General features: G+C 38.6%; 3 protein-coding genes across 6 annotated transcripts; 1 reads left to right on the top strand and 2 right to left on the bottom strand.

Moving 5' to 3' along the window:
• The first annotated feature begins 868 nt into the window (after positions 1–868).
• Positions 869–7441, top strand: LOC125471079 (biotin carboxylase 1, chloroplastic-like). 2 transcript variants are annotated; one of them, XM_048570953.1, is made up of 16 exons: positions 869–1043; positions 1239–1301; positions 1762–2087; positions 2188–2329; positions 3206–3304; positions 3415–3471; positions 4467–4538; positions 4795–4884; positions 4994–5053; positions 5299–5484; positions 5574–5666; positions 5745–5826; positions 6025–6131; positions 6247–6322; positions 6502–6611; positions 7040–7441. In XM_048570953.1, exons 2-16 carry the CDS (start codon positions 1257–1259, stop codon positions 7091–7093), a joined length of 1599 nt encoding a protein of 532 aa, XP_048426910.1. In that variant the 5' UTR covers positions 869–1043; positions 1239–1256; the 3' UTR covers positions 7094–7441. The 2 variants fall into 2 exon arrangements, with proteins under 2 accessions (XP_048426910.1, XP_048426911.1); XM_048570954.1 differs by lacking the exons at positions 869–1043; positions 1239–1301 and adding an exon at positions 1443–1492.
• Positions 7442–44685: 37244 nt separating this feature from the next.
• On the bottom strand, positions 44686–48022 carry LOC103957922 (UBP1-associated protein 2A). Of its 3 annotated transcripts, none has more exons than XM_048570889.1 (2): positions 46420–48022; positions 44686–44839 (listed from the first exon to the last, which is right to left on the bottom strand). In XM_048570889.1, exon 1 carries the CDS (start codon positions 47894–47896, stop codon positions 46430–46432), a length of 1467 nt encoding a protein of 488 aa, XP_048426846.1. In that variant the 5' UTR covers positions 47897–48022; the 3' UTR covers positions 44686–44839; positions 46420–46429. The 3 variants fall into 3 exon arrangements, with proteins under 3 accessions (XP_048426846.1, XP_048426847.1, XP_048426845.1); XM_048570890.1 differs by having other exon boundaries at positions 44686–44828; XM_048570888.1 differs by lacking the exon at positions 44686–44839 and adding an exon at positions 45099–45378 and having other exon boundaries at positions 46420–48021.
• An 8607-nt stretch (positions 48023–56629) lies between these two features.
• On the bottom strand, positions 56630–59735 carry LOC125471031. Its single transcript, XM_048570880.1, has 3 exons — positions 59537–59735; positions 58507–58737; positions 56630–56882 (listed from the first exon to the last, which is right to left on the bottom strand). Exons 1-3 carry the CDS (start codon positions 59552–59554, stop codon positions 56835–56837), a joined length of 297 nt encoding a protein of 98 aa, XP_048426837.1. The 5' UTR covers positions 59555–59735; the 3' UTR covers positions 56630–56834.
• Positions 59736–72089: the final 12354 nt, after the last annotated feature.

Genomic DNA, 72089 nt, shown 5'->3' with positions numbered 1-72089 from the left:
AGAAGCCAAAGGGCCTCACATTCCCGTTGAGTCATCCAAGTTTTGGCTCAGATCTCCAGGCCCAGCCATTCCGCAAACATTGATAGAAGTAAGCAACGACGAGATACAGATCTATTGGATGATTATTTTGTTCGTAACAGTACATTCCCTTATATGTCCCCCCTTTGTTTTCTTATATATCTTACTGTTTTGAACTTTTGAGTTAAATTTTTATAAACCATCCACATTAATAGCTCATTCTTTTCAAAATTTGTAGGAACTAGCTGAAACTGTTATTGAGGAAAAGTTTGATAAAAAAACCTCTACGTAATGAAGATGAAGATCAACTTGGGAACAATAAGTAAGAATATCTACATTCAGTAATATGTTCATAATCTATCTACAATATTTTGAACATGAGCAGTTTAAGTTGTCAATCTTTTGATCATTGTAATATGTTGCTAATTTAGCCTTCTCAAATAATATACATGTAAATAGCAATATATAAAACATGTTATATATGTAATCAATATCATCTTAAAAGGTGTTCTTAAACCCACAGCAGAACGCAGGCATTCGTGCTTGAAAGAACTATGAACCAAAAATTCGCAGATATTTGGTTAAGTTGATGGCTTCGTTATTTGGTTAAGTAAACGGTGTTCTCAAATTGCCTTTCTCGATTAAGAATTTCGAAACTACGTTATTTTAAAAATGTATTTTAAAAGAAATAAGTGATAAAATAAAAAAGAGCCAAGCGTATGCAGTTGACAAGAGAAGCAAATAATAACGAAATTCATTATTTTCAAAATATATTTTAATAAAAATAAATGATAAAATAAAAAAGCCAAGCATATGCACGTTGCAAGACGGTAGTAATGATATAACACGGCATTAGCCACGGAGCTTTCAATCACCGAATCCCCTCGTTTTCATCGAAAGCATTACTCTTGATATCTCCCTACCTTCTTCTCTTTTGTCTCTCACTCACTGCTTTCTTCACCATCAACCCATCCGCCTCTGCTTCTTCGTTCACTCTGCTCTTCTTCTGGGACAATTGAACAACGATATTTCCCTCTCCACACCCATTTTCTTTATCTTTTTATCTTTTCAGAATGGCAGAAAGATCCCATTTTTCTGATTAATGTACTCTCTTGTTTGATTGAGTCGAATACCAAATTTTGTTTTTGTTCTTGTTGTTCTGAAGTGGTAGTGACATTGACGCTGGTTTTTGTTCATTTGGCGTAACTGGGTTTACTTAGGTCCCCTTCTTTTCGAAAATGGATGCCACAATGCCCATTTGTAAGACTGTCACTCCAACTCCCGTAAGTACCTCTCTTACTCACATCTGTTTATTTTTTGGAATTGTGTCTGGGTTTTGAATCTTGGGTTGTATTCTGATTAGCCGCAATTGGATTGTGTTGTGATTACTGAATCATGCAAGGTTGATGGTTTTGCTTATATATTTATTGAAACGGATCCGCTTCGCAAATGCGTATCAGTTAGTTAATTGAAGGTTTGGCTTAAGTTCTTATGCTCTTAATCATGTAAGATAAATTTCATCTTTATCTTCGCTTTTGTAGAAAAGATCAAAACCTTAACTCATTTGGGAAAAGTAAACTATCGGAATTCCTAGATAAATGGAATTTATAAATCAATGAGGCCTGCTTGTTATATGGTCTTCAGTATCCGTTCCCTTTTTCTTCTATTGTGATCTCCGGACCTGTTTCGTATTTTAATTATAATCTTTTACATTTGGCTATGGTTTTCTTATGTCATTGACAGGGTTCATTTTTTTGGAGAACTAGAGAGATCCGAAGTTCCCAATGTAGCTTTATGGTAGGAAATAAAGTCAGCTTTCTAAGGCAGAGAGCTCAGGGTGCTCAAGTTTGTTTTAAATCCAGGAAGCATGGGGGAGCTCTCCATGCTACATGTCGTGCTGAAAAAATTCTGGTGGCAAACAGAGGAGAAATTGCTGTTCGCATTATTAGAACTGCCCATGAAATGGGAATACCTTGTGTGGCAGTTTACTCGACAATAGATAAGGATGCACTTCATGTGAAATTGGCTGATGAATCAGTTTGTATTGGTGAAGCTGCAAGCAGTCAGTCGTAAGTAGTTGATAATGATAAATTTTGTTTATCCTTCATCTCAGTTTCTGTCACAGAGGGTATTGATTTTATCTGTGCATTTTGATCGGTCTTTCTACAGGTACTTAGTTGTTCCAAATGTTTTATCTGCTGCCATCAGTCGGAAATGTACAATGCTGCATCCGGGATACGGTTTCCTTGCTGAGAATGCATCTTTTGTTGAAATGTGCAGAGAACATGGAATCAACTTTATTGGGCCTAAGGTAAAAAGGAACATAAAATCTTCAAGCCAAGACTTTTTGATATTATTCTCTTTATTCAAAATTTAACATGGAAACTTCCTCAACAACAGATAAAAATTAAAACTTAAATCTAACCATGATTAGTTAATGTGAATACAACTAATAGGGGCATAAGAAAATTGTAGATTGCATATAAACATTTGTTAAACTTTTCCAACAAATTAAGGACTTAAGTCTAAACTTTCTCTAACAATCAAGGACTTTGCCCATGTGGATAAGTTTGCAAATCTTGTATTCATAGTTGGGCTGTTTTAATGGATTTTGTCCTTGGTTGTAAGGATAAATGTGCTACAAGTCTAGGGAAGTTAAAGTTTTGGCAGGGTCTAGATATTGACACACCCCTTTTTACTTCTCACACACCCTCTTAACTTCCGGCCGTCAGATCGATTGAATAAAAGAAGATCAAAGCACAGAAATTAATAAGGAGTGTGAGAAGTAAAAAGGGGTGTGTGGATGTCACACCCCTTAATTTAGTGTTCATATACCAAAATCTCATGGAAATTCAGATTGATATATTGACAATCTTTTTTGGTGAATAGTAATGGATGGAAATTTTACATTATATTCAACTTGGATTGAAAATATTTCTACCTTGCTTAAACAAACTTTTGGTCTTTTTTTTTTTTTTTTTTTTGAGTCGCTTTTTAATTTGTTTTTATACATTATATTGCATTTTAATTTTTAACACTTTCTGTTCTGTGTTTCCCATGTCCTAGAGTGATTAGTAATTATTAGGTCATGGACATATGAGCACATGACTCTTATGTTTGGTTGCTTATTCTTTAATTCATGCTCTCATGTGGAACAAATGCTTGCCATTTTGGTCACGTTTTGCAGCCTGATAGCATCCGTGTTATGGGTGATAAATCGTCTGCCAGGGACACAATGAAGAAAGCTGGCGTTCCAACTGTACCAGGAAGTGATGGATTACTACAGGTATCTCCTTCAATTCTAGGTATTTTACTTTTCAATACCTCCAGAACTAGGTGCTGCTATGGAATTAATTTTGTATTATTTGTTACAACGGGTTATTATTTTTCCTACAGAGCACAGGGGAAGGAATCAGGCTTGCAGATGAGATTGGTTTTCCTGTTATGATCAAGGTAAAGTATCATGTCTTCTTTATCTCATTCTAATTAAAACTCGTTATACTTCACTGTATCTGAGAGTTTACAGTGCACACCCTTTCATGTTTAACTCTCAAAATTCAAAAGTTAACATATTAATGTACCAAATTGAATTATTATTATTATTTTTTTTTGGTTTAAAGAAACTAATTGTTTAATATGAGAATTATTTATTAATTACATTTCAATTGTAAAATGAGTGAATACATGCCCGTTTACATAGAATGGTTGCTCAAGAGTTTTATATGTTTGAAAAGGAAAGACAGAGGCTACCCAATTATACATAGTGCTATACTATGAAAGATTTACCATTAAGCTGGGTACTTTTAAATTTTAGAGCATCTCCAATGGAGGTAGCATTTAGGTAGCAAAGTCATTTTGCTATGCCACGTAGGAAAAACGCACCCCCAGTAGAGGTAGCAATCCAATTCACAAAGTAAAGAATTAGCAACTGACCTTGTATATGCCCCACAAGATGGGATAAAGTTAAGATATTAGTATTTTAAAGTGAAAGAGAGGATTTGAAGAGTTGGTAAGAGTGGGTTGTAGTGACAAATTATTAAAGTAGCATAAAAGTGTCAAATGGGTTATCAAAGGACACTTTTAAAAAAATTTTTGCTAATTCCTTTGGACATAATAGGTTTTAAAACATGGAGTTGCTAAGAAAGACATCAGTTGGTGGCTTGTAATTGTTACCTCTGATTTTTGGAGGAGGTTGTTCTATCATTTAGCAGAAAAAATAAATCTGGCAGATTGTTTACCAATGTGTTATTTATTTGCTTGAATGAATCAGACATGTAACTTGTAGGACTTCATTAAATTAATCATAAAGTTTATGAAATCAGTGATTATTTTAATATTGTGACTTTCCTAGAAACATCCCTGTACTTCGTGTTAGCGAAAGCCAATGTACAATTGTATGTGTTATTTCTTTGTTTCTCTTAAGTGATAAGCATAATTTGCTATTGAAGGCAACAGCAGGAGGTGGAGGACGTGGCATGCGTCTTGCTAAAGAACCTGAGGAGTTTGTGAAGCTGTTACAGGTAAAGCACCTAGTGTATTATTTTCCTATTTTTGTTGCTATAGTGATGCCTTTTTTAGTTCTTGTTCTTTGATAGGATTTCCTGCCTCATCTTTGAAGGCATATTTGAAGTTTTTTGTTATATAGGTTTATCCTGCAAACTGAATTGTTTGTTTCTTAGTTTAGTTGACCTAGTTATCTGTAAACCGATTTTATATTTTTGTATTCTGTTGTTGCTTCCATGTCATAATTTTCTGCCTCAATTTGATTGTTTGCAGCAAGCAAAAAGTGAGGCTGCAGCTGCTTTTGGAAATGATGGAGTTTATTTGGAAAAGTACATCCAAAATCCTAGACACATTGAATTTCAGGTACTGTACTTGCAAAAGTTTGTGTAAAATTCATGGTCATCATTCTTACTCCGGTTATTTTATGATAATTGACAACATGCAATCTCTTGATTCTCCCTTGTAAATACAGGTCTTAGCAGATAAATATGGAAATGTTGTTCACTTTGGGGAGCGAGATTGCAGCATCCAGGTACTTTAAATGGCCTTATTGGCTGCATTGATCTCTTTGAAGGTTACATTTGTAGTTTCTAGAAAACAGCTTTCTGCGTATGGTTTAGTTCTGAATTCTTCAATGGAAGCAAAAATGTCATAACCTTACCGTATAACTAACTCTTAGTAACTCTAGGATGTTTATCCTCTATTCCATTCTGAGAAATGTAAAATTCAATGACACCTGCCATATTGTTTATCATGTTTTGAATGTGACCATCGCAGAGAAGGAATCAAAAGCTGCTGGAAGAAGCACCCTCCCCTGCATTGACTCCGGAATTGCGAAAAGCTATGGGTGATGCAGCAGTTGCTGCAGCAGCATTGATTGGTTACATTGGAGTTGGAACCGTTGAATTCCTTTTGGATGAAAGAGGTTCCTTCTACTTCATGGAAATGAACACTCGGATTCAGGTTCAATTAATCTTTTGACGACAGATTTGACTTGTAGATAATTTTGTTTAGTTTTGTTGAACTAAAATTTTTCGCCAATTGAACCACAGGTTGAGCATCCTGTGACAGAAATGATTTCATCTGTTGACTTGATTGAAGAACAAATTCGTGTAGCTATGGGAGAGAAGCTCCGATACACACAGGTAATTGTAGTAAAGTAGTTTTGAAGATGCATACGACGCTTTCTGTTCAACGTCTCATGGAGGTAGCTCATTCTGTAGGATGAGATAGTGCTCAGAGGACATTCAATTGAATGTCGTATCAATGCAGAAGATGCTTTTAAAGGATTCCGACCTGGGCCAGGTATGTGTACCTATGTTCTGGTTCCCATGGTAATTGCTGAGTACATAATGACACATGTGGACACTTGGTGTATTTCTGTTTTGTTATCTGATATGGCCAACCCCTGATGTCATAAGTTCTAAGTCAGTTCAGCACTTAATGATTTCCATTGATTTGATTGTTTTTCTAAATATTCGTAATCTTCTGCCTTTTTTACAGGAAGAATAACAGCCTACTTACCATCTGGAGGTCCCTTTGTTAGAATGGATAGCCATGTTTATCCCAATTATGTGGTTCCTCCAAACTATGATTCCCTTCTTGGAAAGGTTTGTGGACCAACAAACCATTGCTAGCCATTGTTGCTCATATGCATGTACAATATAAAATTTTAACTTTCAAGTTTCTTGTTCCACTGACTTCGGAAATGCTTTCCTATTGTAGCTTATTGTATGGGCACCAACAAGAGAAAAGGCAATTGAACGAATGAAGAGGGCTCTTGACGACACTATTATAACAGGTAATAATAAAGTAACTGTCGAAATCGTTCTATTTTAGTTACTTGTTCTTCACTTTGTATACAATAAAATTATGTATGAGCCAATTTCTTTAGTTATGGCCATGAATTAGATAGCTGATATATGTATATATATCTCTATATTCATGGCTGCTAATGTAGATATTGCCCTTATGCCGCAGGTGTTCCGACAACCATTGAATATCATAAACTTATCCTTGATATAGAGGATTTCAAAAATGGCAAAGTTGATACTGCTTTTATCCCAAAGCATGAGGATGAGTTACAAGCGGTAAGAAGCTAGTGTAATACTTATAAGTTTACCAGTGAGGTTTCGAATTTTCATTCTGAATTTTCATTGTTATTTTTGTGTGCATTAAGACAACTGGAATTTTCATTCTGAATTTTCATTGTTTTTACTCAGCACAATTATTTTTAGAGAACTTTAACGAATAGCTTCCGGTACTGTTCACTTTAACAAAAAATCACATTTTTACATTAAAAAGTCAATTCTGGTATTATTCACTTTACCCTTTATTTTGTCCTTATCCTTAAAACTTAAAGTTTTCAAGTCCTTTTATTAAGTTTTCTTTATTTTTATACTTTTCAGAGAAGAAAAGTTCGTTACATTTTATTGGATTACTATTTTTTGTGCTGGTGTTGGGTTTGCATTCATCAAAGTTTTGTTATGTATACTTATTCCCTTTCATGTGCCCACAGCCCCAGCATTTGGTGCCTGCAGCTCCCAAAGAACTAGCTGGTGCATCTGCTTAGACGGACAGAGCCCGAATTGGTGCAATTTGGTCTGTCAACCACAATTGAAAGGGGGCAAATCATTAGCTTTTTTTTTTTTCATTATATATTTATTTACATTTTTTTTTTCGGTATTTTAGTTATTTTCATTGTGGCCTTGTTATTACTTATTAGCCCTGGTAACATTATAGAGAGCGATGAAGTCGAACTTGTTCAAGTTTGATATCTTTTCTGCGGGAAAAGAGGTGGATTAAAGCTTCAAGCTTAATCAAAATGGATGTAAAAACCAAATTAAAAGTTTATTTTGCAAGAAAACTTCGGGTTTTCTATTTGGTGAATAAGAGCTTAAGAGTGTGAGCTTGGACCAAATATGTAAACTCATAGTGAGGCACGGGTTAGTGAATTCAATTGGGCTCGAGTTTTGTTGCCTCAAGACTTGGAAATTTTCTAAAGTCAAGTGAGCTTGAAACTCAAAACAAATTAATTCAAGTCATGCAGCTTGAATGGGTTATTTGTCCTCTTATTCGCATATTCGATTGGAATATGGAATTAGGCTTTGTTTGGAAGTGAATTGGGCCCAGTCAAAATTGCGCCTTCGACTGCAATGCGAGTTATGTATTCAGTTGGAATATGGGTTGGGCTTTTTAACTAGAAAAGCAATTGAAGCATTCGACTAGAAAGCAAGGGGACACGCTTCTGGGTGTCGGGTTGGGCTTACTTTTGGAATCCCACTAACAACAAAGTTGCCAGGGTTTTGCAACAATAGGGATTGAGGCTTCATTTTCAGCCTCCATATGATGTACACATGTTGATTATGAAAAATCACACACTGCAGTTTTCTATTTAATATGAATAAAACTAGATTAAAGGGGTTTATGCATCATGCTAATTTTCGAATCGTGAGACTTTCGCAAAATTGTAAAAAATAGAATGATATATGAAAAAAAAAATTCACATAAGCAATAAAGAAAATAGTATAATCGGGTTCGTGCTTCATGGGATATTTAACATATAATTATGGGTTTGGAATGAACTTGAAATCATGAAGCCAAATACTTACTTCAAAACGCAAAATTGAAACTACTTTCAAAATTTAGAGAAACTGAAAGTTTGCTGCCAAGGGGTGAGAGAAACCAAATTGCAGGATTTTATTCTGTTAAGAGCAAAAGTATTGATAACATGTTGTAGAAGAAAATAATTTGAGAGAGAATGAAAGAATTCGATTAGAGAATTTCTTAGTGTGTTACAAGGTGCAGCATATCCACCTTTCTATAGTGGTGTGGCTATCAATCTAGGGTTTCTTCCCCTTTGAATTATACTTTTAGTTTTTCAGATTTTATGTTTTTTTTTCAATTTTATTTTATCTTTAAAATCCACATAAGCATACATGTCGTTTAATGAATAAATAAGAACAATTGGATGTCATGTAATCAAAAGGCTTAAAAGAGTGTAAAAGTATTTGTAAAAATATTTGTCCTTTGATCCTATCCCATACACACACACTATGTTAGGTCGGCCGCTCAGGAATGTAATTGGTAGCTTAGCTTAGATAACCCTAGATTAGATTTAATGTCCCACTAGGCGCCCCTCCATTTCTTCCCAAACTGAGCACAGCTGATGTGGCATCTTTGTGGTATCCTTGTGGCACTAATGGCCTTGCCAGAAGAGTGGTAACCATAATTTTAATGAACCGACATTTAAATATATATAACATATATGCATCCACTTATGCATCCACTTACCCTTCTGGTGGTTAGAAGTATGTGGTGTGGCCACCACTATTCCCTCTATGTATCTGTGTGCAAAACCATCTTTGAACAAACAAGATAATGCCAGTTTAATCATTCATGGGCTCTTAAGATAATACCAAAAGCAGTCAGCAGTGTGAAAGTTCTATAAATACTCACATAATCTGGAGTCTCTTACTACACCAATCCAACCCGCAAGAATTAAGTTGGCATATAGTTTCTTTCGAACTCCGAGGCCCAGGCATGTCTTCCATTGGCGCTAGTTATGCAGGGGTTTATCTGATGCAGAAGCGGCAGAAGGAGAAAACGGAGAAGAATAATAAGAAGAAGAAGAACGATGAGGAACACGTTGAAGAGACCAGTAAAGTCTCTGCAGTACATGGTCATGGAAGGAATAATAACAAGAAGATCCATCCTGGAAATTATCATGCTCCCAACATTACTTCTGCAGGTCCAGTAGAGGAAGGCAATAACAACTAATTATGCATCGAACGTTCATGCATGCATGAATGGCGCTTTAGTGTGTCACTGTGTGAGATAGGGATGTGTTTCTAAGTTCGTACACATCATGAAACGTGTGACTGTGTGATAGGGATGTGTTTCTAAGTTTGTACAAATCATTTTGCATGCTTGTTGCTTGCTTATTCTTCAAGTGTTCATTATGCTCGTGTGACTTGTATTTTCAAAGTTTCAAAGTTATTCAGCTTATTCATTTCACCAATCTTCTTGGACTAAAACCTTATTAGTTTTCAGTTTTTTATCAAGGTCCTTGACTTTTCTACACCTTAGTGCATATTAGTATTAAATGTATTTATGTATCACCAATTCTAATTTTTTTTTAATTTAAAAATCAAAATTTGCAATTACCTATAAAAAAAAGTTATAGATATAAAAACCACAACTTAGAAGTCACTACAAGATCATGGTCTGCCCTAAAAAAAATTATGTACATATAAGAAAAATAATTGAAACATATATAACTATGGGTACATTCATCAAATTACCGAAAAGAATAATGTACCACAAAACATTCATAGATTCTTCTAACCCAAAAACGTGGATACATTCTTTGGAAAAAAAAATGTACCAAAAGTGATCTATTGACAAATGGATGCATTTACAACGAAAAACAAATACATATAATGATATGTCGGGATATGGGTACATAAAATGCAACAACCAAATGAAGAGTGCCTATATTATGTAGAACACGTACTAAAACAAGCCAAAAACATTGTATGGTATGTATAATGAAATTTAAGCAATAAAACAAAATTGCACCCGAAAAAATATATGTATTGAGAAACTGAATTGTACCCGTAATATGTAAGTGTAGACAACCACATATTAAACAATAAATATTAATATCAGTTAATAATAAAAAAAAAATAAAATAAAATCAAAAAGAAGAAAAAAATTGATGACTGAACTGAGTTGTGTTGAGGTGCTACACAGCACAGTGTGTCGAAAGTATGGGGAAGACAAAGAAACAAGAATAGATAGAGATGATTCAGAAAGAAGGTGAGAAATAGAATGTAACATTTAAGAATATAATAAATTTAGATTGATAATTAATTGCTTTAAATTTAGGAGATAAACATTAAATTTAAGGTTTTTTTTTTTTTTTTTTAAAGTTAATATAAATGTTCAGTTGGTAAGTTAAATGGTGACTTGGACAAAGTCAAAGGACTTTGATAAAAAATTGAAAACTAATAAGGTTTCAATCAGCCACTCAATACTACGGTCTAACGCAAAGTTACGGCTCAAAAAACATAAGTTGCCCATTATGCATGATCAAAGATTATTAAGGAATTCTCAAGGTAAAATGATGAAACGAATGTTATTCGAGACTGAACAATATTCATACAATTTGGATCAGCTTGAACATGAATATATATATATGGATGTAATTGAGAACATGTTGTACGAGTGCACATAAGTACAGTTTATAAATGTTCTAAAAACCTAAGGCATTGTTTAGTATAAAGGATTAGATTGGAACAGATAATTCTCTAAATTCAAGGTACTTTGATGGTAGAGGAAAATGGTTTTTCATTTTGAGGGGATTTAACAGATGATGAAAACTCATCCCTTTTAATCCTTCCATTCCTTCTTTAAGCATAGCTTAAAAATTGTTCTCTATTCAAATCCAATCTCTTATACCAAACGAGACCAACGACATATAGAGGGCACTGTAATATAAACCTTAAAAACCTTTTTCTAGAAGCATATAGAGAAGTTTTTAGTTGTCCTCTATCATGTTTTTTATTTATTTATTTTTTTTTGTTTGTAGGTAGTGAACATTTAGAGACATTAGTTGAATAGAAACAAATACAAGATACTCACAGCTAAGGTTCTAAAAGATGCTCGGCACTAGTCAAGCGGCAGGCTGAAGCCTAGCACCAAGATGGCTAGGCGGGGCCTAGGCGGACTAGGCAAATTTAAGTAAATCTATTATATTTCGTGTAAATAAGTATCTATTTATACTTAAAATATATATAATTTCATCATAAACTACAAAATAGAATGACATAGATATTATGAAGTATTGGACAAAATGAAAACATGGAGAACAAGCATATAATGTGTGTTTATTTAAGTATTCAACAAGCTTTTACAATTTATTGAAAAATAAATAAAATGCCAAATGAAAGCCATCTATTTTTTGTCCAAGTGAGTCGCAATCTAGCCGGTACCTAGGCGGGTGTCTAGACAGTCTAGCCGGCTGCCTCAACAAGTCTAAGTGCCCTTTCTTAATTTTTAAATGCCTAACCCTTAATCGTGACGGTGACCAGCCGCCTAATGTCGGATTTTTAGAACAGTGTTCACAGCACCACACCTACGTGACTCACACTGTTCTGCCAATCACACTGAAAATTCACCGTGAGATGGCGTGGTAATTTGCCGCTAAGGTAACCCTATTGTGATGTCCAACTAGGCAGGGGCCCTCAGTTTCTTCACTCAATAAACAAAACTGATGTGGAGTTAAGCTTTGTGGCCTCCTTGTGGCCTTAATTTGCCACGAGATGTAGTGGCAGCAGTGGTATCCTAATTATAATGAACCGTCATTTAGTTATGTGTAACATGCACGATGCATTCATCCACTTGTACTTCTAGTGGGTGGAGAAGATTGTGGTTTGCGCATGCATCACTATTCCTTTTGTTATGTGAACATGCATCTTGGAACAAAAAAGATAATACCAGTTTAATCACTCACTTCACTGGTGCTTTTAACATATATATATATATATATATATATATAATTATAGCAATACTCCTAGTACGTAGTCGCTATCAGTATGCCACCAGATCATTAATTAATTAATATATATTATACGTGTTATATATGTTAATTACTTTTAAGTTGTTTTGTGTTTTCCAGCCATGCCTTCCGTTGGCGCTAGCTGGCTTTGTTGCTGGGGTTTATGTGATGCAGAAAAGACGCGTAAGCTATTTAAGTACCCTCGAGAAGAGTAGACTCGCAGCTTCCCTCAGCGAAAAGACCTTATTATTATATTTGTAAAGTGTTCTAGTATTGCTCAAGAGACCAAAGTCATGGTAGGAATAAGAAGATCCATCCAGGAAATTTTCAGGCCCCGATCGAATATCACTGGTTTGGTACGTAGAGCAGAGGCAGCTGACAATATTTAATCAAGCTTTATATAGTTATGACTTGTAAATGATCATGTTTGTTTTGTCTTAATTTTACACTGCTGCAAGTTTCAGCCGGTAGCAGTTTTCCACTTAGCATGGGCTCGCTTGTACGTAGTTATTATCTACAGTTACATTTGCAAGTGACCGCTAATACGCTCGTGTAACTTGTGATTTTTCAAATTTTAGGGAAATTTTATATAAACCAATCATCAACTCAATCGAAAAAACCCTAGCTTACAATTATGCAATATATATAGTTTCTTTATTGGGTGGCGCCATCCACATCCATTTATACATCTCTCGTACTCATTGTTAATTTCTAATGTTAATCTTCTTTAATTCGTTCAATTCAATGCAGAAAATTAAAACAGATGTGTAGATAGCATCACTTTTTATTTTATATACAACCTAATGAATGGATCTTGTCAAGCAATAGCATTCAACGGCTAACTAATTAGTAAGTTACTACAATGTCAGTCACAATTTTACTTTTGTCATATAAACCGCTCTTTTATGTTTTTCATTCGAAGATTGTTGATGCATAACATCAGTGAGACTTTGGAACAATGTAAAGTGTCAAATTTGTGACCTTCACCCGATTACTTCTATCACCTGATGTGCATAATACGTAACTAGATGGAGATAGGGAAGCAAACACAAGATGTACGTGGTTCATCCTAAGTCTGACTACGTCTACGGAGTAGAGGAGTTCTCATTAATAGTGAATAGTTTACACAAATACATAAGTTTAAGCATAATTATCATCAGTGGGTTCTTAATGACTAGTTTAAGTACAATAATGATATTAGGGATTAATTGTAGTAGAATGGTCTCCTTTTATAGTTGAGGAGAGTCTTTAGCTTTTGTCCACGATCAATGTGGGACTCTATGAGCTTTATTCTGATGTTGAAATGTGTCGCGCTGTGATTGGCCTCCTGGTTGGAGAGAAACTCTTGTGCTTCGGCAGGGATGCCTCAACATGAACCTCTCAATGGGTACTTGAAGGTATCACGTTGACCGGTGCTCTGTAGTTTCAGGATTAGTCAAGTATGGTACAAACAGTGCTCCCCTAAGTTCCCGAGTGAGGAAAGCTTCTCGGTTAGGGACTTGACAAATCCAAGTCACTAAGTAATCACGAAACTTCTGATTACCGAGGTGTAGTAGCATATAGTAAGAGTCCCCCAAGTCTTCGGGTGAGGAAAGTTGCTGAAGTCGGTGTCTTGCTAGTAGCCAAGTTATCAAGATAACAAAGCTTCATTTGTGATATCACATATCTTCATATATGTCTCAACCCGTAAATATTTCAAACTAGTTTGAACTTCACAAATGCCCAACAATTTTATTTTTTAAAAGCCCAATTATTTCTTGATTCATGTTGAGAAGTAAGGTAAGAATAAAATAGAATAAGGCCCAAGTTTAGAAAGCCCAACCCGTTTCCCCTTGCTCCAGCTCAAATTTAATGTGAGGCCCAAGGAAGGGGTGGCCTGCGCCTATTTTCACTTTTGTTTCAGTTTCTGTTTAATTGTTAAGCCCAAGGAAAGAGAGGCCCGGTGCCTATTTGCTGGCAGCCTTTCTCCTTTTCCTTTTTTTTTTTTTTTTTTTTTAACAGTAGCCCAACCTACCTTTGTTTCTTCTTTCTTTCTTTTTTCTTTTATTATTTTTTTTTACAGCAGTCCAGCCCACCTTTGTTTCTTCTTTCTTTTTTTTTTGTTTTTTTAATATTTGCTAGGCCCGGCCTAGCTCCCCTTTTAAGTGAAGCCGAAGACCAACGCCCCTTTAGGCTGCCTTTTTTTTTTTTTTTTCACGTGCCCAAGAAAAGGAGGAGGCTCGGTGCCTTAAGGCCATCTCCAACCGAGGGTTGGCCAAAGGGCTTGTTTTAGCCTCTAGCCTTCCAAGATATTAATATTTTAATGAACAGTATAGGGCCATATTTGCCTTCATCTCCAACCAAGGGCCAAAGGGCCATAAGGCTTGTTTTAGCCCTGTCACAAAAAATCGTCTCCAATTGAGGGCCAAAGGGCCAAACATAATTTATTATTTAAAAACTACAACTAAATTCAAATCCAACGGCTAAGTGACGTCAGCATGATGTCATCTAGTCGTTGGTAGCTGACATCATATGAAATTTTTTTTGTAAAATAGAAGTTATAGGAAAAAAATAGAATTTAAAAATAATATGAAACAAATTTTGTAAAATAGAAGTTATAGGAAAAAAATAGAATTTAAAAAAAAATATGAAACAAATTTTGTGAAATAGAAGTTATAGGAAAAAATGGAATTTAAAAAAATATGAAACAAATTTTGTAAAATAGAAGTTATAGGAAAAAAAATATAATTTAAAAAAAAATATGAAACAAATTTTGTAAAATAGAAGTTATAGGAAGTTAGAGAAAAAATTCAAAAAAATAAATAAAACTGTAAAAAAAAAATTCAAAAATAACAGCTAGCTGACGTCAGCTAGCCGTTATATTCAAAATTCCATGCTATTATATCGGTTATAACCGACACTATTTCTTTTATTTATGTCGGTTATAATCGACAGCAGTAAAAAAAAAAATTCCAACCAGCCTTTGGCCATTTGGCCCTTTCATATTCCATGGAGCCCACGAGCCCTCTGGCCTAGCCCTCTGTTGGAGACGGTTTTTGGGCTATTTTCGGCCCTCTGGACCCTTCAATTGGAGATGGCCTAACGTTTATGAGAGTGAGACATAGCCTCTCCCCATGTCTTCTTCCCAATCTCCTTAGCATTTCCAGAAAATGAACTCTGGGACATCGCTGTGTTCTTCCCCTTTCTGAACTTGCCGTCACGTATGCCCTTGTCAAGGACGCCCAGCCACCTGGTTGCCCTTGGTATTATCCCATACCCCTTTGACGAGGTTGAGCTCGTGGTGGTCACTACTGGAATTTACCACGTGGTTCTCAGTCCTGGCATGCACAGACCTTTAGGTGGGATTTAAAGTGGAGATCCCGAATTTGTAGAGGCTGAGCTCGCAGTGTCAAGCATCAATTCTTGTAAGTCTCCTTACTTACTTTACCCTTTCGTTCCCCTGCAATGCGATTTCTCAATTAGGGTTTCGGTTTTTCCATTTGGTTTGAAGCTATGGCCTTGTGGATTACAGAGTTTCTAAGTTTGAAATCTGGGTTTTTTCGTGACTGTGCAAGTTTGAAGCTGGGTTTTGTTGCGGCCCTGTAAGGTTCAAAGCTAGGTTTTGTTGTGACCTTATAAGGTTCGAAGGTCACAGCTGCGTTTTTCATGGGTTAGAGTTTATGGGTTGTAGAAGCTGTGGGTTGAAAAAAAAAAATAAAAAAAGAAGGGAAAAGGAGAAAGGATACCAGCAAATAGGCACCGGGCCTCTCCTTCCTTGGGCTTAGCAATTAAACACAAACAGAAACAGAAACAAAAGATAAAATAAACGCAGCCCACCCCCTCCTTTGGGCCTCACATTAAATTTGGGGTGGAGTAAGGGGAAAGGGGTTGGTCGTTCTAAACTTGGGCCTTATTTCTATTTTATTCTTACTCTACTTCTCAACATGAATCAAGAAATAATTGGGCTTCTAAAATATAAAAATGTTGGGCCTTTGCGAAGTTCAAAGTAGTTTGAAATATTTTTGGGTTGAAGATATGTGATATCACAAATGAGGCTTTGTTATTTTGACAACTTGGCTACTAGCAAGACACCTCCTTCGGCAACTCTCCTCGCCCAAAGACTTGGGGGACTCCTATTATATGCTACTACACCTTGGTACTCAAAAGTTTCGTGATTACTTAGTGACTCGGATTTGTCAAGTCGCAACCGAGAAGCTTTCCTCACTCGGAACTTAAGGGAGCACCGTTTGTACCATACTTGACTAATCCCGAAACTACTAAGTACTGGTTAACGTCATACCTTCAAGGACCCACTGAGGGGTTCATATGAGGCACCCCTACCGAAACACAAGGCTTTCCCTCCAACCAGGAAGCCAATCACAATGCGACACATGTCAACATCAGAATAAAACTCATACAGTCCCACATCAACCGCAGACAAAAGCTAAAGACTCTCCTCAACTATAAAAGGAGACCATTCTCCTACAATTAATCCCTGATGTCATTATTGTACTTAAACTAGTCATTAAGAACCCACTGATGATAATTATGCTTAAACTTATGTATTTGTGTAAACCCTTCACTATTAATGAGAACTCCTCTACTCTGTGGACGTAGCCATACTTAGGATGAACCGCATACATCTTGTGTTTGCTTCCCTATCTCTATCTATTTATATATTATCACACTAGGTGACCGGAGCAACCGGGTGAAAGCCACAAACTTGACACTTTACGTTGTTCCAAAGTCTCACTAATTTTGTGCATCAACAAAGATCATTCGTACAAAAATTCATTTAAATTCGAAATCGTTTAAGTATCTAACTATGATAACAACAACAAAAACAAAACAGTGTTGTTGGCAAACAATCAGAAATATTCAAGAGAATAATCAAATGACTAAACTATTTTGGATTTGAGAAATTTTTCATAAGAAGGAATGAATGTGACGATCCGTCCCAATTTATGGTATATATTTTATCCCCAAGTATGTAAAATGACGATTATGCCTTCGTTGGCTTAGTGATGTGGATGTACGTTTATAGTTTTAAATTATTTTTCCAACTGACGTGATTAAATTATACGTGGCGTTATGAGAACATAGACCTGAGTTAGGCTAGAACTGGAATTGTGATGAGGAAGTTACGAACGAATAGGTATAATTGGGTAGAGTTATAGTTTTGGGTTGTCCATAACCTATCCACCAATTATCTTCTTTTCCTACAACCTTGGACCCAAATAGAATTTTAGGCTTGTTTTACTTCTTTTGGACAATTGCTAGACCCTAAACCACATAGCCCAATTAGGGCTTATGATCCTTTTATGCTACCCTAACCCCATAACCTACACAAACACACCCACACACACACGTACGTAACTCTCACCCTCACCATTTCTCTCGAATTTTCTATCGTCCGTACAACCGAGCATTCTAACCTTCAAACACCATCAAAACATCACGGATTAAACCCACTGAGGTTATTGATGTGATATAAACTAACACTCAAATTAAACCCTCTTGTTGACAATTGTAGTAAAGGTGCAATTAAGGATCGTTCTAGACCGGGGATTATGAGGGATTGCTAATCTACTCTAAACTGACTCAAGAACACAAAACTAGGCTTAAAAACACTTAACTAGATTCATATGACTCAAAACAAACTTAAAAGACTCAAACAACACAAAAAAATAAAATAGACTTAAACTAGACACTAAGGGTGATTTGGACAAAAATTTACTTTTAACTTGACTCAAAACACTAAAGGAAACAAACTAAAACAGGTTTTAACTAAGTAAAACACGAAATATTAAAGGGCGGATTGGTTTTGACGAATTTAAAGTAAAACAAACAGATTTAAAGACTTAAACAACTTTGGACGAATTTAGGTAAAACTATGGGTGAATGGCTAGCTAGAGGGTCCTTCTCCACACATGACACACTTGCATACATACAAATTGATTTCCAGTTGCTTTTCCAATAAACCATGAACCTCAACACCCTAGATTAACCGTGAACAACACTAATTAACCCTTAAATTTTCCTTCAGTCATTGAATTGGATGGAATACGCATCGGCAACCAAATTATTCTTCAAAAGTTCCCTACATGAACAACATAATAGAGATACAATCAAAGATCATTAAGCTTTGTGAAAATCATAAGTATTGACAAGGCATTCGTAACTATGAACAGCATGATACTCTTGCAGGAATTTACTTAACATGATTGTGACTAGCAACCTCCACTACTTATGAATATAAGTTCATAATGATTAGGTGAAACTCCCTTATATTCTAGCATCAAATTCATGCATGCAAACTAAGTATGCATCCTTAATCAACATACAAGAATAAGTTATCAATCAAATAGTTAAGTAAATTGCACTCACAATTTATGAACTCACAACATGAGGTAATCAATTCATATTGCAAATATAATCATTGTTTCAAAATCTCCTCTAGCCAAAATGAAATTAGTTCCTCATGTTCACAGCAAAACAAAGAAAACTTAAATTAAACATTGAAAACAAAAGATGGATTACACCTAAGAATGCTCAACAATCCAATCTTGAATGGCAAGCACGTCCCAAGGTCCTCATTCTTCTTCTTTGCTGCGGCACAAGGTGTGGGTGAAGGTTTGAGTGATGAATTGTATGAAAGAATGGATGAAAGGTTGAATGGTAGTGAATGGATCCCCCAAAAGCTGCGGCAAGGCTCGTATTTATATGGGAAGGAAAAACAAGGCCTAACTTAATTTGGTAAAAAGGTTTTGGTCCCAAATCTACAAGGAAAAGGAGAAATAAATGTCAGAATCCTAGGGATAAAGGGAAAGGATATGCGGCAACCTAGAAAGAAAGGGGAATGTGCTTCCTTGTGCGGCAAGGAAAGAATTTCAAAGGGATAGGTGCGGCATCCCTCTTTGACTAGGATTAGGGCTTCTAGAACTTATATTTAAGTGTCCTAAACTAATTAGGAACCCTCCTTGTAGTTGGGAAATAAGTAGGAAAAGATTATGATTGACTAAGTCAAAACAAGGAAGTTTGACTCTTGTTTCCTTCTTTGTAGCTGATTCCTTTTCTTCCAAGTCTTGAATTAATTTCTTCCATCTCTTTAGCACATTCCTAGCCTCTCTTGATCTTCAATTTCATCCATTCACCTTACTCCATGCATATGCTATCCATTCCAAGCCCAAAACTGCTCCAAAATGCACTTTCTTGCCTCTTTAGCCCTTTGGACCTACAAACACACGAAAATAGCTTAAAATACTAAAATAACTAAGAACTAACAACATAAATGCAAGGAAATAAGCTAACTAAGTCACATAAATATGCTCCTATCAGTTATCATCACCCTCGTCTTGACTACACAAGCCAGGTGGTACCGTTGGTTCGAAGAAAGGACTTCAAAAACCTGAGAACACACGAGGTCCGGTGAGGTGGAAGTTTACTCCGACGATATCGTCAAAGTTCTACAAGGATTTAAGGTTCTAAAGGGGTCCTAATCAACTCTAATAGGACCCTAGGTTAGTTTGGAGTGGATAGAACATCGGGATAAAAAGGATTCATCGAGTTGCAAGTTTAGCCAGAGGTTTCAAAGGTTTTCCAACCACTTTTCATCAATTTTAGGACTTCAAATAGGTATTGTTGTGTTCTATACTTTAAGAGCTTCGAATCCATATGAAATTCGTGAATCTTGCTTAAGAAATGGGAGAGATATCGAAATTTTAGATTTTTCCAAAAACCGACGATGCAACGGCATCGGTGTTGGAATCCGGTGAACCATCAGAGAAGAAAAAAGAATTTTCCGTCAACTTTGATGAAATATACTAATGGCGTCAGGTAAATATAACGGTATATGCTTCTATTTAACGGAATATTCCCTAACGCCATTAGGGATTCATTAAGTGTTCCAAGCACGCGCCTGCATGTGGCCAATGTGTGTGGCCGTGCCTTGGCCAGAGCATGAGGGCGCGTGGGGCGTCGAAAAATTATTCTAAAAATATTAGGATGCTCATGGTGTTGAGTAGGCCATGATGGCATATTCAAATACCCCAATTGAGCAACGTAAGAGAAGTTGTTACACGGTTTTGGTTATGTGGTTAAAATTAACGTTAAAATAGTTGTTTCACATATAGGTGAGACGTTTCCAGAGGACGAGCGCAGCTAGGCGAGACTCGGGGGTTACGACCCTACTACATACCAGTGAGTGGGCTTTTGGTTTATATATATATATATATATGCGTTTCCCAGAAACTGTTTTTGAACGAAATTTCGTTTAAAATGCCATATCATGTTTGCTTTACATTTTAGCATATGCATTAGTATAGCTTTGCATAATATTGCATGATGCTGCGGAGGCCCAGGTAAGTTCAGGTGACTATATATTGACGATATGGTTGCATGGTAGTTGATTATGAGTTGATGCATGTATAGCTCATTGTCATGCGCCCCGGTGTTAGTGCTCTGCTAGTGGCCAAGGCCTAGCCTTCACGTGATTGGTCACCTCTCGCACCGCACACTCAGCTTGGATCCAAGTCAGGTGCTAACCTGTCGTACAGACCATATTAAGTGGTTCTAACTCGTGTGCAAGTTTACTGCCATACAGATCACATTAGGTGACTCTGGCTGGATTGATGTGCAATAGGTTCAGCCGTACAGGTCACATTAGGTGACTTCGGCTGGAATATCACTTTTACATTGATTTATATCACCTGGCTTACATATTTACTGCTGAGATAGTGACATGGCATATACTTGGTTTCCATTGCTTTCGTGAATGATTTCTATATATGTATGTAGTATTATTTTCTAGGAAATTATACGGGTATTACAATAAGGGGTTATTACGTTTCTAAAGGCAAAGATGTTTTCAAAAACTTTGTTTTTGCCTACTCACACTTTCTGTTTTGCGCCCCTCCAAGTTCTAGGTAGAAGTTTGTGTTGGTGGCTTACGAGGATTCTACAGCGGTTCTGACAAACTTCAAATAATGTAGGGATTTCTTTCATGCCTTGTATAATTAATACTTAGCCTGCTGAACTGCACTTAGGTTACCTACACTTTGAGCACTTGCATTACTATTTTAAACACCTTCACTCGTACTTATATACTTACCTAGTGTAAAGTAGCTAGTTTGGTTTTTATTTACTCACATATTCGTAGCACTATCACTTCCACACTGCGCACATGGCTACATCACCCTCACGTGACGACTAGCATGCCTCGATTTAGGTCGAGGTGTGTCAGTTTGGTATCAGAGCCTAGGTTTGGCAGTCCTGCATATTTTGTGAGTATTCTAATCAGTTTGATGTCTTATGTCAGAACCATGCCACCTCGTAAAGAGCCACGTACCTCTTCTGAGTCTAATTTTTTGGATATTACCTAACTTGGGGAGGTTATTGCTAATGTCATTTAGTCCTTACTTCGTCCTCCCCAGAGAACTCCGTTGGAGATTGTATAGAACTTAAAGTTGAATAATTTCGAGGGTAATGAAGGGCCCGAGGGAGCCGAGCAGTGGCTTAACCATGTCGAGAAAACCTATCGAGTGATGCAGCGACAAGGGAATTTCCCTGGGGATAGATGGGTCGAGACGACCACTTGGTTTTTGGGTAAAGAGGCTGCATCCTAGTGGAGGCAAGAATCTTTTCAGTTGTCACCAGAAGAAGCTGCAGATTTGAAGGTTTTTAAGCGACTATTCCATAAGAGATTTGTACCCCCGAGTATTTGGATCGTAGAAGGCAAGAATTCTTGTAATTAAAGAAAGGGAAAATGTCAGCTAATGAGTATTGTTTACTAAATTGTCCCGGTATTGTCTAGAGATTGCTGAAAATCCTGTTGAAATGCTTCGACGATTTAAATGGGGTAGTAGAAAGAAATGGTGTTCCATGGCGACTACTACTCCATGTTCGACATATCAAGAGTTTTATAAAGTTCTACTTCAAGTTGAGGATTCTAAAAATGCTCCAGATGATAGTGAAAAGGAATAAGAAAAAGATAATAATCAGAAGAAAAATAGTAATAAAGATAAAGGTCAGTCATCGCAAGGTCTTCGCAAGATACAGAGTTTGAAAAGAAGTGGTACCAGTTATGGTTCTTATAGTGGGGGCTCGAGTTCCATTGTGTTGCGGAAGGGCGGATGCTCAGGCGGTTCCCGCTTTCAAAGACAGAGAGATTTTGGTGGTTCTAGTGGTTCGTTTTGCCGTAGATGTAATAGTCGACATTTTTGGGATTGTAGACAAGGAAACAGAGGTGGATGTTTTGTTTGTGGTTAGATGGGACATCGAGCTATCCAGTGCCCACATAGTCAGCAGAAACCCTAGCCATCTGCCTTGCCACCACCAGTTCCTATTCAGCAGGTTCCAGGACCTAGTGGTTATACTTAGACGAGTTATGGTGGAGTATATCACTATCAAGGTGATATAGCTCCATATTATGGGGGACAATATCAGTACCCACATGATCCGCATCAGCATAGTGGTTACACTCAATATCCAGGAGGTTATGCACCATATCCGACATATTCAGCTGGTGGATCACAATGGTATCTCGAAGGGCAGTCCCAGAACGTTGAGGTTGCTTCTAGCAGTGCAGGATCATCGAGGCAGCCAAATTAGCCTGGTCAGGGACGCAGTACATAAAGACTTGGGAATCAAGGTAACAGAGGTCGTGGATGACAACAACAGACACAAAGGCGTGTTCACCATATCACCCTGCAAGATGCTCAGAACAATTCTGATCTGATTATGAGTACGTTAAATATTCTTGGCAATTTTGCTAGAGTATTAATTGATTCTGGTGCCACACACTCTGTTATTTCTCATACGTTTGTTCAGACGACGCAACCCTACCCCACACCTCTCGGTTATGAGTTAGAGTTTTCGATGCCTAAAGGTGAGATATGTTATGCTAGATGGGTATATCAAGGATGTCCTATTCTGGTGGAGAACATCGTTATGCCAGCTAATTTGGTTCCATTAGATATTGTTGACTTCGATGTTATTCTAGGTATGGATTAGTTACACTACAATCAGTGCCAAGATGGATTGTTATGAAAAAACAATCACTTTTCATCGGTCGGACCTATCTGTGGTTACATTTATGAGTGTACGTAGTGGATTAAAACACGACATCATTTTTTGCTGTAAGGGCCAAGCGACTATTAAGGAAAGGTTGCCAGGGTTATTTGGCTCACGTGGTTTTGAATAAGGATACTCCTATCCATGTGGAGGATGTTCGAGTAGTTAGGCATTTCCCTGATGTTTTCCCTGACGATTTACCTGGATTACCACTAGATAGAGAAGTAAAGTTTACTATTGATTTACTTCCAGGTACAAATCATATCTCCTTAACTCCTTATTGAATGGTTCCTACTAAGTTGAGGGAATTGAAAACTCAGTTGTAGTAATTGGTTGATAAGGGTTTCATTCAACTTTGTACTTTACCTTGGGGAGCTCTAGTTTTGTTTGTACGGAAGAAAAACGGGACTTTGAGGCTGTGTATCAACTATCAACAGCTGAATCGGGGTAACGATTAAAAACCGTTATCCGTTACCGCGAATAGATGATTTATTTGACCAGCTTCGAGGTGCTTGCGTGTTCTCCAAGATTGATTTAAGATCTGGGTATTATCAATTAAAGATTAGAAGTGAATATGTACCTAAGACGGCTTTTAAGACTCGATATGGTCATTACGAATTCCTCGTGATGCCATTTGGGTTAACGAATGCACCCGTAACTTTTATGGACCTGATGAATCGGGTATTCAAGCCATACCTTGATAGGTTCATTATTGTCTTTATTGACGATATGTTGGTGTATTCTAAGTCTAAGGAAGAGCATACTCGACATCTCACTTTGGTTTTGAAGAAATTGAGGGAGCACCAATTATATGCTAAGTTCAGCAAATGCCTAGTTTGGTTAGATCAAGTGGCATTTTTAGGGCTTGTAATATCAGCTCAGGGTATTCAGGTGGACCCACAGAAAGTAGCTACAAGTGAAAATTGGGAGCAGCCACAAATCGTCACCAAGGTATGGAGTTTTCTTGGCTTAGCAGGTTATTATCAAAGGTTTGTTAAAGATTTTTCCACCATAGCCTTACCACTAATGAGGTTAACTAGAAAAGATGTTAGATTCGAGTGGGACAATGATTGTGAGTGGAGTTTCTAGCAGCTAAAGTAATGTCTCACTCACGCACCTATTTTGGTGCTTCCAGACGACAATGGTAATTTTGAGATTTACAGTGATGCTTTTTTAAATGGCTTAGACTGCGTATTAATGCAGTATGGCAGGGTAATTGCATATGCCTCGAAACAATTGAAGCCACACGAGATGAATTACCCTACCTATGATCTCAAGCTAGCAACCATTATTTTCACCCTGAAGATTTAGAGGCATTATTTGTATGGAGAAAAGTGCCAAATTTTCACAAATCATAGAAGCCTCAAGTACCTTTTCACCCAGAAGGATCTTAACCTTCGATAGAGGAGGTGGATAAAACTGCTCAGTGATTATGATTGCATGATTGAGTACCACCGTGGTCATGCAAACTTGGTGGCTGATGCACTTAGCAGGAAATCCCATGGTCGACTGCAACTGTCTATGGGAATCGCACTTATTCCTACTCTCTCCAGCTTTGTCAAGCTGGTTTCCACCATTCGCACACTTTCCTTCGACCAGGCACCCCTCTCCAACATGGGGAGTGAAGGGAGCCACAGCATGCAGAACGACACCCCCTTGCACTTAGTGCAAAGCAACGAAAGAAGGAACGAAAGAGGTTTGCTCTTTAGGCTAAAGTCGATGAGCTAGAGGCTCAGAACAACAAGATAGTGATAAAGAATGAGATCCTCTAGGAGCAGTATGAGAAGCTCTTCGGAATGCTCCATGAAGCTAGGCATACTCAAACACACAAACTTATCACCCCCTGGGGAAGTCAACCACCACCTGGGTGCCCCCCACCATGGGGGATCACCTACCTTCAACATGGATATCCTTAATGGGGAGCGAGTTACTCATCAAGGTGTTGATCAACATGAGACCTCTCTCGACCCAGCTGCTTCGACCCCAAGCAGGAGAAGTGGAGGAAGACACCTTAGAAGGAGTACAGAACCCCATCCACATAAGCTCGAAGGTCAATGATCCAAGGGTTTCTGAAAGGTTTGGTCCTCTTCCATGCCCTAAGCCAATTGCCAATCTAAGGAATGAGCAACATGTCCTAGAGGAATATGAAGGTATGGGGGACTCGGGGGCGTTTCGACAAGCTCACCCTAGAAGTCAGTACGGTGAGTCCAAAGAAAAATCTCATGCCTTTGACCAAGCTTTCCTACTTCCAAGAGGAGATGGAGACTTACGGAAGAAGGATCCAGCAGTACGTGACTCCACTCAAGACCCCCTTATCCTACAACTCCTTGAGGAAGTAAACAAGTTGAAGGCTGAACGTCAGGCCGAAATACCTGACTGGAACCAACCTAGGCCTGGCCCTCTTACAAGGAGGATCATCGACACCCTCCTCCAAGCAATGACAAAGCAGAAGCTTGGCTTACAACTCTACACTGGAATGGAGGACCCAATTGAACACCTTAACCTCTTTGAGTCCACCATGGCATACCGGATGCACACTGACGAAGAACGATGTCTTCTCTTCCCCTCTACCCTCTTTGGCGGAGCTCTGAATTGGTATTGTCGTCTTCCACCCGAGACAGTAGACTCGTTTGAGGAACTGAGGAAACTATTTGTCTCTCAACACATCTTCCAGATAGATCGCTTGCATTCCGTAGATGACTTGTACACTATTCGCCAGAAGCCAGATGAGTCACTACGAAAGTATGTCGGCCGCTTCAGCCATGAGTATTCTCACTACACAACTGTTTCTTTAAGAACATGATCAATGCTAACACTTGGAAGACTTACTCTGAGGTAATGGCACAGGCTTATAACCATGCCTCCGCCGAGGCAAGGACATATCAAGGGAAACCCATACAGCTATCCCTTATCAGCAAATAGGGAGTGAAAGCCAAATCTAACCAAATAAGAAATCCTCAACCTTCTAAACAGCAGTGACGCTTCCCTCTGCCCTACCTAATACCTCGCCAAGTCAACAGGCGTATCATTCTCAGGGCAAGAGGAAAGACTTTCATCCTCACCAGTTTCATTTTAATAAAAAGAGTAAGGGGCACTATCGCGATAACCAAAGGTATCACCACGATAATACCCGCCCCCAGGCGGTCAATACAGTGGGCCAAACACATGTCAAGAATGGTCCTACCCTGAGGTATGAGACATACACACCTTTGAACGCCACATGCATGACCATTTACCCCAGTATAGCTCACTTGATACCAAAGTCAGGCCGAGAGAGCTAGATTTCAAGTCCACCAAGAACACAAGAATGTTTTGTGGTTACCACGAGTATAATAGCCATGACGGTGAGAAATGTATCACCATCCGTGATTATATTGAAGCTTTGGCACGTGAAGGAAAAATTGACCAGTTCCTTCTTCACCCTCCAAGGGATAACCGCAACCAACGCCAAATAAATGTGATATATTCCATAAGCGGTGGCACGCCCATATCTGAATCTTCCAAGAGGGCCATGAAAAACAAGGAACGAACGTTGAAGCCTGGCCACCAAGTGTTTCACGTGGAAGACATCAGGGGAGGCAAGTATTAAAAGCCTAACTGGGATCCAATATGTTTCTACCCTGAGGAAGAAAGAGGTATCGTCTATCCTCACAACGACCCACTAATTGTGGAGGCTCGCATAGCCAACTTTGACGTACGACGAATCCTGGTAGACACGGGGGCGTCAGTCAATATCATGTTTGCTGAAGCTTTCAAAACACTTAATGTAGCTGAACACTTGCTCGATCACTCGGTTTCTCCTTTGATAAGCTTCTCTGGTGATGTCGTGCAACCTTTAGAGAGCGTACATTTACCCTTCATCATCGGTACAGGCCCATACACAGCCACCATCACCACTAACTTCTTGGTGGTTGACTGCCCAATGGCATACAATGTCATCCTTGGGCGCACAAGCATTATTGATCTCAAGGCCATGGTATCCACGCATATGTTGTTGATGAAATTTCCAACCCCTTATGGCAATGGTTACATCAGAGGAGATCAACTTAGTGCAAGATCATGTTACAACACTTCAGTCAAGCAACAACACTTGCATGTACCCAAAGAAACACTTTCTATACATGACCAAGTTATCAAGACCAGCTTGAACAAAGCCAACTTGAATATTCACGATGGTAACAATCAACCCGACGATCCTTGAGATGACTATTTCACCCAGCAAGCACAACCTGCTGAAGAGTTGGAGAAGGTCTCTATCTCAAAAGATTATCCAGATTGCATAGTGAAGATTGGCACCACTTTGTCACCACCCATTCAGTTGGCACTGATCTCCTTTTTGCAAGAGAACACTGAAGTCTTCGCCTGGTCATACGAGGACATGCCAGGCATCTCTCCCGATATCATCTGTCATCGCTTGAGTATTGATCCCAAGACCAAGCTGGTGAGACAGAAGCGAAGATCTTATGATGTTGAACGATATGAAGCAATGAAGGCAGAAGTTGAAAAACTCAAAAGCATAGGCTTCATCCGTGAAGTCAATTATCCAACGTGGGTAGCAAATGTGGTCCTTGTTAAGAAAAATCCGACCAAGGAAGGTTTCTTATTCAAAAGATCTTGTGGAGAATGTGTGTCGACTACATCGACTTAAACAAAGGATGTCCGAATGATAGCTTTCCCCTTCCTCTCATTGATAGACTTGTAGACTCTACAGCAGGGTGTGAACTTTTAAGCTTCATGGATGCTTACTCAGGGTACAATCAAATACTCATGAACCTTTCGGAACAAGAACACACGGCCTTCACTACTGATAGAGGATTATATTGCTATAAAGTCATGCCATTCGGCCTAAAGAATGCAGAGGCGACTTATCAAAGATTAGTCAATTCAATGTTCGCTGAACAGATTGGAAAAAGCAAGGAAGTTTATGTTGATGATATGTTAGTCAAAAGCAAACCTGCTGACCAACATATTGCCAACTTGTTTGAAACCTATCCTGAAGAAGTATCGAATGAGGTTGAACCCCAACAAATGCGCTTTCAGTGTGGGCTCTGGAAAATTCTTGGGCTTCATGATTAGCCAACGAGGCATTGAAGCTAACCCTGAGAAGTTCAAAGCAATCATGGACATGAAAGAACCAGTAACCTCAAAAGACATCCAGAGCCTTACTGGCAAGGTGGTAGCCTTGACCAGGTTCATCTCTAAGGCCACAGACAAATGCGCTCTTTTTTCAAAGCACTTAAGGAAGTAAGAAGTACATTACGTGGACCGATGAATATGCCGAAGCATTTAAGAACCTCAAGGAGTACACGAGTAAAGCCCCTCTGCTTTCCAAACCTGAAGTTGGCGACACCCTAATTGTCTATCTATCTGTCTCAGCTTCAGCAGTTAGTTCAGTCCTTATTCGTAGGGATGGTAGTATTGAATGACCTGTTTACTACGCTAGCAAGGCTCTACAAGATGCGGAGACACGATACTCCAACATTGAGAAACTAGCTCTAGCATTAGTCATGTCTTCTCGGACACTTCGCCCCTACTTCCAAGCACACTCCATCATCGTGCTTACCAATCACCCTCTCTAACAAATACTTCAAAGTCCTAACACTTCGGGGCGAATGATCAAATAGGCCATAGCACTTAGGAGAGTTTGACATCTCTTACCACCCTAAAGCTAGCTGAAAAGGGCCAAGCAGTTGCAGATTTCATTGCTGAATTCACTTATCCTGTTGACATTTCTCCTACACCTGAGGCAGCAGCTTCATCACCCCTGGAAACCCGAAGGTAGAGCCAACACTCCCAGTATGAACTCTATATGTTGATGGCTCATCCAACCAACAGGGTTGTGGAGCAGGACTAGTCCTGACTACCCCCGACAAAGTGGCAATGGAGTATGCTCTCTGCTTCAACTTCAAGGCGTCAAACAATGAAGCTGAGTATGAGGCCCTTTTAGCAAGCTTACGTTTGGCCAAACACCTTGGAGTTAAACAAATTAATATCTTCAGTGACTCCCAATTAGTGGTTAACCAGGTCACGAACAACTTTGACGCTAAGGATAACTCCATGGCAGCGTATCTTGCGCAAACGCAGCTTTTGCTCAAGCACTTCCACTACCAGGTCACCCAAGTCCCTCGAGCGGCAAACAGTCATGCAGACACTTTGGCTCACCTCGCCTCAGCAATGGAAGACAAGATTAGGAGAAAATTCATGTCAAATTGTTGGCAACACCAAGCACCATGGTCACAGAAGTGTGCAACTTGCAATAGGGGGATAGCTGGATCACCCCAATTTATAAATTCCTTGTTCATGGCACTCTCCCAAATGATAAAGTCCAAGCTAAACAGATTTGATACAAATCTACCCGCTACCTGATCATTAATAACCAACTCTACTAGCGAGGTTTTAACCTACCATACTTACGGTGCCTCAAACCTATGGAAGCGGAAATTGTCCTTCGAGAAATACATGAAGGAGTCTGTGGAGATCATGCTGGATCTCGATCCCTAGCACACAAGGCTTTTCGCCAAGGATATTACTGGCCAACACTCCACCAAGATGCCATCAAAATATCTCGCTCATGTGATAAGTGTCAACGCTACGCAAATATTCATCACTCCCATCCCGAGCCTCTTACTCCTATGATCAGCCCTTGGCCCTTGGCCCAATAAGGACTTGATTTGATCGGCCCAATGCCTGCAGGAAAGGGCAAGGTTCGCTATGCAATCGTTGCAGTTGACTACTTCACAAAGTGGGCTGAAGTAGAACCCTTGGCAAACATTACTGAGGCAAAAATAGAAGACTTCGTATGGAAGAACATCCTTTGCAGATTTGGCATTCCTAATGCGATAGTCACAGACAATGGGCGACAGTTCGACAACAAGAAGTTCAGGATGTTCTGTTCTAAGTTCAACATCAACTTATGTTTTGCCTTCCCGGCTCATCCCCAGTCTAACGGACAAGTTGAGGCCATCAACAAAATAATCAAGCGCACTTTGAAAACCAACTTGGACAAGGCTAAAGGTTGTTGGCCAGAATTTGTACCCCAAGTTCTTTGGTCATACCGCACTTCTTATCGGACTTCAACAAGAGAAACTCCATTCTCACTTGCCTTTGGTACAAAGGCTGTTGTCCCAGTTGAGCTTGAGCAAGCAACGTTTTGAGTCCAGAACAACATGTAAAGTGAAAATAACAAACAACTCACCCTCAACTTGGATCTAGTCGAGGAACACAGAAACTAGGCTCACTTAAGGAATGTCGCCTACAAGCAACGCATCTCCAACTACTATGACTCAAGAGTCAAACCTCGCTCTTTCAAAGTGGTGGACTGGGTATTGAAAAAAAGACTACTCTGCGACAGAGTCCCAAGTGAAGGCACGCTTAGCCCAAATTGGGATAGGACCGTTTGAAGTTATTGGCATCAGTCGCCCTGGTTCCTACAAGCTGAGGAGCTCCGATGGCAAGACCCTTGGCCATCCATGGAACGCTGATCACTTGAAGTACTATTACAAGTAGACTCACACTGTACAAGCGTTGAGCCTACGGCCATTCGGCATCCTATGTAATGAAGGCCATTTGGCATCAATTCAATAAAGAGGTGATTTAGGCAACTTGGTCTTAACTCCCTTACATCCCTATCATTGAAACGCTCAGGTTTGAAGCTTCAACATGAATGCTTATAACATGAAATAAAGTCTATATATATGTCAACATGACTTATATCCAAACAAGGGATCTATTCAAACATAACCAAACATTCATCAATGATAGTACAAATACTTGGCAAATAACATCAAAGTGCACAGTACAAGGTTGCAAACATACACAAACAAAAAACCCTCAGCCTTATAACATGGCACATACCAGACAAACAATAAACTAGTACATCCAGAGTACATGGCACATGCCACACAAACAACAAACTAGTACATTCAAAATACATGCAGAAAAAAAAAGGCACTATGAGTCATCCTCATCTGAGGCCGAACCCCTGACACTATCACTCTGCATTTCAACTGCATCGCCATCGCCACCATCCTCGGTATCTCCAGAACCATCCTCACTCTCCTGAGACTGCTCACCGACACTAGCCTCATTATCAGAGTCATCCTCAATACTTGGATCAACTGCGAGGACGAAGGCTTTACCTCTTTGTCGGTACTCATCCATCTCATCACGGTACTTTTGGATAATGCTTCCATTATCATAACGCTCAAGGACTGGCCATCCATTTCCTTTTCTCAAAATTAGCCACCTGGATGCAGTGAGGTTTAAAAGCATCTTGAAAGGCCTGGGAACCAAAGAACTCCTGCACGGCAGCGTCCCTCTCAGTTGGGATACTCCTCTTTAGCTCAAAAACTTCAACCAAGGCACTATCCAACTCCCATTTCACCTTGGAAACTTCAAGGATAGTAGTCTCTAACTGTTTCTTAGTCCCTTCTAGTTGTTTCTTGAGCCTCACGTTCTCACCATTTCGCCTCTTTAAACTCTCAAAGTGTTGATCTTTGAGGCGGATGGCCTCAGCCAAAGCTTTGCTCATTTTTCTAGCATCATTCACAAGCTGGTTATTCTCTTTAAACTTTGCCTTGTACCGCTCAACCTCTCGTAATCTGTCGTCGTACTCAGTCATGACCTACATGACAAGATGATCGTCACTACCAAGAAAAAGAGGGAAGAAAATAAAGAAATGACAGAATAACACTTACGTAAGAAGATAGCCTCATCATCCAGTCATGATCTGATTCATTCTCATCTAGCGGCTCGCCAAGCTCGTCAACAGTGGATCGACGTCCTGCCAAGCAATTATTGACATACCTAAAACTACTTGGCTACATGGCAACCTTCAAATCCTTCCAATGGATGCTGCCAACCTCTTCCTTATACTTCCTCTTACGGCTTGGAGCTAGGGTCACCTTCTTAGTCAGTGGACTTCATGGTTGGAGGAAAGATAGGCTCGATGGTAGGAAGAGGAGGCAACAGTCGTCTCTCCTCCCCTGTAACTATGACAGCAGCATACCCGATAGCCTCAGCTTCAGTGTTTTTTGAGGTAGTGATCTTGAGGACCTCCTCTTGCGACTTCGGTCTAAGGGCTGGCCTCACTCAGTGTTTATGAGCTCCCTTGTGAAACAAAATGTCATCTACGGGAACTAACATGGGTGTTTTCCCTTTCTTGGTGCTAGTCCCCCCTTTCTTGCTCACTTTCTCCACTGAACAAGAAAAATCAAAGTAAAGAAAGCAACTTTGTAAAAGAAGGAGGGGGCGAAACAAAGGATACAACTTACTTGCTCGTCTCTGGCACTCCGACACTAAGGGTTGGAAACCGTACTTTCGAAACAAAGGTCGTAGCTTACCCAAATGTCTATCCTCCTTAGGCACCCTTAACACCTTCTCTACATCAGCCAATTCCCGTCCAGACAATTTGATGTTGCCTCGAGTTACTGCATGAAGGAAAATGTTAGACGCAACAAGAAACTACAACAAATAGCAAACAATGCGAACAATGGATACATTACAACCTACAGTCTGGAAGTGAGTAAGAACACGTCGCTCAGGCATGACACCCTAACATGCTCCCAATCATTGTAAAGAAAGCACCAACGATTTTTCCAAGTGTAGTACGCCTTTTTCTTACCAAAGACAATACGCCCTCTCTCACTCCGGCATGCACACTCGGCATATCCTGGGCATGCTTTCATTGGGCGCATCTTATAGCAGTAGCACCACTGATGGAAGGAAGGCTCACCTAACCCACATTCCATCCAAATAATATAAAACCCGATCAAGGTATCCCAAAAACCAGGATTGAGTTGCCCAGGCGCATATCCAATGAAAGATAGCATCCGTTGCAACCAAGGGTACAAAGGCAACTTCACCCCTAAGGTCAATAATATTTGAGTATAGAACATGACATGACCCTTGGGTGGTTTAGAGGGCAATTCTTCATGATGTACCAAACGCTCCTACACTATGAGGGATACTACATGACTGCCTTAAAGCTTCAAGTTGCCTTTCGCTATCTAGCAAGTTTTTCTCTAAAAGGTCCGCTGTGAACTCAGAGCGAAATATGGGTATGGCGTCAAAAACAACCCCCTCACCCACTGACATGAAGGAGGAAGAACCAATATTGGCTAAAGTTTGACAATTGCGAAAATCATCCAACATTTCTTTGGTACAAGACTCCAACAAAGGCCTTGAAGACTCCAACATTGCAAGCTCAAACCTAGAGCTAGAGCTAGGGAGCCCTCATCACTAGGACTTCCAAACTTTGACATCTACAACAAACAGAAACAAACTCTATCACTACATGAAAGATCGAAACATAAGGAAGTTCCTAGGGCATGAAGAAAAAGCTCAACCAGTTCATCATGTTCTTAAACAAATACATGAACACTTAAACAATTCAACCAGAATGAAAGCATGCGATCGAGTGGAGAAGATTACCAACCTGAAGATGATGCAAAGCAATGCCGGAATCCCTCTCAACTAGAGAACACTCTATCTTCCAAAATTACTACAAAATAAGCAAATGAAGGCAAGTTCAAGAGTGAAGACTTATCCTTCTTATATAAGTTCAATAAGACCAAACAAATTCAAAATTCAAATTCAAACCATGAGAAAGTCCCACATGGAAAGTCTTCAAACTTCCACAAGCTAGGGAATTTCAAACTTCAAATTTTTTGTTCCCCCCATTCTCCAAAAAACAAAAAAAAAAAAAAAAAAAAAAAAAAAAAAAAAAGGAACGCAACAACAATTCTCAAAAGCTTCACACACTCTTGATCAAGATAGTGTGAAGCAAAATAAATTTATGGTGCCAACAAAAGCTTCAACAAGTGAAGGGCAACAATAAATGTCAAAAGCCTCACACACTCTTGATCAAGATAGTGTGAAGCAAAATCAACTTATGGTACCAACAAAAGCTTCAACAAGTGAAGGGCAACAACAAATGTCAAAAGCCTCACACACTTTTGATCAAGATAGTGTGAAGCAAAATCAATTTATGGTGCCAACAAAAGCTTCAACAAGTGAAGGGCAACTATAATTCTCAAAAGCTTCACACACTCTTGATCAAGATAGTGTGAAGCAAAATCAATTTATGGTGCCCAACAAAGCTTCACCTATAAAGCTTCAACACCAAAGTTTCACCTACAAAGGTTCAACTCTCAACTACAAAGCTTCAACACCAAAGTTTCACTACAAAGGTTCAACTCTCAACTACAAAGCTTCAACACAAAAGCTTCACCTACAAAGCTTCAACACAAAAGCTTCAACACCAAAGCTTCAACACCAAAACTTCACCTACAAAACTTCAACATCAAAGCTTCACCCATTAAAATAAATAAATAAATAAAAATTTTCGAAAATTCAAAAAAAAAAAAAAAAAAAATCGAAAATTCAAAAAATCAAAAAAAAAAAAAAAAAAAAAAAAAAAAAGAAATGAGCCTAGACCTCCCCTTCTTTGGGCCTTACAACTTTCATACCAAATATATATGAATGAGGAGTTTTGGGCAACCACTTAGAAAGGAAAATGGTGAAGTTTTGTTTGGAAAATTGCCTACTAGCAAGACACCTCCCTCGTCAACTCTCTCAACCGGAGACTTGGGAGACTCCTACCATATACCACTACACCTTGGTACTCAGAAATTTCACGACTACTCAGTGCCTTGGATTTTTCAAGTCCCCAACCGAGAAGTTTTCCTCACTCAAAAAATTAAGGGAGCACTACTTCAACCTACAGGGTCCATCCACGAAGTTTTAACATGCAAACTTCAACAAAATAAAAAATTCAAAGAACTTAGTGAAGGATACCTTAGTGTATTTAACACAACACATTGAATGAAGTAAAGCTTATTTATTGATATCTTCGATAAATTACAAATACGTGCATACACATGAATCAAAACAAACAAACAGGAGGGTACCTTCACAAAGGCTACTCAGGAAAAGTCTCAACACTCGGCAAAGCCCCAGAAATAGAAGGCACCGGAGGGTGATTATTTAGAGCCTCAGTACTGGGCAGAACCCCAGAAAGAGGAGGCACCAGAGGTTGATCATTTGGAGCTTCAGTATGTGGTACAGCCCCAGAGGACGAAGGCAATAAATGCCTTTCGAACAAACTCACAAACCTCTTATGATCATTTAAAATCTGACCCTCAGATTCCTGTAACCAGTCAAGCTTTCTCTTCATGGTTTTAGAATAGCTATGTGCGAGCATGTGCAACTGTCTATTCTCGTGCTTAAGCCCTCTAATCTCCTGTTTGAGACTTATCACTTCAGCCGCCAATGATTCAACTTGGCGAGTTCGAGCAAATAGGTGTTGGGCCATATTAGACACAGAACCTGCACACTAAACACTGAAAGCCAGAGAATCCTTAACAGCCAACTTATCAAATCATTTGGAAAGTAGTCTGTTGTCTTTGGGAGTGAGAAGATTCTTGGCCACCACCGCAGCGGTCATATCATTCTTCATCACAGAGTCCCCAATAGTAAGGGGACCAGTAGGACATAAGAAGGATGGGCGCAATATGTAATCCTGAAAAGACATGGCTACCTCTCCTACAGCATTCAAGTCCAAACGACGGTCGGACGGGCCAGACGTTCTCAGAAAAGATGAAGAACAAAATGAAGTACAATAAGTCTCAGAAGTACGAAGATAAGGGAAAATTTCCTACAAGCAATAACTTTCAGAACGGACTCCTTGAACTTAATTGGTGCTCCTATAAAAGAAAGAGCCATATCTTTAATAAGGCTACTTGTTCAAAAATCGAAGAGGTACCACTCTCCAAATTTCGAAAAGCGGATTTCCTCAGTTAAAATTTATTAGCAATCTCCACACGCGACATCAGTTCCTCGAATACCAAGGACAACTTTGCCAAAGAACTCTGACAAAGTTAAGACAGGTAAATGTTGAAGGCCCAGTTACCCTACTATTACCCACAAGGATAAAGGAATAGCACCACTGCTTGATTATTGGAAAATCCTTATATGTGTCAACCTCTGTGCTCCGTGGCAAAGCAGACTTGCAAAAATGCCTAACTTTTCTTCACATCTGAGAAAACACTCCCAACAAGATTGCTTGCCCAGAAATTGAAGAGGCACCGCTCTCCGAATCTCGAGAACCATATCCTCAACAAGATTGCCTACTCAGAAATCAAAAAGGCACCGCTCCCCGAACTTCGAGAAGTCGGATTTCATTGGATAAAATTTGTCCACAATCTTTACACGCAACATCAGCTTTCTAGATACCACAGACCACTTTTTCAAAGTGCTCTGACAAGGTTAAAACACGTGAACCTTGCAGGAACCGCTACATTGTTTTGACCGAGAAGGGTAAAGGAACAGCATTACCACTCGCTATTGGGACAATTCCTATATATGTCGACCTCCATCCTCCACAGCCAGGCAGACCTGCCAAATAAAAAAAAATTTGTTTAACCCTTCCTCACATCCGAAATGGTACTCCTAATCTAGCCTCTCGAAATACTCTGTTTTCTTCTCCTTTGATAATACCCATGCCAACCAGCCACATCAGAGCAAGAATATCTCATATCATCAGGGTTAAAAGCAAGAGTATCCCATATCATGCTTTTTCCCTGTCTTTTCCTTTGCCCTTGCTCTTACCTGCAGGACAAGGAGAAAGAATGCAATCAGTCGGAACCTAAAATCAAACTTCCGATCTAGAACTGATCGCCCGGAACCTTTGCCTGGTCGCTTGCCTAGCATTGCTCTCGAGTACTCATCCTTAACTGTTGTCAAGGTCATGAATTCCTTCGACAAATACCTCAGAACAGTTGGTACGATATTGGCTTTTTACACTGAAGCTGCCAAGCATGGATGAATCACTGAGAAGTCGTGCTCTGAATAACCATTTAAATGCAAAGGTTGTGCACTATTTCTGCTATACAAAAGATTGAAGCAAAAGGTTTAACGGCTAGCTAGAACAGATCACTACAGCACAACGCCCTTCTTGTGGAACCACACAATCCAGACGGAAGAGTCTAAGTCAAATCCAAGCTCGGCATCATTGCTCTAATTGAAGAGATCGAGAAGCCTCAACAGCCTTTTGCTAGCACCGTCGTCGAAGAACAAAGCTTCGCCATACCACACCTACTACTTTATCAAACAGCAAAAGTATCTCATATCATCAGGATCGAACATACTCTAGGTTTGACGGACTTGTTTTGACCCTCAAATTCTGGAGTCGGCTCGCTCTTTTGGAGGAAACCAAAAAACCTTCCAGCCCAGTTTAAGAATACACCTGTGGAAAGTCAAGTACAACAAAGCACGTGCCGATTCGTCCGTCTTCTCCAAAAACAAGAGTACCTCATATCATCTCTTCTCCCCGTTTCTTCTCTTTATCCTTATTGCTGAATGAGAGACAGGAGAATGAGTACAATTAGCCGGAACCCAAGATCAACCTACCAATCTGAGACTGATTGCTTGGAACCTTGATTGCTTACCTTGTCTGTCACCTCCTTCGGCAGATCTTCTCGCTTAGAAACTTAGGGGACTCCTACTATATGGTTTGTATCGCACTTGACCAAACCCGAAACTACAAGTAAGCTTCAAATGAAAATGATACATTACCTTGTGCGTCAACGCCAACCAAAGTTACCACTCCTGGATGAAGGAAAAGTACTTCCAAGAGAAGATGCCACATCTACTTACAGGACAGAGAAGGCAAGTGAAGGCGACACCACACTTTGGTACTTGGAAGTTTTGTGATTACTTAATGGCTTGGATCTTGCAAGTCCCCAACCGAGGAGCTTCCCTCACTCGGGAACTTAGGGGAGCACTGTTTGTACCATACTTGACCAATCCCGAAACTACTAAGCACCGATCAACAACATACCGTCAATGACCCACAAGACTTTTCCTCCAACCAGGAGGCCAATCACAACACGACACATGTCGGTATCAGAAGTCAATCACAACGCAACACGTGTCGATATCAGAGGCCAATCACAACACGACACATGTCAATGTCAGAACAAAGCTAGAAACTCTTTTCTATAAAAGGGGATCATTCTCCCACAATAATCCCTAATGTCATTTGTACTAAACTATTCACTAGAACTCACTAAAAGAGAGCTTGAACCTATGTATTTGTGTAAACCCTTCATAACTAATGAGAACTCCTCTACTTCGTGGACGTAGCCAATCTGGGTGAACCACATACATCTTGTGTTGTTTGCTTCCCTATCTCTATTCATTTACGTACTTATCCACACTAATGACCAGAGCAAAATAATGAAGGTCACAAACTTGACACTTTCTGTTGTACCAAAGTCCTCGCCGATTTTGTGCATTAACAAACTTAATGTTTTATATGCTTGCCATACCCATCTCCTCACTGAATTGAGATCTACTGGAGTTGATTTAGGAGTGATGGATCGGGAAGAAGCTTTACTTGCCAGTTTCCAGGTCAGACCAATTTTAATTGATCGTGTGCTCGAGGCTCAAATGAATGATGAGGAATCTCAAGAGTTAATTCAAGCAGTGTCAGAAGCGAAGAAGAAGGATCTTAGGATTCGAAAATCTGATGGCATGCTTATGCAGGAAAGTCGGTTGTACATGCCGAATATTGCAGAACTAAAGAAAGATATTCTCGATGAAACACATATATCGGCATATGCGATGAATCCTGGGAGTACCAAGATGTATCACACTATTCGACCTTTTTACTACTGGCCTGGCATGAAAAGAGAGATTACTGAATATGTGAGTCGATGTGAAATTTGTCAGCAAGTCAAAGCTGAGAGGAATAAGCCTTTTGGATTAATGCAGCCACTTCCCGTTCCCCAGTGGAAATGGGAAAATATTACCATGGATTTTGTGTATAAGCTTCCTCGTACACGAAATGGTTATGATGGCATCTGGGTCATAGTGGATCAGCTTACTAAGTCAGCACACTTCATACCAGTTTGAGAAAACTATCATTTAAGCCGATTAGGTGAGTTATTTATATCAGGGATTGTTAAATACCACGGGGTTTCGGTTAGTATTATTTCTGATCGGGATCCTAGGTTCACTTCTAAGTTTTGGGTGGCTTTCCAAGAAGCTCTTGGTACGAGATTACTTTATAGTACTGCGTATCATCCACAAACAGATGGGCAATCTGAGAGAACTATCCAAACACTAGAAGATATGTTGCGATCTTCGGTACTGCAAGTTTGGTGACGCTTGGCATAAGCGTTTGGATTTGATTAAGTTTGCTTACAATAACTAGTTACCATTCTAGTATCGATATGTCACCTTTCGAGGCACTCTATGGTAAATCCTGTCGTACTACTCTATGTTGGTCAAAAGTTGGTGAGAGGGTATTAGTAGGCCCAGAGATTGTTGATGAGACTACCTAGAATATTCAGGTAATTAAAGCTAACCGGAAAGTAGCCCAAGATCGACAGAGAAGCCTTGCTGATAAACACGCCACTGATAGGGTGTATAAAGTTGGAGATTAGGTATTTCTAAAGCTATCTCCGTGGAAAGGCAGTTGTACAGTTTGGTAAGAAAGGTAAGTTAAGTCCTCGCTACATTGGACAGTACCAGATCACCGAGCGAGTCGATGAAGTTGCCTATAGACTTGAGTTACCCCCAGAGTTATCAAGAGTGCACGACGTTTTTCACGTCTCTATGGTTCGTCATTATGTCTCTAATCCATCACACGTGATACCTCCTCAACCGTTAGAAATTAATCCAGACTTAACATATAACGAGGAGCCAGTGACGATTTTAGACTGGAAGGATAAGGTTCTTAAGAACAAGACTATGTGCATGGTGAAAGTTTTGTGGAGGAACCACTCAGTGGAGGAAGCTACATGGGAGACGGAGCATCGTATGAGGGATATGAATCCACGCCTATTTTATGAGTATTGATATATTGTTATGCTAGTGCACAAAAATTTCAGGGACAAAATTTTCTTAAGGGGGTAGGTTGTGACGACCCGTCCTAATTTATGGTATATATTTTATTCCCGAGTATGTAAAATGACGATTATGCCCTCGTTGGCTTAGTGACTGGGATGTACGTTTATAGTTTTAAATTATTTTTCCAAATGACGTGATTAAATTATACGTGACATTATGAGAACGTCGACGCGAGTTAGGATCAAACTGGAATCGTGATAAGGAAGTTACGAACAAATAAGTGTAATTGGGTAAAGTTATAGTTTTGGGTTGTCCATAACCTATCCACCAATTATCTTTTTTTCTTACAACCTTGGACCCAAATAGAATTTTATGCTTGTTTTACTTCTTTTGGACCAATTGTTAGGCCTTAAATCACATAGCCCAATCAGGGCTTATGATCCTTTTATGCTGCCCAATCCCGTAACCTACACGAACACACCCACACACACACGTACATAACTCACACCCTCACCATTTCTCTCGAATTTTCTATCGTCCGTATGACCGAGCCTTCCAACCTTCAAACACCATTAAAACTGTCACGGATCAAACCCACTAAGGTTATCATCACCCTCTTCTTGACTTCATAAGCCTGGTGGTACCGTTGGTTCAAAGAAAGGACTTCAAAAACCCAAGAACACACGAGCTCTGGCGAGGTGGAAGTTTACTCCAACGTGGTCGCCGAAGTTCTACAAGGATTTAAGGTTCTAAAGGGGTCCTAATCAACTCTAATGGGACCCTAGGTTAGTTTGGAGTGGATAGAACATCGGGATGAAAAGGATTCATAGAGTTGGAGGTTTAGCCAGAGGTTTCGAAGGTTTTCCGACCACTTTTCGTCAGTTTTAGGACTTCAAATAGGTATGGTTGTGTTCTATACTTTAAGAACCTCGAATCCATATGAAATTCGTGAATTTTGGTTGAGAAATGAGAGAGATATTGAAGTTTTAGATTTTTCCAAAATTCGGCGACGCAGCGGCATCGGTGTTGGAATCCGCGAACCACTGGAGAAGAAAGAAGAATATTCCGTCAACTTTGACGGAATATACTAACGGCGTCAGGTAAATATAACGGTATATGCTTCTATTTAACGGAATAATTCATAACGCCTTTAGGGATTCTATTTGTGTGCCAGGCATGTGCTTGCACGTGGCCGGCGCGTGTTCCAATGCCTTGGCCGGAGCATGAGGGTGCGTGGGGCGTCGAAAAATTATTCTAAAAATATAGGGATGCTCGTGGTGTTGAGTAGGCCACGATAGCATATTCAAATATCCCAATTGAGCAACATACGAGAAGTTGTTACATGATTTTGGTTATGTGCTTAAAATTAAAGTTAAAATAATTGTTTCACATATAGGTGAGACGTTTCCAGAGGACGAGCGCAGCCAAGCGAGACTCGGGGGTTATGACCCTGCTACATGCCAGTAAGTAGGCTTTTGGTTTTATATATATATATATACACACACACACACATACATATATATATATATGCGTTTCCCAGAAACTATTTTTAAACGGAATTTTGTTTAAAATGTCATGTCATGTTTGCTTTACATTTTAGCATATGCATTAGTATAGCTTTGCATAATATTGCATGATGCTGCGGAGGCCTAGGTAAGTTCAAGTGAGTATATATTGACAATATGGTTGCATGGTAGTTGATTATGAGTTGATGCACATAGAGCTCATTGTCCTGCACCCTGGTGTTAGTGCTCCGCTAGTGGCCAAGGCCTAGCCTTCACGTGATCGTTCACCTCCTGCATCGCACGCTCAACTTGGATCCAAGTCAGGTGCCAGCCTGTCGTACAAACCACATTAAGTGGTTCTGACTCGTGTGCAAGTTTAGTGTCGTACATGTCACATTAGGTGACTCCGGCTGGATTGATGAGCAATAGGTTCAATCGTATAGGTCACATTAGGTGACTCCAGCTGGCATATCATTTTTACATTGATTTATATCACCTAGCTTACATATTTACTGCTAAGATAGTGACATGGCATATACTTGGTTTACATTGCTTTCGTGGATTATTTCTATATACGTATGTAGTATTATTTTCTGGGAAATTATACGGGTTTTACGGTGAGGGGTTATTAGGTTTCTAAAGGCAAAGATGTTTTCAAAAACTTTGTTTTTGCTCACTCACTACTTTTTGTTTTGCGCCCCTCCAGGTTCTAGGTAGAAGTTCGTGTTGGTGGCTTACGAGAATTCTATGGCAATTCTAACAAACTTCAAATAATATAGGGATTTCTTTCATGCCTTGTATAATTAATATTTAGCCTGCTGGACTGCACTTAGGTTACCTACGCTTTGAGCACTTGCATTACTATTTTAAACACCTTCACTCGTACTTATATACTTACCTAGTGTAAAGTAGCTAGTTTGGTTTTTATTTACCCACATATTCGTATCACTATCACTTCCGCATTGCACACATGGTTATGTCACCCTCACGTGACGACCAGCATACCTCGATTTAGGTTGAGGCTGTGTCAAGGAAGACCTAAAAAATAAACGACTCTAGATAAATACTCTTCTAACCAAAATGGTTTACCACTCTGCATTAGCAAGTGAGAAAAAACAAGCAAGGATTTCGTGGAAACCTGTATGATAACCATTTTGTTTTTAATTTTTCACTTTTTTAAAACTAAAAATTGAAATCTTATTTGGTAACTACTATTAGTTTTGAAAACTGAAAAAATTTAACCTTCAATTTCACTTTTAGTTTTTAGTTTTCAATTTTTTGTGAAAATTAAAAGTAGTTATTAAACACAATTTCAGTTTCCCAAAAAGTGAAAACTAGAAACTTAAAACAAAATAGTTATCAAATGACCTCTAAAACAACTATTGCAAGGAGATTAAAAGTTGATAACTTACAGAGCGAGTTAAGTTTCGAAGTTTCTCATAAATTATGGATGCAAAACCTTGAGTTTTCTAAATACCACCAATTTTTCTTCAATGGTAACTGATACAAAAAATAAATGACTAAAATTAAAAATAAAAAATCTAATAATTATGAAAATCAAATTTAATGAATAAAACATTGACATAACTAAATGCTATGTTGCATTGAAGCTGGACCAAATACACGTCTAAGTACAAGTTCTGTCCTAGAAAACACAACCATCCATCTCTTCGTTGTTGTTTTCAACAAACCCAGATATCCAAAAAATCTGAGTCTAAGATTCAAATGATCCGGACCGTTAAAATTTGATCCAACAATTACAATTATTATAACTTTCAAAAAATCCCCTGTTTATAACCGTTAGATCAAATTTCAAAAGTTCAGATCACTTGATTTTTAGGCTCAGTTTTTTGAGATCTGGAGAGCATCTGGGTTCCTTTTCAACAATGCCACCTGTAAATCAGTCTACTACTCAAATTTAATTTGAGAAATGTTTTAGAGCCCATTTAGTACTCTATGTGAACACAAATTTTATAACTTAAAAACATAAATACGTGTTTGGTAAAGCCAGTTTTCAAAAACACAAACTAAAATAAAAAAAAGCCGTATTCAAATTTATAGCCTCCATTAAGCAGCATCACGTATAGATCCAACCTCCTTTTAAACAACTGCTTTGATCCTGTCACTTCAATTCAATCGGCCTTCGCATTTTTCGCGCAACAACAGTGCCGCTCGCTGTTCAACTGAGAAATCATCTTCGTGAAAACAACTTCCGACGGCACGGTGACAAAAGAAGCTGGCGGATTTGATCTCAAACGTGAGTTCAATCACCTATTGTTATATCTTTCAATTAACAATAATCAATTTTGTACCAAAAGAATCCTCCCTGCCTGTAGAACATACATATCTAGCATCTACGACTTCACCCGTTCACCGGTATAAGCAGCAATACGTCGCCGACAAAACTTTACCGTGCAACAAGCCGTACATAAAAGTCCGGGAGAGATCATTGCACCCGACTTCCCGTCATCTGTAACTCTCCAAGGTAAGAATTATCAATTCTGAGAATTGCAATTAAAGGCGGAGTTACCATCTTCAGAATTACAGCTGATCCACGGATCACAATATCCTCCTTTTTTGTTTAACAACCGGGACTGAGATGGCGAAGCTGCTTTAATCAATGGGATCACAATATCCTCCTTTTTTGTTTAACAACCGGGACTGAGATGGCGAAGCTGCTTTAATCAATGGTGCCTATAGTTGTATGAATTGTTCAATTACCTCTTGCAATTTTTTGCCTTGCTCCCATGAAGCCTATCGCAATTAGTTCCTGATAACTATCACCAATACTGAAGTCCACAAAGCTTATGGCCTTAATCGACCAAGATAAAGCCACAAGTTCAGCTACAAGCTCTATACCCATGGAGAAATGACCAACCCCCAGACAAGAAACATTCCCTTGAAACTGATCACAAATCCTACTTCAAAACTCTAAAAGATTAAACGATAGATAATCGATCTACTGTTTGAAAATAGTTCAGGTTTTAAAACACGTTTGTCAAAATCTATTTTTCAATACAATGAAAACCCATTTTAACAAGTCAGCATCTCGTGTCACAAAACTGCTATTCAAGTATTAGGATTAGGATTTCAGTTAGCAACTCTTGCAGTGACTCGGTCCCAAAGAGAACGTAGTTTCCAGAAAACTTCAGTCACAAACGCATACTTCAACTATTCTTCAGAAACTAGGATATTGAAAATTCAAAAAATCATTGACCAAAAGCCATCAAGGTCTCTGACAAGTTTTAAAAATCAAGACACTAGTGAGTAAAGATTGTATATGCAGCTACTAGTAGTAGTAGTAGTAACTACTGCCGCAGCACCTGCATCAAATATACCTGCCAAAGAACTGCAGTAAACAATTGAATCATGTTATCATCTAAAGATAATGGTCTGAGATTTGATGGTGCCCAAACATGTTTCAACGAAACATCACAACTCACACAGCACCATTTTCCAACTCACAAAAACACAATTTAGAAAAACCAATTAAAGATGCCCTAGATTCAAAACACTTTATTCAAAACCAAGAAAATCAATAAAGAGCACCGATAAGCAAAGTTAACAATGAGCATTGCAGTGAAAAAAAAAAAAACTACACGATCAAGTTCATTTAATCCATAGGATTTCGGAAATTAAAAAAGTAATTTGTTCCTGACTCCATAAAATACAGATAGGTTTATAAGTAATTTCTCAAACTCTTGAGCTTTTAAACAAATCAAACTAAAACTACACTACTTTAAAAACACAAAAACAGAAAAGGGGTGGAAAACAGATATATCATTTGAAAGTTTTAAGATTCTGCTCTTTGTAGTAACCATCAGCTCCTTTTAAACTTCAGAAGAATCACCAGACCAGTACAAAAAGACTGATGCACCTACGTGGGATCTGCACATTTAATAAAAAAATATGAAAAATTTTTCAGAAGAGATAAAAGATTTTAGCACCCAAAATCCCTTAATGGGAATACTAGTTAGATTTCAACTTCAAAAGGCGAACTGGTCTCAACGTTTAAATTATACATGGAATATGAACTTGCTGCAAAAACTCAGATGATTCAAAACTCTTAAATTTAAGAATTTCAGAGAGATCCATTATTAGGAGCTTGGGAAAAGATAATAAAGGAGCCTTCAAATGGTATAACAATTCTGAAAACATTGTTCAAATAATGCATCACTCAATAGAATAAGCTTTAGAACTCATAAGCGTTCGTTTTGTAGGTTTTATAATATGGTTTAACATGAGCACCAGCTTGACATCTGTTTGTTTGAACTTTGGAGTGGTACAATGGAGCACAAAGAAAATGTCAGCATTAAAGTTGCATCAAACCACAACAGTAGATACTCAGATTGATATAACCTATGCATGACGCAAGTACATTCAAAAAGTGAACTTATGGCAGGATACATGCAAAAACATATAGGGTCTATGAACAGGAGTGCCAAAAACCACACGGTCTTTTCATTAGTGACTCTTTACCCCGAAATTTCTGTAATATTTGATAGAAATAGAATTGCAATAGAATTGGAAGCCAAGGTATCGAGCATGTAACAGACACTATCAAATAGCTCAAGAGGGGAAGAACCCAAGATTTTCAATTCAAAAGAGGGCAAGAGAAAATTATTTGTATAGTCTTGAAGAACCCTGAAAATACCAAAGGGTTGAAATTAACCCACCCCAAATTTTCAATTTTCGTTTGTGCCAACTCCCAGATAAAGAGATCCAGCATCAGCTGGGCAATTTTAACAAATCTTACATAGTGGTGGAATTTATAGGCAATTGAAAAGTCATTTATTTGGTTCTTGAAAATCAATCTAAAAGCCAAATTTACTGCCATCTAGCAAAAAGGAACAAATATAGGAGTGACTTTGTTATCATTTTGGATGAGGATGACTCAAATTACCAAGTACAAGGGCGAATTTGTTATACCTCATGGCACCTAATGCCCCATGTACGGAGCGCCACCAGATTGCCCAGCGCCATGCTGCCCCCTTCCTGAACCACCTTGCCCTAACTGCGGGTTAGGATAGCCACCTTGCATTGCACCTTGATTTCCATAGTTTCCCATCATCCCAGGACTAATACTTGCCTGATTCCCGTATCCACCCTGCATCACATGTCCTGCACCAGGAACACCTGGGTTCACATTCGGAGCTGTTCCAAAAGTCCCCAAAAGGTTTGTCAGCCCCAAGCCAGCTCCCTGTGTTGCAAGCAAAGCAGTCAGTGCCTGCCCAATAGCTGGGTTAAATGCCTGGGCTGCAGCAGCCCCCTGATTAAATCCAATCCCCCCACTCGCAGGTGCCATCAAATGGCCCATTCCTGATGCAGCTCCACCTGCATAACCTGAATTCTCATTCCTCTGAAACTTGGAATTATGTGACTTGTGGTGGTGCTGGTTCTGGTGCTGAAACTTGCCCGGCTTTGGACCGTCAATGGCCTTCTGGCAATGCAAAATATGGCCCTCAAAATTCTTGTGCGGCTCTTCCAGAGCCCTCTTGGCACTCTCTGCCGACTTGTACACAAACAAGCAAAACCCTTTAGGCCTCCCGGTCAACTTATCGAGCCCTAGTGGCCCTTCCTCAATTTCTCCAAACCTAGAAAAGAACATAAGAAGTTTCTGGGGGTCCAAGTCCCCCCCAACATTGCTCACGTAGATCTTCCTCTGCGTGTACTCCGACATCGACTGGGATTGAGCCGCCGGGGCTGCCATAGGTCCAGCAGCGGCGTTAGGAGCCGGGCCAGGGCCAATCGCCGCCAGCTGGCATGCAGTCATCCGATTACCGATCTGCTTCTGGGGCTGCTTTAGGGCTTTTCGGGCCCCAGAACGAGTCTTGAAGAGAATGAAACCGTAACCCTTGGACTTACCAGAGACCTTATCGCAAACAGCCTTGCAATCCTCAATCTCACCGTATTCCTTAAACACACCAGTTAGGGTTTCGGCGTTGGTGTCCCATCCGAGACCGTGGACGAAGATCTTGCGGTGGATTGGGTCCTCATCCGCAACCTTCCGGATCCGATCCGCCACGTCGCCGTGGTTATCGGCAGCTTCGAGGAGCAGGGAGATAAGCTGTTCCTTGGTGAATGGTTCTAGAAGATTCTGGATCGGCTCGTCCTCGTCATCACCTGCACCGGCCTGATCCAAAGCGGCTGAGGCGGACGTCGTGGTTATGTTACCGGTTTCCTTATACTCACCGCCCGGCCCCTCTTCGTCCTCCTCTTCCTCTTCGTCTTCGTCGGCTCCTTCATCTTCCTCCTCCTCCTCCTCTTCTTCGACTTCTTCTTCTTCCTCTTCGACTACTTCCTCTGCTGGTTCGTTTTGGGGTTTGGGTTCCTCCACTACGACCTGTTGTTGCTTTTTGGTGGGTTCGGAGGGCTCGGAGGAGCTAAGCTTTCGTTTTTTCGCCATTAGAGGAGGGGTGCAGCGTCGTGGATAGACAGATTTGGGGGTTAGGGTTAGGGTTTCTTTGAGGAGCTGCTGCCGGCGCCCAAGTGAAAACGCAGGGACTGATTGGGAATCGGGAGAGATGCAGGGTAAAAGTATCCTCATCTGTTTAGGCTAGGGGTACTTTCGTATTTCAACCGAACATTCTTATCTCTAATTCAATTTTTGATCTTTTTTTTTTTTTTTTTTTTAGTCGAAATTTCAATTTTTGTGTTGAGTTAGGTATCTTTCAATCACCAAGGTCCTATTTGGCATACCGTATAAAGCATCGGATAGTATTAATGATATAGAATATGGTGTTCGATGTTCGTTTGGATTAAATAGCCATCGGATTAAATAATCCGGTCCCACCTCCTTTATCCGGTTGATACCCGATTAGTTATACCGCCCAAAACCACGGTATTATTTAGTCAGGTAGAAACGCGCCTCTCTCGCTCTCTCCGTCCCAGGTTCTTCCCCTTCTCCTCCTTCTTTGTTCCGCCCTCATGCAAATTCTCCTGCTCCTCCTTCTCTGTTCCACCCTCCTGCAACTTCTCCTCCTCCTCCTTCTCCGATCACTGCAAACGGCGTAAGCGCATGAAAGAGGGGAGTCGCGATGGACTGATGAAACTCGAATGGTTTTAGCCATCCTGCAGCAACAGTGGCAGTAACCAAGATTATCTTTATCTTCTACAGTCGCGTCGGCTACACGTTGTTGGTCCTCCCTCCTCCTATTTTTCTTGCAATTTTTCTTCTTCTCTCTCTGTTATGCCCTCCTATTTTTCTTCCAACTTTTTTTTTTCAATCAGATTGAATCAGATTGTTGTTTTTCTCTCTAATTTTGCAATTGATTTTATAAATTTTGAATTGCTAAAGAACCCATCTGCCTCCTTTGGGTCATATCCTTCAGAACCATTTTACTTTTGCTAGGTTGATTTGTAGGTAAAAAAAGAGAAGGATTGAGAAAAAAACGATGAAAATTTGGAAGGTGGGTTTTGCTGGGTTTCTTGTTGCTGCCTTTGTGGTGGGGTTTTTTTCAGGGGAGCACACGACGAAGAAGAAGGAGGGAGAGAGAGGGAGGGAGTTTTTGGTTGGGGGGGGGTGCGCCAGAGAGATATGGGAACAAAAGAGATGATTTCAGTTTTTTTTTTAATTTAATTTTAAGTTTGATTCCTCCTATCTGGTATAATACCAAACACAGTATAAATAATACGGTCATTAGTCCGATACTGCACCAAACGCCCGACTAATTTAGTCAGTACTATCCAGTGACTAATTATCCTATCTGACAAAAATAGTCAGTACAGTCCGCGCTGTCAAACAAGGCCCAAATACATACATATATATATATATATATATATTTTGTCAAAAGTCACAAAATATTTTCAGCCTTCTTTTTCTTTATCTTATGCTACGTAATTTTTTTTTTTTTTAAGAACTAATATTATCTACGGGAAGTGATGAGTTTAGTTTTACAATAGACTAGTAATAATGTAGTTAACTTATACTATATATTAATAAAATACCTTTTATCAATTAAAAATCAAGAAAGTACTATTATACCTGTTAACACCTAAAATTAGATATTTAACAAAGACTGGTTTGATCAACCCTTAGGGCTAATTTAGTATTGTTGTGTTAAAAAAAAAATAAAAAATTTTGATGTACTGTGAGAATAAATAATTATAAAATAAAATTGTTAAGTGTTTAGTAAACTTTTTAATAAAAGTGCTTTAAAAAAAAGAAAAAAACAAATTTCCAAGTGTTTGGTAAACTTTTAAAAGACTAAAAAGGGTATAGTGTTAGATGAAATATAATAATATTTTTTATTTATTATTTATATTTTATTAATAATCTCTCTGGAAGTCTCCCTTCTCTAGAAATGTCATCTCCCTTATTTTCTCCATCTTCATCTTTTTTTTCATTTTTTGTCTTTCTTCATTTTCTTCATTTTCATCTCCTCCATCTTCTTTATCTAGCCAACAAAGCAACTGCCATCGTACAAGTCTGCACTCCGATGTTGTGGCTTTGCCAATTGTACTTCCCCTGCATACGAATCTCTTGTCGAGAATCCGCAATCCTCATAACCACGTCTCAATCCTTGCTTGTATTGCCCTTTGTATTAGCTCCTTTTGCCCAACCCTCAACCTCGTAGTCGTTGTATCGGCCAGCAATCCAATCCCCCTCATATATGCCATTGACGAGATCAGAAAGGAGATTGGGGTTGCCAGTCCCTCTCGTAGCTGTTGTATCTGCTCCCTCTTCCAGTGTGTCACATATTTTAGGGGGTGGGGTGGTGGATGGGTGGGTGGGATCTAGGTTATCACCTAGAAGGGAATGGGTTGGGATCTTATATTTGGTGTGGATTGGGAGAGAGATAAAGTGGCGAATTTAGGTAACAGGAAGAGATGGAAGGGATGGGGTAGTGAATTTTGGTAGCACGGTGTCAAAGAGTAATCACTCAAACTGGAGAAACGAAGGTGGAGTCCATAACTGGGATGAAGGAGAAAAGAAGGGTAAGGTTGCCATTTTGAAGAAATCATCTAATGGCACTTTCACTTGTGTATTGTGATAAAAAGCTAGTTTTCCCAAGCTAGGTTTGATTCTACTAGGAAAACTCGAAAAGCACGGTAGTGAGAATATCCTTAGAATTCTTAAGGAGTTTGGTTAGGATAAAGAAATGGATCGAATAAGACGGACAAATTCAGGATCCTAAGGTTGGTAGGAGTGTTCGAAGTCCAATTCTGATAAGAAGAAAGATGCCGATGAAATTTGGTCCTGGTAAGATTCTACCTCGGTACTAGGAAAGTTACTACTATAAATAAGAGAGGATGTCCAACGTTCAAAGCCTCTCCAAGCACACAAACATATCTACCCTGCGCAAACCTTCACTCTGCACGAAATCTCTCATTTTTGAGAAAACACTAACCGTCCTAACCTCGTCGAGCACACCTTTAGTTAGTCTTAACAGCATTGTGATTGACAACCGACGACACCTTAAGTTAGTCTTAACAACACTGGAGTCGTAGAATCAGGCGACCGATAAGCACCTTTAATTAGTCTTAACAACACTGCTTCAAGTTCAGCTGGTTATTTATCCAAGTCTCGCCCAGTAAGGAGTTTGACATTTAGACGGCCGAACCACATTTACAATCAAGATGCTTATCTCTTTTGAGTATTTGTGTCCATACAGTCAAGTACCGATTTGGCGTACTTACATTTGCACAAATTTAATTAGGGAGGCGAACCCGGCACCTACAATTTGTGAACTTCGAAGAAACTAGCAGCCTTGTTTTCATGCTTTAGAACCCCAATGTTGAGGCGAGTTCCTTCCTTAACCGTAATCATAAGACACAAAAGTTAGCAGTGCATTCGACACCACTACCACCACATTCATTTACTCACTAATTGAGCTCGATCATCGAGTTGGCATGCCCCGCATTCAACCAAATGATGCAGTTAGCGCATTAGTTACTTGGCTTGCACGCCACGTAGTCTTGGTACTTTTTATGGTCAAAATTTTGGCACGCCCGGTGCGACATCAGTGCTAAAATCACTATGAAGTTCATGACCATCGAAACATGCAGTATCAAGAAAAAGCACGCCAATCATTGTATAGACATTTCGAAGGTCGAATGGTGCTTTGGACTTCTAGGTCAAGGAGCCATGTGCTCGTAGCCCGCCAATCGTTACCGCACTTATTACAGTTCAAGTCTCTCAAGTTGTTAACCATTCTAAACGAATTGGGCTAAAGAAGGCCCATCTGACAGTGTAACTTTTGAACTTTTTAGACTTGCATTCATGTGAAGTTTTTCAAAGTTGGACCTTGTTTTTGAACGAGTAGGGCACTACCTGCATCACTACAAAATAAAGAAAGAACATGTATTTTAGACAAATAGATGCTCATTATTCATGACCAAAATTGATTGACAATGGGGTATGATTGAATCCGAGAAGGATTGCCTGCATATCTTAGAGATGAGGATCAAATCATTGGTGTAGTTCTAAAGAAAAGATGATGTGATGGAAAAAATTACACCAGAGATTACTTTTGATGATAAGCCTATGGAAGGGTGTAAAGAGATGAGTTTTCCGTGGACTTGTTTGCGCACAAGCGGCGGCACTGCCGTTGGTTCTGGAGAGGACTTCCTACATATCCTAGAAAGGAATCAAACCGTGTGTAGTTCATGTGACACACTTATGGATAATACTTTCTAAGTTTGGCAATGTTTCACTTTTTGGTGATTGGGGTTCCATTCATATGCTCTTAAGTGGTAATTTATGTTGCCCCCTACACTTGTGACCTTGCAAGGGCTTTCCCAGTTTGCCCCGAGTTTTCATTTTCTTGTGACTTTGGTGTTTTGGAAGACTTCTCTCAAGGCTAGGTCTCCTGCTTGTCGATTTCTAAGTTTAACACCTTTGTTGTAATACAACCAAATCTATAACTACTATATCGAGGGGAAGATGTCAATCTTCTACAAGGGGCCAACTATCAATAAGGAGAACGGGCCCATATGGCCAATCTTCATCAACAACTAGAACCTTAAAGTTTGAACTATTAAATTGCAAGTCAATTGAAAATAAATTTGTAATTTATTTTGTTGGTTTTGAGTTTTGGTTCCATCTAATTTAAATAGCTTGCTAGTATAATGTTAGTAATTTAGTATCCTAAATTTAGAATCATAATGAACTTTAAATTTTGATTTTTGCCAATTTTTTGACATGATTGAGACATCATAGACGCAGTTTAATGTGCCGTATTCTCAAAGTCACACATGGGCACCCCCTAACCAGAAAATTAGGCTACATCCCTCAAGATTTCTTATGTCAAACTTGTTCATTGGGTAAGTTAATTATAAACCATCCCAAAACAGCATCCTCACGGATCCTCCAACCTTTCTTCAAAGGCTTCAAGGGACATTTGTGGACTGATTCAACCTCCATGCCGACCACTTAGATATTTTATGGTATTGGTTAATGCTTTTAAAAGTTGGTCACACGTGTGTCTCTTGTCCACAAAAACACTGCATTTTTCAAACTCCTAGCTCAATTTTTAAGCTAAGGGCTCACCACCCTAATTATCCAATTAAGTGGATTCAACTGGATAATGCGATTCAACTGGATAATGCTAGAGAATCCATATCGAAAACCTTCATTGACTATTGCATGTCCATTAAGATTGAAGTTGAACATCATATACCCCATGTTCATATCCAGAATGGCCTAACAGAAGTGTTCATTAAAAGCTTCTATTAATCACTTGGACTTTTGTCATGTGTACCAAACTTCTAATTTCTTCATGGGGCCATGCAATACTTCATGCAGCAATGCTTGTCCCTCTAAGCCCTATCATGACTTAATGTTATTTTGCGCTTCAATTGGTCACTAGATACGAGCCTGACATCTCACTTATGTGTGTCTTTGGTTGTGTTGTTCATGTGCTACTCTTACATACCAACATGGATCCTCAGAGAAGATGTGAATCTATGTCAGATATGATTCTCCTTCAATCATTTGCAATCTATTTGCCACTCATTACACGGATTGTCACTTTTATAAGGCAGTCTTCCCGCAGTTAAGGAGAGATAAGAACGTCACTGTTTGGGAATAACGACGTGAATTATCATAGATGACTCCCACTATGTCTCATTTGGATCCTTGTACTGCACAATCTAAAACTAAAGTGCAAAGAATCCTAGATCTTCAACACTTGCTAGATCTTTTATCAATCTAGCGAAAGTGATGAGATCACATATACAAGCTGCAAATGTGCCTACAAAGATCGATGTAGCATACAAATGTAGAACTCGTATTCTATAAGGATTCCATGAATGTGTTAAGTAGATTGCCCCACCTCACGGACGTGCCTAACACCTTGGCGGCTAGCCAATCATGTGCTCCAACCCAGAATGTGGTAGACCAGTTGGTTTAAAGGATTCACAACCTCAATAGAGGAAATCCCCGACACATGCTAGTGAAAATAACGTGAATTTGACCATCGCCTACTCATCCTAGATGACGGAAACGTCCTGGAAAAAATGAATCCACCTTTCAAAAATCGAGAGATTTTGGTTCTTTATGCTAACTTGGATGATATCTAGGTATAGAATGAGATGATAATCAACGATGCATTAAAATATGCAGTAGTTATTGAAAGCATGCAGTGTGATGACATAGAACCTCGTTACGTTGATCGATCTCTATGTCGAACAGATTGGTCAAACTATAAACAATCAATCCAGGTCAAACTTGATTCACTTGCGAAATGAAAGGTGTTTGGACTTGTAGTTCCTACACTTTTACATGTGAAGGTTACAAGTGGGTTTTCATAAGAAAGCGTAATGAGAAGAATCACATAGTGTGATACAAGGCTCACCTTATTGCTCAAGGATTTTCTCAACGTTTTGGAATTGACTATGACCAAACTTATTCGCCAGTCATGGATGTGATATCATTTCGCTACCTTGTCAGTATGGTAGTTTCCGAAAAACTACGTATCTTAATGAGATCTTGATATGAAATCAACATGAAATTTCCAGAAGGAGTTCCATTAACTGGATCAAATAGTTTCAGACCATGGAACACCCTTTCGAGGCATTCACTCTATGGATTGAAGCAATGCGAACAGATGTAGTATAACCGTCTGAGTGAGTATTTGACTAGTTAGAGATATATGAACAACGAACTATGCCATTGCGTGTTCATTAAAAAGTCACATATCAGATTTGCGGTTGTTGCAATTTATGTCAATGACATGAACCTCATTAAGACTCCAGAAGAGCTCGAGAGAATCACTATGCACTTGAAGTTAGAATTTGAGATGACGAATCTAGAGAAAACTCGATACTGTCTTCGCCTAGAGATTGAGTATCATTCAAATTTCTTGTTCATCAGTCAAACTATACCTGAAGGTGTTGCATCATTTTGATGAGGATAAAGCAAAATCTTCGAGTACTCATATGGTTGTTCAAACGCTAGATGCAAAACGAGATCCTTCCCATCCTAAAGGCGATGAGGGAAAGGTCTTGAAACTGAAGTTCCTTACCTTAGTGCAATTGGCACATTATTATACTTACTAGACCAAACATATCCTTCACTATGAATCTTTAAGCGAGATACAATAATGAACTAACACGCAGACAATGGACAAGTGTTAAAGATATCTTCTGTTACCTCGAAGGTACTACAAATTTGAGTTTTTTCTATTTGTATGAATCCTCAAGTAGAGCTGCCACCCCCTCGATTCTTGGGTTAATTCTTACCTTGTTGGTTATGCTAACGCATGGTACTTGTTTGATCTGTACATGGTACGTCCTCAAACGCATTATATCTTTACCGTTAAAGACACTACAAGATAACGCAACATGTATCAAACATCTCAAGAAGGGATACATCAAAGGAGACAACACCAAGTATATTGTGATGAAGTTCTTTTTCTCTCATCAATAACAAGAACATCAGAACATTGAAGTCAATCAAATCCGTTCTCAAGAAAACCTGGTCGTCCTTTCCACTAAGTCACTGCCGAAGTTTACTTTTCAGAAGCCTGTTCAAGGAATTGGTATGTGTAAACTTTCTGTGTTGTAACATTGTTAGTTCTCTTTGGAATTGTGTCAAAGCCAAGGGAAGTATCTTGAAGTATACTCACTTGATCTTAATGTACTCTTTTTTCCTACGCTTAGGAGCATGTTTCCCTTTGGGTTTTAGCTACTTGATTAGGTTTTAACGAGGCACCCATCATGACCGGTCCTGCCCTTGTGTATGTCCCATTGGCGTTTAAATTGGCTTTGCATCCAACTCACCGTTTTCCTTAGAGTATGGGTTTTTGTCCCATATTGGGTTTTACCATAGCTGAGTTTTGTGAGATTTGTTTCCATATCCAAGATCTATGTTTGAGACCAGTGCGTCCCCAGATTAGTGTCAACGAGTGGACTTTCTCAACTTTGTCGAACCTGATATTGCATATACTTGAGTATTTACACACTTAAGAGAGTGAGTGTTATAAATATTATGTAATTGTGAACGTGTAAATCCTAAATAAATTTGGTTTTTATAGTCCATTATTCTAGTGATTCTTTTCCTATAGTATTGTACTTATTTGGAGGACAAGTTATTCCTATTCTCTTGATTTACTATAAATAAAGGCACTCACATAAGGAAAATCACAACAATCCCTAAACATTCTACAATTTATCCATTCTCTCTCTATATTGCCTCACCCTCTGTCTCCCTATATAACATAGACCACAACATTAGAAAATTTATCCCAACAATTTAATTTTTTTTATTACAAACAAAAAAGTAAAATAAAAAAGGATTCGAAAAAGAAGGTATTTGCATGAAAACTTTGGCTTCTTTTTCATTCCCTCCCAAATTCACATTATATAAGTCGTGTGATTGTAATTTGTAATGTTAAAACTGATGATGGTTTCCTTTAGGACCCCCTTTGTAAAGATGGCCTTCTTCCACTATCAAATTATTACATTAGACATAAACACGGAAAATGCAAGTCGTGAGAATCTGTTAATGTTAAATCGTTTTCAAGATTCTCTAAACCCTAAAATTTTAGGGAAGATTAGTAGAGCAGTAAAAGCACCAAAGAAAGAAATCTCGCATCTTTTTACCAAAAAAAAAAAAAAAAAATCTCGCATCAGAAGCGCAAGGTTGCTTAGAGGCCAAGGCAGCATTACGACATTATACATGCCGCGAGCGGAAACATGAGCAAAACAATATCAGATAAATACCAATCACCGAATCCGAAAATACATCATAAGCATCGTCGTTATCGTCCTATTTCGTCAAATGAAGCGTGTAAGTGAGGGTAAGAAAAAGAACCGAATACTACTTATCAAGTACAAACCAATGAAAGACGTCACAAGGCTTGGGAGCAGCAGTAGAGGTGATCCCCCGGGCACAGACATTATCAGGCCTTCACACAACAGTTGAAGTAGCTGAAAATACTCCGTCGAGCCTGTTCAGAGAAGAAAACAAATATAAAAACACGACCACGGAACAAAAGCAAATGAAAGACTGAATTTGTGAACAATAACCAGGACCAAAATTTGTAATCCCATCCCCATCTATGATATATCCCTCCAAAAAGAAAGTTTCAAATCCAAATACCATAAGTGAAAAGGGCACTTGATCATCAAGTAGCTGAGTCAAATCCTTTCCTTTCACCATCGCTACTTTAGTACTTACTAGGGCCCGACTTATAAAAGTTGGATCCACAATAATTATTTACACAATAATTTGATTACTCTACCTTTTCTTTATTTTTTTGAACATACGATATTATCTGCATTAAATGAGAGAGAGGGTAAGCTTAGCCTCATAATAGGCTAGCAATATATATGGTTCAAATTCGCCTATGGCGAGAATCAAACCTGAGACCTCTTACTTATAAGTGAAGATGAATACCACTAAACCGTAGTACAAGGTGACACATATTTTCTTTGTTTAGATATGATCAGGTACGATATTCGTGCTATAATAATTCATATGGCCTAAAACAGCTGGTGCATGTGCACCACTTAGACTTGAGTGTAAATATCTCCCCTTGGATCACTCATTCAATTCTTTTTCCAACGCACAGAATAATGAGCTGTTATTTTAATATGTTAGAGGTAGAGCATCTCATGCATGTGCAACCACTTTTATGATCGAATGTGTGTAACCTTAATACATTTACTAACAACATTCTAAATTATCTATATTAATGGGATTATCCTAGCAATTTTATGTATATTAAAAACGATTTGTGGATTGCTTGGGTGGTCAGAGCTTTTCTTTTCAACTCATTGCATTCGGAGTTCAAATCATATCCACTGCTTATAATAAAAACCAAATGAAATAAAAGTTTTACCCCTATGAACTGTCAAAGATCATGTGACAGTGCGACCGTCAAACACAAAATAATTTTTTGTATTTTTCATTTTTCTTTGGTTAGTGGGTGTAGATGGTCCCTGATCATGACCTTAGATGGTTTAGTTTTCTACCCTGTATTAAACCCCCAAGAAAAAGAAAAAAAATAATATCCATTCTCAGTAATCCTCATGGGAAAACAATCATTTTAAAAGTATGAAAATTGAGATGAAGTTTGAAACATTAATTTTAAAAGTGGTCATGAAATCATCAACTACAGAATAAAACATGATTACCGCAAAGGCGCCATTTGCGGTAATCATTGCTTCTTCTATTGTTAATGATTGTGATCACTTTCAAAATAAACAGAATGAACCTCCTTGACCAAATCTGGTGATTTTCTTCTTTAAATATAATAACTACAAAGCCAAAAATTCTTCAAATGAATCAATCTCAGCCATTTATTTCTCGTGCCACTCATTACTACGTACACTATTGAAGAAAAGTTGTAAATGAAATGTCAATACTATATTAGACAGTTGCCCCCGACTCACCTACATTGCCGACTCAACTGGTTTAATAAAAGGGTAGTCCACTACCCAATCCCCACACATCCCTTCAGTATGCAGAAATAGCATATGCAAGCCTCTATCATAATAATTGCATGTTTAATACCAAACAAATATAAATAAAATAAAATTGAAAGAAAGGGAAAGGGAAAGGAAGCATACAGTTGGAGAGTGGGGGGTCCGATGGTAATGGGGTTCATTGTGAACAGCACCCACTTTAGCAGTGTTTGAGGCAATGAGCTCTTCTTCATTTCCAAGACTGGCTCTCGAAACATCTCTCTTGTTTTGCTTCCTCATTTCCCTTATTTTTGAGAAATCAAGAGAATAGTCTGGCACTTGCCCCTTCTGATCCCAGTCCCCGAATTGTGGCACTGATAACCATGGTGCATTTTTCTGCATTCGATAAATTAACCAACTAGTTAATCGATTCACTGTTGGACGAGTTTAAATTTTAAGATTTGAGTAGCAAATAGATTGGATCAAACTCATCAAACGATAACTAATGTGGCGGTGGTAATGCTCATCGCCCACTCGTAGGCAAGACCAAAAGTGGCTTGAAGAGCCATAAATTAAAGGCTGTGTGGGTTGAGGGAAACATGATATAAAGATTCAATCACACCCAGGTGAAAAATTAGCCATTTATTGAAGTGAATAACGAGAAAGAGTTGGGAAAGACCAAGCCAACGGACGGCGGACTATATAAGATTTTGGTTAATGTGATAAATTTGACTGTTTCTAAGCATGAAACCTCAAAGCCAATTCAACTCCCAAGTTTTCTTTACCAGAATTAAGGACAAGGAAAATGGTCCGATAACTACTTAATTAATTAACTAAAACCATATTCATAGATCCCATTAATTTTCTCAGCAATTTCAAGCTAATCAACAAATTAAACAAATTTCAAAACAACCCCCACTCCCCTGGCAACAAAAAATCAAAGCCTAAAAACGTTTATGCTCGGTTTGGCTACCCAGAAAACGCAGGAAAACAGAACATACTATGTTTCTGAATCCACAGCAGAGCTATTTACACAAGTCAAGAAAATTGGCCACTTGGGTTTTTCTCAGTTTCTCCTGCAAGAAAAACGAACCTAAACATGCACACACCCGAACAATCCTTTACTTCTTCCCACAGTTTATAATTTTCCCAGAAACCAAACAACGAATAGAGAAAAAGAGAAGAAGAGAAACACCTCCTTACGATCCTCCATGAGATAAAGACTCGTCTCAGATCCTCACAGAAACTTGTCCACCTTTATAATTTTCAAGATATGTAAAATAATACAACGGAAAATAATTAAAAATAAAATAGAAAACCAAGAAAAGTTGAGAGCTTTGGTGAGAGGGAAAGCAGAGGAGAGCGGACTGTGCGTGTTTGTTATGCGTATCAAACCTTTAACAGTGCCAAGACAACACGGCAGACAAATCAGACATGCTGTAAATGCGTTTACGACAATAGCCCTATTCTCGTCGGTCATTTACATAAAGGCCACTTTCCTGACGCTCTACGTCTTTCGGTCTATCCATTTGCTTGTCCGCCTTTGCTTTGGAAGTTTTGTCTATCATCTCTAATGGTGGGTTAAATGCTAAATTATCTCTTAAATTTCTCCTCTAAACAATCTCCAACCCATGTTAAAATATTGGGCTAAATGCCAAATGTTAAAGCTGGGTCAAATACCCCCCAAAATCCCCCCTGGTGTGACTGGACTCGCTGGCAATTGGGCCAGTCTCGGCCCGGTCACGCTCCAACGCGCCCCATGCAGTGCGCTTGCAAACCTTTCATGACAGGGGTGGGCCCCGCTATCAGCCGTTTGTCGGCCACCCAAAAATCCCAACGGCTATAATTTGAATCCAAGGGCTTGGTTTAATGGACCGTTGGTTGATCCAACGGTCCAGATTTAAATTTAATTTTTTTTTAAATATGTTATTTTAAAATACATTGAATTCAACGGCTGAGATCGAATATAATCAAATCCAACGGTAAAAAAAAAAACGATCTAATGGCCCAAATTTAAATCCAACGGTTAAAATAATTTAACTCAAAATTCACCCAAAAACTCTATAAATACCTATGTATTTGTTCAAACATCGACACAAAACTCAATTTTCTCCTACAATTCTTCCAATTTATCTTTCTATCATTTCTTTCCATTTCCAAATTGTTCAACATGGCAAGAGAGCATATTAGAGGTCGTAATTGGACCTGTGAGGAAGATGTTGTTTTATGCTTGGCATGGGTATCTGTTAGCAAAGATGGTGCAGTTGGCACAAATCAAAATAAAAAAGTTTTGTGGGATAAAATTATTGCAAAGTTTCAAGAAAACTACAACAGCGGCGAGCGAGACAGTGGTGGTGTTTATGATCGGTGGAAGACTATCAACAAAGCATGCACTTTATGGAAGAGAAGCTTGGAGAGAGCCATGGTTGGCATCCCTAGTGGAATGAGCACCATAGAAATTGTGAGTTTTGTTCTTGATATTTTATTTGTCATGTACATAATATTAGTTTGCAACTAATTATTTTTATGTATTTTTTGCACAGGGGGACAAAGCAATGGAAATTTACAAGACACGAGTAACACCAAAAAATCAAGTTTTTAAGTTGCAACATGCTTGGGACATCCTCAAGAATTGTCCAAGGTGGGGAATCGATGCGGACCAACAATGGGGAAGATTATTTCAACGTGAAGGCGCACAGACAAATGCTGGAGATGAAGATGTCGATGAAATGACCCCATTTCCTCTTTTGCAAGGCCCCCGGGAAGAGATAAGCAAAAGGAAGCAAAGAGAAAGAGGAAGTCCCAAGATCCGATGAGTGGACACTTTGTTACTGGAATTGCAAAATTGAACGAAACCCATAGCGCTCGCCAAGAAGAAACAACCCGAATGCGTTTGCAAATGAAGAAAATTTCAGATATGGAGCAAGAGAGGTTTGAAGTTAATTTGATGATGGAGGACCTCAGCAAATACACTCCAGAGAGGAAGAAGTTCTTACGTGGTAAGCAAAAGGAAATTTTGCGAAAGTTTGCCTCAAAGAGTATGTTTCAAGATGATGAATCCTCTGAACCCTATATCCCAATTCAATCACGAAGTCTATCACCAAGTGAAGATGGTAGATATGATTATTAAGTTTATGTAATGTATGAATTATGTGCTTTATTAATTAAGTTTATTAATTGTCGTTTGTATTAAGTTTATGTAGTTTATTAATTATGTGGTTTATGAATTATCGGTTGTATTAAGTTGAAGGCTTGCGTTGTGAAAAATTTAGTGATTTTTCAATATTTATCGGAATTTAAATATTTTTAGATTAAAATGTTCATAAATTAACTTACGATAGTCTACATATTTATTTTTTTAGAAAAAAAAAATAATTTAAGAAAAAAAATAGCCTAAGTTCATTCTTTAATAATCCTGGGCTTAAATTTTAGGCCAGAAGGATTGGAGTAGAAAAACTGTTTCTGGGCTAAAAGCTAAATTTTCCAAGTTAAAAAATTTGGCTTTTAGCCCAACCATTGAAGTTGGTCTAAAGGTCTGAAAAAAAATGATCTGATTTGTTTAAAAATTTATTTTCAATCCAAGAAACTAAGTATAACATCCTCAATAATTTATTATTTTTTAGTTTATACTTTAAATTTAAAGAAAATTTATGAAAATGTCTTGAATACTTTGAGTTTTAACGATAAGAACAAAAATAAAGGGTAAAGTTTTTTCGTTAAAGTGAACAGTACCAGGAGCTTTTCGTTAAAGTTCCCTTAAATTTATTGGTTAATTCGATTAAAGATGTTTTCAAATCTAGCCGTTAAATTTGAGTTAAATTAGGAGTGTGATATCCACACACCCCTCTTTACTTCTCCCACACCTTTTTAGTTTTCGGGCGTTAGATCAGATGAATTAAAGAAGATTAACGGACATAAATTAATAAGGGTGTGTGAGAAGTAAAAAAGGGTGTGTGGATAGCACACTCCTTAAAATGAGGAGCTTTGCAAGATCTCACATCGCCCAGGAGAGTGATCCTTATATGTATATTCCCATCCCTACCTAGCATGAGGTCTTTTGAGAGCTCACTGGCTTTGACTTCCATGGCAACTTCGAAGTTAAGTGAGTAGCGCGCGAGAGCACTCCCATGATGGGTGACCCACTAGGAAGTTCTCGTGTGAGTTCCCAGAAACAAAACTGTGAGGGCGTGGCCGGGGCCCAAAGCGAACAATATTGTGCTACGGTAGTGGAGCGGGCCCAGGATGTGGTGGACCCGGGCTGGGATGTGACAATTTGGTATCAGAGCCTAACCTTGGCCGTGGTGTGCCGACGAGGACGTCAGGCCCCTAAGGGGGATGGATTGTAAGATCCCACATCGCCCAGGGGAGTGAGCGCGCAAGAGCACTCCCATGATAGGTGACCCACTAGGAAGTTCTCGTGTGAGTTCCCAAAAACAAAACCATGAGGGGCGTGGTCGGGGCCTAAAGTGGACAATATCGTACTACGGTGGTGGAATGGGCCCGGGATGTGGTGGACCTCGGGCTGGGATGTGACAAGCTTGGCCTAAAAAAAAGGGCCAAGAGGGGGCTACGTTTGGCCATCTCGATGCCCCTTTGGTCAAATAATAATCTGGTGGGTTTTATAGAATTATAGTACAGCCATCGGTTGGAGATGAGTTTTTGGACAAATTGGCTTTTAAACCTTTTAGCCCTCTTCATTAATTGTTCTTTGTATAATTTTTCTTGTGGATTGATCAATCGTTACATCTTCTTTCATATATATATATATATATATTTTGGACCAATCATGCAACTATAAATTTGTTCATTTTTTTATCTTTCTCACTTAAATTTGGTTTGGCTCACTTAGATTTGATTTGTGTTCTTGAGGATTGAATGCTCAAGCGATGGATGTCGAAGGTGTTATTGCTTTATAATTTTCAACCTTAGTTTTTGTATTCAGAAATCTTATTCATGGTTGCGTTTCTAAGGAATGTTTTTGGTTAATTTGTAATTTTCTTCTTCTTCTTTATATGATAGGTTCATTTTACTTTGTTTACAGGTCATGGCCATGGCAGACTCGAGAGTAAGAACATGCCATGAAGGCAACCATTATGAACAGGATCTGAATTAAACCATTTGCCCATTTAATTCAAATTATAATGGCAGACTAAAGTGAAAGGACATACATTCACTTAAGGGTAATGTTAGAGAGACCAAATTTACAAACCAAATGATGTGTCACCCATAGAAAATAAGTATGTTAATCAACGTTTAAGTAATAATCTATTCATTAACAACTATATCATTTAGTTTGCAAATTTAATTTAAAATTTTCGATTTCCCTAATACTATTCTTTTTTAATCAATAAAATAAAGTAAATATTGGTGATATATAACATAAATTGGATTTGAAAAATAAACCGACATTTGATTTTGGAAATTAACCGAGACTTAAATGAATTTGGAGAATAAATAGTAATAAATGCGGAAAACATTGTATAAATGCCCCTAATAGTTTGACGGCACTTACTGTTTTTTCGGCAATAAGAGTATTAGGAGCAAAAATATGTACTTTCCGCCCCTATTTGTTATAGAGGAGGATTTTCTTTCTTCCTAATCTCTCTCTTCTTCTCTCTTCTCCTATTTGAACGGTCACAGTTAAATCACGTCAACATTTTATATTAATTTTTCTATAAAGACAATAAGACAAAAAATAATGTGTGAGAGGAGAGGATGAGAATATAAGAGGAGAAAATCCTACTCCATTTGTTATGGACAATATTGGGTACTCACAGGAGGTAAGGGATCTGGAGAGGTAAGGGTCTCCGGATCCCTTCAACCTAATTCTTCTTATCAAATAATTCGGACCTTTGAAATTTGATCCAACGACTATAAACACGGGCCCACTCTAAAAGTTACGATAATTTTAGCCGTTGAAGCAAATTTCATGGACCCAAATTATTTGATGAGGAGGATTAGGTGAAAGGGATTCGGAAATGATCCATTTCCCTCATAGGAGAGTACCAACTTCAGACGCTAGGGTCCACGGTGCAGGCTTGCGCAATGTTATTGTTGGAGGCCACATGGCAATTCCTCATCTGTTGGATTTCAACGGTTACTTTATGTGGACGGTTGGATTTCCAGCGTTACAAAAAAAAAAAAATTCAAACTATCCTTAATTTCAGCCTTTGGATCTGAGATCAACGGTCCACATTATTCTGCTTTATAAATTAAAAAAAAAAAAGAAGAAAAAGTTTAAAATTCTAAAATCTTATCGTTGTGCCACGTGGCACAATCTGTAGTGTTGGAATTCAAAATTTGTTTAATCAAATAGCAAAGATTAATTATGTGAATAAAAAATTTAAAAAAATGTAAAAAATTAATAAAAATCCGAAATTTTTTTTGAAAAATAAAAAAAAATTGATTTTACTTTTCTATAAATACCTTCTCATTATGTTCTACCTTACACCCCAATTTCATATTTTGTCAACTAGTTTCAACCTCATTCTTATCTTTCTCTCAAAGTTTCAATCCAATTTTTTTTCCAACAAAATGACTAATGATGCAGGTATGAATTGGTTGCTTGTTGAAGATGTTACATTGTGTGCTAGCTGGGTTGAAGTTACTCATGATCCAATTACGGGTAATGAGATGCAGTTGCGAGAAATGTGGAGTCTTATTCATGCCAATTATCTTGAGAAAATTGATGGGAAAAGAACTAAAGAATCGAAGTCTAGTTGTTGGAGAATACTTAGCCAACCGTTTAGTATGTGGAGAGACACCTTAACACAAGCTAATAGTAATCTTCGAAGTGGGGAAAATTTACTGGATCAGATAACAATATATTATTTATTTGTTTGTACTATACCCAAATTTACATTAGCTACTTTGATTATAATTATTTCTTCTCCCGCATTGTGTAGACATTTCAAGCATAAGCTTGGTATAATGCCAAATCCAAAAACCAAAAGCAATCATTCACTCGATGAGAATGTTGGAATATTATCAAAGATTGTTCTAAATTCAGAGTTGTGCTTGTCGGTTCATAAGTTTTCATGAACAACACCTCTCTACACTCGACGCCCGATCATGCCTCGCATGTTTATGAAGATGATGCAGAAGAAGTGCCCAAAACGCGTCCTCTGAACAAGCGTAGGGATCGACCTGTTATCCAATTAGGCCTCAAGGTAAGAAGACTTCAAAGAGAAAAGGGAGTGCTTCCAAGAATGATTATGCAAAGTATATGGAAGAACTTGCTCGCCAAGGTGAATTGACTTTGGCTCTGGAAATGGCTAAATTTAAGCCTGATAAGGCTAGAAAGGAGGCAAAAGCTACAGCTGTTGAGAGAGAATTTCAAGCTAATGAGAGAAATAGAGCTACTTAGGCAAAAAGGGGAATAGGTTAGAGAAGAAAGAATGGCTCAACGAGATCGTGACATTATGAACATGCCTTTAGAAAGGAAGTCTCCGAATTCTAAATATTTTTGGAAGTCGGAGAAAATGGATGTGGTGCGAAGGAGGCATGCAAGAGAAGCAAGAGCAAGAGGAGATGGTCCTAGCACAACAAGAGAAAATCATCCTAGCATCACAAATTGGTTAGGTGATGATAATCCATTCACGATCCCATAATTTGCCAATCACTTTGTTTGTAATCAGAGCCCATAATTTTTCAATCACTTTGGGTTGTAATTTATTATTTATCGAATAGAGTACTTTATGTTGTTTTCAATTTATTGAATTTAGTACTTTATTTAAAGTAAGAGTAAATTTATTTAATTTGGTAATTTATTTATACTAAGAGAATCTTTATTCAAAGGATATAAACACACCAAATAAAATTACATAAACATACCAAATAATAAAAAAACTCACTAAACGAACTAAAAAAAACACACCAAGTAAAATTAAATAAACACACCAAATAAAAACAAACACACTAAATGAACTTAAGTATCTTGAGCTTGTTTTAATTCCCACTCGTGCTCTATCAAGTTAATTTGTTGGGCATTGTGCATATATGGCCTTTGAAGTGTAGTATATTGTTGAACGAGCCTTTCATTGTAACGTCCATCCCTTTCTAATGGCTCTTGTTGCACGGGTTCTTCGGTGGCGTCATGAGCACAATATATTTGTGTTCTGGAATTGTTCATTGTGTTTGGCTCATATTCATCAACGACATCATAATCGTACTCATCTTCCACAATCATGTTGTGAAGAATGATGCATGTCATCATGATAGATCAAAGCGACTCTAAATCAGACATTCTGGTAGCACCCCTGACAATTGCCAAGCGAGCTTGGAAGATACCAAAACAATGCTCCACATCCTTCCTAGCTTGCAAAGTGTTTTTTCTTTGCACTTTGTGGATGTGGCACTATTTTGACAAACGATGATCACCTTGGGTAAATGTCGTCTGCTAGGTAGTATGGCTTGTTGTACTTATGCCTTTGACCTAGTACGTGACTTTTGGTGCCTTTCCTTGCAGGACATCGTTGAACATTGGGGATTGGGCAAAGACATTGAGGTCATTTTGAGCTCCCAGAACCCCGAAAAAGGTGTGCCAAATTCATGTGTCAAAAGATGTCATCGCCTCCAAAATGATACTTTTTACTCATTTTCTGTCCCTATAAGCGCCTTACCATGCACTTGGACAATTTTTCCAGGTCTAGTGCATACAGTCGATGTTTCCAATCATCCTAGGAAAACCTCGCATCTCGGCCTTCTTCAAAAGCCTTTGCAAGTCCATCTCAGTAGGTCTCTGGAGGTACTCTGCGGTGTAGATAGATTCGATTGCTTTGCAGAACCTCATAAAGGACTCAAGAATGGTTGATTTCCCCATCCTCACTATCTCATCCACTTGGTCTGCAGATGCTTCATATGCAAGCATCAGCAAAGCAGCAGTATTTTTTTGCTCAGGAAGGAAACCTATAACACCAAAAGCATCATTCTTTTGAACAAAGTAGGAATCATGATTGCAAGTAGCAATCATGATTTTGTTGAACAAATGTCGTTCTATTTTAAAACGACATCTAAAGTACGTATCAAGAAATGCACTGTTACGGACAAAATAATCGTCCAAGAGCTCTGTATCTCGTAGTTGCCTGCTTCCATCAAGGTTTGCGGAACGACTGGTTTTGCAGATCTGAGCTATATCTTGGATGACTCGACGGGAATGTGAGGCTCTGGCCATTCTTGCTTTGTCATCTTTCCTTCTACGCGCCTCATCCTTTTCCATCTCATTTTGGGCCACCTGGATATTGAGCATTCCATTTGATTGGTTAAACGATTCTTCCTTTTACTGATAGATTTCCCACATCATCCTTGAAGAAGAAGACATTGTAAGAAGGAAGCAAAAACTATGAATAATGATACATAGTTTGATTTTGGTGAAGAAAGAAGTAGAAATTATGAATAATGATAGAGATCTTGAGAAAATTGGTGTGAGATTTCTGAGGATGGATGGTGGATTATATGGAGGATTTAGAAAGGATTAGCTTGTAGATAATGCCACATGGCATGTCGTCATTCGTTAAAAATCTGATCGAAATCTATCCTCAAAGATTGTAAACAGATTGTGATACGTGGCGCGACGTGATTGGTTGAAAATCTTATCGGAAATCTATCCTCAATGATTTTGAAAAGGTAACGACATGTGGGACGACGACATTGGATAAAAATCTTATCGAAATCCATCACCAATAATTGTCCTTTCGGATAATGACACGTGGCGCAACAAGAACGATTAAAAATCTTATCCGAAATTACAAATAAAATTATTTTGTATTATTTTTTAAATAAAAAAAATACTAATATCTTATTGCCTATTGCCAAGGCTATTCAGTGTAGGGGTGGATATGTAAAAGGCAATTACTATTCATTAAGGGTAGTTACTATTCACTAGGTGGATTAAATAGTGAATAGCCCTAGGGGGCCTTAGCAATAGTGGAGTTGCTTTTACTAACCACTGATGTGGCCCGATAATATTATAACACCTGTTAATTAAACATTCTCTCAAAATCTTGCTTTTGCTGTAACCAAACACTCACTTTCTTCCTCACACAACCGTTGCCGCATATTCGAAAAACTCCTCCCTTCTTTGAACCACTATACTCCGTCGACCACACCCCATCTCCTCTTCCAATCTTTCTCCTTCGTCGACCCTACTTTTGTCTCCTCATTGAACTTCCATTTCTGTCTCATGTTGACCCTAATCTCATCCCCTCCTCCAAGTTCTCTCCTCCATTAACCCGCCCTTCACCATCTTGATCCCCTTCATCCATAAACCCAGATCTTATATTGCTCCACCATGTTCCCTTGAGAGGTGGAAAGAAGGTGTTTTGGTCCGTGAGAAATCAAGTCAATAAATGGGTCTTGGTCTTTATTTGATATAATGTGACGATGAATTGATGTTGGGATCTTTCTACCATGGCTATGAATTTGGGAGGACGCCTGGAATGGAAAAAAGAGGTTGCCAAATCTCATAGGGTTTTTGTTATAAAAAAATCTCGTAAGGGATTTTGTTTTGTTTTTTTTGGTTGAGAATAAAGCTTCAATCATGAAATAGGAAATACAATTTGTGTTAGAAAAGCCTAAACCCAAACAAAACACAAAACCCTACACAACAAAGCAAAACAAAAAACACAAGACAGGCCAAAAAATGATAGCTACAACCTAAGCCACAAAGAAGGCCCACACATAATTGGGCCCATAGGCTACAAAAGAAAAAAAATAAACAGTAAAACCCTAATCTCCAACTACCAAAAGCCAGTCACCACCTCCGCTACCACCAGAAAGGAAGACATCGCACCAAACTATAAAATGCACCCGAACCAAAACCTAGATCTGAGAGTATTGCACATAATCAATCCACCAAGAAGCAAAGCTTCCACAACCACACTTGCAAGAAAAGTCACAAAGTGTAACAACAGGAGGGGGATGGTGAATGGGGTGTGTAAAACACCCTTGTTTCTATGGGTTGAGTCTTGAGTCTATATAGAGTCCAACGTTATGAGATCTAATTGATGTTTATGGGTTGGAAAAGATGAAGGGCAACAAATGGGAGAAAGGAGAAACATGTAAGATGGGGAGGGAGGAAAGAAGAGTTGGTGAACAACAGTTGAGTAAGGATAGGGTGCAAAATTGAGACAAAATCTCAGATAGATGAGACAAAGCTCATACCAAAGCATAGATAAGGAAAAATGAATGAAGAAAAGAAGGAAAAGTAGAAGAAAACAAGAAAGATTTGAGAGCTGCCATTGACCCAAAGCCAAAGGCTAGGGCCAGCGACTGTGCAAGGTTTTCTCTTTGAGTCTTTTCTTAGAGAGAGATGGAGATCAATATTCTCATTAGGGATGTTTAGATGCCTGTTAATTAGACAACTACGTGTTTGGTTGCTAGTTTAGAAAATTTGTAGAGGTACATATGTTACAATATTATTAGGCCACATCAAGGTCAGTAAAACTTGGGTGGTCCCCAGTGAGTACCCAAGTATTGTCCATTTGTTATTAGCAACACTAGTTTTGAGTGCAATTACATCATCCACCCCCTTGCTATTAGATGTACATTTTTTTTTTTCTTTTCATTTTAACACCTTTACTTCTTAGTTTTGTGGTGCATTAATATCTCAAATCTAGTATGTTATTCGGTAACAACACACCCCTTCTCTCCACTTGTCCTTAAATAACATTTTGGGAATGCATAAGGTTGATGATCCATACTTCCATAGAAGTACCTTGGCCTTCCAACTATATGGAGCAGGTCCAACAGAGAAGCTATGGTAAACCTTAAAGAGCTGCAAAGCTGGAAACAACTGTTTCTGTCCCATGCCAAAAAGGAGGTCCTGATAAAAGTGGCGGTGCAAGCCATCCTCACTTGTAAAGAAATTGAGGTGAAGATTGGTAATTTTTTTTTTGGGGGGGGGGGGGTGGCAAAAAAATGATGGAAGGGGTATTCACTACGTTGTCAAAGTCCTTGGGGTTGGCCAAAATGGAAGGTGGAAGGGATTTCGTAGTCTGGAAAACTTTAATCTTGCACTTCTCGCCAGACAATGCAGAAGATGGATACCATTCTCCCACCGCCCATAAAAGTCATCTGGAGAGCAGCGAGAAATAGTCTTACCACCCAAGAAAATGAGTTGCAAATTCCCCCTTAGTCAGCTATGTCAATTCCAGAAGAATCAGTCCAACATGTACAGAATGAAGCTTCAATTGCAAAAAAATAAGAGTTCAAAATAAACTTGGATTATTGGTAAATATTATTAATATTTTATAATAATTCTCATTTAAATTAAATTTCATACGCCCTATAAATCAATTGTTTTTTAATGGGAGCTTTATATATAGACAATTTTTTTTTACTATATTTCAAGGAATTCCACTAATTTTTAAACATGTCAATGAGAGATAAAAACATAAAAATAACTAAATTGTCTATATTTTATAACATAATCAGTTTAATAAATCTAGACCATTTTTGCAGAAGCAGTTCAATCCACCATTTTTACAGAATTAGTTCAACGCATCCTTGACCATTTTTGCAGAATTAGTTCAACTCGTCTTCGACCATTTTTGCAAAATCAGTTCAACCAAAGTTTCTTTAAAATTTGTGACTATAAACCTACACCATTTATTGGATCTCTCAGCAATGCTTATTGCCTGAATAGTACCTCAAACCAAAACCATTTATCGATAATATCAATATCGAATCATTCGAAGATAGAAATGCGAGCTCAATGTGGAGAAATTTTTTGGGGTTCCAAACACAAAAGCCAGGTGGTGTTCCACCAATTGAAATTTGACATCTAAATATTATTTTATGTCTTTAATTCTTAAAAATTGAGATGCTGAATCGTATATGGAAAACAAATTAATTTAATGGAGTTGTACTTTTCTACTATAAAAGGTATTTTTATAACTTACACTCTAGAGAAAAAAAAAAAAAAAGGTAATGAAGTCATATTTCATATGTATTAACTTTTGTCTCTCCTTGTAATGTTTAAAAAGTGTTGTCTCAATATACAATTAAGTATTAAAAGTATATACTATGTGTAATTTTTTCTTTTCAAATACAAGCGAAATTAATTGTTTAAGTTACATTTTATTAATTAATTTGATTAAGTAATTAGTGAATGGTTGATCAAAAACTTGGGCTCCAAATAAATAAGTTACATTTTATTATTTAATTGGATTTGTAAATGAGGTATAAGCTTCTTTTATTTTTCTTCTTGTCAATCTCATTTTATATCTCCCTTCTTAGCCTTCTTAAAACTCAAAAGAAATCTCATGCAATTAAGATAATATACCTAACTCGGCACCAACAACCCCAATAGACCCCACGACCATGCAAACGCTGCAACGTACGTACAGATCAAGCACAAGAGCAAATTGGCTTCGTCTTTGGTCAACGATCCTTCTCCGCTAACACCAAACTTGACGCCAATCATGATTCCAACAGCAACCTACAATTAACGTTGGGAATTTCATTATGTTCACTAATAAGAACTTACTTTTTATACTATAATAAGGGTTTAGAGTGTAACAATCAACCGTTGGTATTGTAATAAACAATATCTTGCTCTAACCTCACTATAGATTTTTTTATGTAATGTTGGATGGCAAATAAGTACCTGGCTAATGATCATCTGCAAACCACCTTCAAGGAATAAGGCCCTTCTTCCGAACCTATCGACGGTCAAGATGGAAACTAAGGTAGCGATGATGTTAACACCGCCAGTGATGACTGTAGACATGAGGGAAGCTTCATCTCCA

This window comes from the organism of the source record quoted next, unplaced genomic scaffold (genome assembly GCF_019419815.1).
Source record: "Pyrus x bretschneideri cultivar Hongxiangsu unplaced genomic scaffold, Pyrus_bretschneideri_v1 Contig56, whole genome shotgun sequence".
Taxonomy (NCBI): Eukaryota; Viridiplantae; Streptophyta; class Magnoliopsida; order Rosales; family Rosaceae; genus Pyrus; species Pyrus x bretschneideri.
This window is presented reverse-complemented; position numbering and strand designations above follow the sequence as displayed.

Excerpts from the sequence above, each read along its gene's own strand:
- LOC125471079 (XM_048570953.1), top strand. The coding sequence starts at position 1,257 with ATGGATGCCACAATGCCCATTTGTAAGACTGTCACTCCAACTCCC. Across the intron at positions 5,827-6,024 it reads AGGATTCCGACCTGGGCCAG|GAAGAATAACAGCCTACTTA; the intron begins GTATGTGTACCT and ends CCTTTTTTACAG. Across the intron at positions 6,612-7,039 it reads ATGAGGATGAGTTACAAGCG|CCCCAGCATTTGGTGCCTGC; the intron begins GTAAGAAGCTAG and ends ATGTGCCCACAG.
- LOC103957922 (XM_048570889.1), bottom strand. The coding sequence starts at position 47,896 with ATGGCGAAAAAACGAAAGCTTAGCTCCTCCGAGCCCTCCGAACCCACC.
- LOC125471031 (XM_048570880.1), bottom strand. Across the intron at positions 56,883-58,506 it reads GGACCCCCCACTCTCCAACT|GCTCGACGGAGTATTTTCAG; the intron begins GTATGCTTCCTT and ends TTCTCTGAACAG.